General features: G+C 41.0%; 5 protein-coding genes and 2 pseudogenes across 5 annotated transcripts; 3 read left to right on the forward strand and 4 right to left on the reverse strand.

Annotated features, from left to right (window-relative positions):
• Positions 1-10,330: 10,330 nt before the first annotated feature.
• LOC147336875 (uncharacterized) lies at positions 10,331-19,124 on the forward strand (annotated as a pseudogene).
• Positions 19,125-21,132: 2,008 nt separating this feature from the next.
• LOC147336876 (uncharacterized) lies at positions 21,133-22,186 on the forward strand. The gene has a single exon (XM_086285666.1). The coding sequence runs from the start codon at positions 21,165-21,167 to the stop codon at positions 21,858-21,860; it is 696 nt and encodes a 231-aa protein (XP_086141792.1). The 5' UTR covers positions 21,133-21,164; the 3' UTR covers positions 21,861-22,186.
• Positions 22,187-25,853: 3,667 nt separating this feature from the next.
• LOC147336877 (uncharacterized) lies at positions 25,854-27,094 on the reverse strand. Its single transcript, XM_086285667.1, has one exon. It carries the CDS (start codon positions 27,072-27,074, stop codon positions 26,010-26,012), a length of 1,065 nt encoding a protein of 354 aa, XP_086141793.1. The 5' UTR covers positions 27,075-27,094; the 3' UTR covers positions 25,854-26,009.
• An 8,441-nt stretch (positions 27,095-35,535) lies between these two features.
• On the forward strand, positions 35,536-39,374 carry LOC147336878 (uncharacterized). The gene is made up of 4 exons (XM_086287699.1): positions 35,536-36,167; positions 37,134-37,655; positions 37,792-37,859; positions 38,370-39,374. Exons 1-4 carry the CDS (start codon positions 36,131-36,133, stop codon positions 38,460-38,462), a joined length of 720 nt encoding a protein of 239 aa, XP_086143825.1. The 5' UTR covers positions 35,536-36,130; the 3' UTR covers positions 38,463-39,374.
• Positions 39,375-43,148: 3,774 nt separating this feature from the next.
• Positions 43,149-44,936, reverse strand: LOC147336879 (uncharacterized; annotated as a pseudogene).
• Positions 44,364-46,899, reverse strand: LOC147336880 (uncharacterized). The gene is made up of 5 exons (XM_086286234.1): positions 46,828-46,899; positions 46,511-46,628; positions 46,351-46,419; positions 45,824-46,198; positions 44,364-44,446 (listed from the first exon to the last, which is right to left on the reverse strand). The coding sequence occupies exons 1-5, from the start codon at positions 46,897-46,899 to the stop codon at positions 44,364-44,366; spliced, it is 717 nt and encodes a 238-aa protein (XP_086142360.1).
• Positions 46,900-55,112: 8,213 nt separating this feature from the next.
• Positions 55,113-67,060, reverse strand: LOC147336881 (uncharacterized). Its single transcript, XM_086286236.1, has 4 exons — positions 66,933-67,060; positions 62,702-62,807; positions 58,763-59,863; positions 55,113-55,145 (listed from the first exon to the last, which is right to left on the reverse strand). The coding sequence occupies exons 2-4, from the start codon at positions 62,717-62,719 to the stop codon at positions 55,113-55,115; spliced, it is 1,152 nt and encodes a 383-aa protein (XP_086142362.1). The 5' UTR covers positions 62,720-62,807; positions 66,933-67,060.
• Positions 67,061-71,853: the final 4,793 nt, after the last annotated feature.

Below are 71,853 nucleotides of genomic sequence, written 5' to 3' on the forward strand. Positions count from 1 at the left end.
ATGTGGATAGTTTTGATCACCCCATTTTTTCCAATGAATGCACATTAGGACCAACCTCAGAAGTAAGCATAATGTCATACTTAAAAGAAAAAATGAGGGCCTTCCTTGGAAATGATGAAGTAAACCATGCAGTGACTGTTAAATGGCTTAATCTAAATGGTAACAAATACATAAGGGATAGGTCATTAATTGTTTGTGCTGTTGGTTCTAGTGGTTTACCTATATTTGGGCTTGTGAAAAATATCTATGTGATCAATTCATCATTGTACTGTTTTGAATTCCAGCAGCACAATACCATTTGTTATGACAGAGATTACATGTCATATAAGATAGAGATTCCAAACATGGCACAAGCAACGGAGCTGATATCCGCTGATAATCTTATAGATTTCACTCCATATTACAGTTTCACACACAAAGATATGACATATGCAGTCATGAAATATTACCTGTGTGATGTAATTGGACTACACATGAGTTCAACAGATGTTTTATAAAAGGTACACTGCTTTACATGCATGAACTGTATTATCAGGTTATTGTTTTGGACAGTTTTGTTGTTGAGTTTTCTATCAAATCTGACAGTTGAATGCGATTGTAGCATTGCCACAGTGAAGATATGTGTACTGATACTTGTCTGATGCTGATCTATTAATCTGTTTGACCTGGCCTAAAGTGAATGAGTTATGCCGTTTCTGTTTTTCAAATGGGCCTGTATTTCATGTTTATCATGTGCTTTTCCAGCTTTTGTGCATGTTTTGTCAAACTTGACAGCAGTTTTATTACACTTTAGTGTCAATAAATACATTTCTTAAACTGAGCAGCTGTTTAAGTGGCCTTACTCTTGAAATGAGAAAAATAATCTTGTTTTTATTAGGGAATTTCAACCATACCTTGTAACTGGTAAATAAAGCTCAAGATGAGCTGAAATATCCTTTTAAGGAAAAGTTAGACATATTTTCCTAGAATAAGATTTATTTTCTTGTGCAAAACTTGCTTGTTAAGAATATATTTTCTTTTTAGACAAAAAATAAGAAAAAATGTCCATAAAGAAGGGTTTTTTTACTTTCTTGAAAATCGTTTTTTGCAGTGCAGTGTAAAATTAGACTGGTCAGCTTGTAGTGAAGATGATTTCTTAGCTTATCATAGTAATACCGATATACATCTGAACAACATTTCTTTGCCCAAAGAAGCTATTTTGTGCAAGGATGTCAACTGTAAGAATGCTGTGCATAAACATTTACTCTGCTCCATGTATGATGATATAGTGACTGCTCTGCATGAAAGTGGTACACTGCTTGATAAACAATATAAGCATAAGAAACCTAACATCAGACCTGGCTGGAAAGAACATGTATCCATGTACCATGATGAAGCTCGCATAGCTTATAAATGTTGGGTCATGGCTGGAAGACCTAAACAAGGCCCAGAATTTGAACAGAAAAAATGTGCGAATGCCAGATATAAGTACGCTGTTCGCTTTATAACTAAAAATGAGCAAATGCTGAGAGCAGATTCTTTGGTAAATGCTGTGAAATAATATGGCAGATTTTTGGAAAGAGGTGAAAGCTCTTAATAACTGTAAACCATCTCTACCATCAACTGTTGAAGGTGTTTCTGGGGCAGATAACATTGCAGCCTCATGGAGACAGCATTACAGTGCGTTGTTTAACTGTATAAAAAGTGATCCATATGAGGACAATCTTGACATGAGTAATGACACAATAAGTGTAAGGACACGTGAAGTATATGAAGCCATTCATAGGTTGTCTGATAATAAATCCTCTGGTTTGGATCACATCACTGCAGAACATTTAAAACATGCTAGTTTAAGGCTAGCTCCTCTTCTAGCGCTCTGTTTCACTGGGTTTATGATTCATGGCATATTACCAGACTCAATGCTGTGTATTTTACTGGTACCAGTTATGAAAGACAAAGCTGCAAAAGTGAGCTGTTTGGATAATTACAGGCCGATTGCACTCGCCAGTATTTTATCTAAGGTGTTAGAAAGAATCTTGTTTGATAGAGTTAGTGTGTTCATCTCTTCTCTGGATAATCAGTTTGGCTTCAAACCAAAGCACGGCACTGACATGTGCATATATGCACTTAAGGAAATAGTCAGTTTGTATAGGGCTAAAAAGTCATCTGTCCTCATGTGTTTCATTGATGCCTCTAAGGCTTCTGATCGAGTGAACCACAGAAAACTTTTTGATAAACTGAAGACACGGGGAGTTCCTCAATACATGGTGAGGATTCTCTCTTACTGGTACGCTCATCAGAACATGCAGGTTAAATGGGGAAGCAGTATTTCTGCCCCCTTTGGTGTCAGCAATGGTATCAGACAGGGTGGGATTTTGTCTCCAATTTTATTTAATTTATATGTTGATGATCTGTCCATACAGCTGAGAGCCTGTAACACTGGGTGTATATTAGGTAAAGCACTGATAAATCATCTCATGTATGCAGATGACCTGGTTGTTTTTAGTCCAAGCAGTGCTGGGTTACAGGATCTTCTCAATGTCTGTACTGAATATGGTGTGCAATATGACATTGAGTACAATGCTGCTAAAAGTGCTGTTCTGATATGTAGAACCAAGCAGGATAAACAGCTAAATTTCCCTTTGTTTAAACTGGCACAAAAAACTCTTGAAGTTCATAAAAAGGTGAAATACCTCGGTCACTTTATTACTGAGCAAATGAATGATGATGATGACATATACAGACAGCGATGTAAGCTCTATGTGCAGGGAAATACTATTGCACGCAAATTCAGCTTTTGTTCACTTCCAGTTAAAGTGGCTTTGTTTAAAGCGTATTGCACACCGCTATATACTGCCCCCTTGTGGTCATCCTACAAACAATGTAGCATGCAAAAGCTGCATGTTGCATATAATGATGTGATGAGAATCCTTTGCAGGATACCTAGAAGTGGTAGTGCCAGCCAGATGTTTGTAGCTGTGGGTGTCTGGACTTTTAAAGCACTTTTAAGAAAGTTAATGTTCAATTTTAGAGAACGACTGGATGGTTCGAGTAACAGTATAATTTTAGCACTTACAGATCCGACAGTGAGTGGTTCCCGTTACTCATCCAGTCTCAGAAAGCACTGGTTAAAGTGTTTGTGTATTTATTGATTTATTTTAAGTAATTGTGTTTTATGTATATTATGGTTTTATATTTTTACAAATGCTTTATATACTTATTTATACATATATTTAATGGTTTATACCTTGTGTGTGTGTGTGTGTGTGTGTGTGTGTGTGTGTGTGTGTGTGTGTGTGTGTGTGGGAGTTGTGTGTTTTTTTTCTTGTCTTGTTTTTATGGACATGAAGTCTGCCAATAAAGATTTAATTGAATTGATTATGAAGTTATTGAGCTGCACATACGTTACGACTTGCTTAAGTTCGAGGTCACAGCGTCTGTAGAGCAGCTGGAACATAATGAAGTCTACAAGGTTAAAGTTTTCTCTTCAGTTATTGTTCTTTCTGCTGCTTGGTTTGATGGATCTGAGAGCTTTTGTTTTTATTATTGTTATTATAATTATCATTAATATTTTACTCTCTAGAAGCTTTAAAATAGTGTTTGTGTTTGAAAAAATTGATTTAAGAATTGAACAGAAACATCTGTCCTTCTGAAAATCACCCAAAGGCACGGAGACAAAGTCAAAGGATGCAACCTGTAACTTTCTCTTCCTTCATGTCAGGACCATCATCCATGATTTATATAAAATGCATATAGCAACAGTAGCACTTTAGTTTGGACTTTATGATTTCTGTAACTGGAAAATATTATTTTGTTTAAAGACAGAAGTGACCGCATAGTTGCAACATCAAAGGGAAATATTAATTAATTAGCATCAAGTATATTTGTTGCTTAAGCGTTTGCACTATAACTTAAGTAGGATTATAACTTTTAAGGAAGGAAAGATTTCAGATATTTAGTTCACTGCTTCAGTTATTTTATATGAAATTAAAACATTTACGTTGGTCAAATATGATGCTCTAAATCAAATAAAAGTTTGAAAATAAATGATGTATTTTTAAATGCTGCAACAAATGTTCACAAAAAGTAACTATAATTAAAACCAGTTAAACAAAATCAAATGTTTGAATCATGCTTAACCAAATGCCAGGCTGGAGAGCTGAACCTAAAGTATACGTAGAAAGATTTCAACATCTGAGCAGTTTTTAATGTTTTTATCACATATAAATGTCACAGCAGTGGGTCCTGGCCCAATGCTTTGTGTTTTTGGTTTTCTTTGACTCTTGTTTTTCTTGGTTTTTGTTCTTCTTATTTATCAGGCTCTCAGTAATCTTAGTTCTCCCTCCCTCAGTGTTCATTTCAGCCTGTGTTTAGTTTCTGTTCCCGTGTCCCACGTTTCATCGTTTCATGTCGAGTCAGCCCTGTCTCTCTGTTTCCTGTGTCTCCCCAGTCAGCCCCGCCTCCCTCGGGCACTCATGTGTGATACAGAGTAATAAACCTGACTACATTTGCTACACTCTCTTTATTACCTGTTACTTTAAAATTCATACACTAATTATGTCTGCCCATCTCTCTAATGTGAAGGTCAAAGGTCAACATCCCAGTGACATAAGAATAATCCCAAAGGGGCAAAGGCAGCGGTTAATTTAGCACATTTAGCATTAAGGGTACAGCAAGGATATACTTTTACTTATTGTGGCAGGGGTGTGGTCTCTGGCCTGCTGCAGTGGAGGCTGGTGGCGGGACGTTGGACGGCACAGGTGAGGGTGATGGAGCTCATGACTCTCCCCTTTATAGTGACGGAGGAGACTGGCGTGGGGGAAGCGTGTAGTGGAGGAAGCCGAGGAGAGAGCTGGTTTCTGGCTACAAAGACGGCGTCAAACCAGAAAAGATTGCTCGTGGTCAAATAATGTGTCAATCACCTGTGAATCAAACTGTGTGTGGCTCAGTTCATGTCACAGTGTTGTTTAGTATATCTTCACTTGTCTCACTCTCCTTCTGTTCTGTCCATCAGGACGATCCTCAGCGCTTACACAGATCCTCCATCGATGTTTTGGATCCAATCAGTGATCAGTTCTACGAGGAGGCCTGGATGTTCACCAGCGCTCGCTACACCTCCATCTACCAGAAGGTGAGTGTACTCCTTTGTACTCAGATTAACATTTTACTTCTTAAAATACATTTTCATATATGAGCTTTCTATTATTTCATGGGCCATTTAATCAATATTAAAATTACAAGCATATCAACAAAGGTGAAGCTGGTTTTTTCCACTTGCTGTCACACAGTCATGGAGGAATACAATAAATACATAATCAGTCATAGATCCTGAACAATGACATTAAAAGAAAGTCTGTGGCTCTAAAAACTAAACAGTATAAAGACATGCTCCAAGCTGCTGTTTCTCTCCTACTCCTCTAGGTTTTCCACTGTCGGCCATCCAGCGATGCTGGCCTACACAAAGAGGTCCCGGCTCGGAGGAGCTGAAGAAGATCCTTGCCTTCCTCGTCAGTTTCCTCTTCAGTTCCTATCCCAACAAAACCTTCTTGCACCTATTAGCTCCAAAGAGGCTATGGTGCCCGTGGAGGTCTGGACCTGAGGCCTGTGCTCATCACGTGGATAGAAAACACTCTGACACCATTCTGGAGGTCTGATGGGACTCTGACCAAAACACAGATGAAATAAAACTTGTGGCTGGAGCTTTTAAAATGACTTTTTCACCTCATAGATTAATGCTCATGATTGCATGTTAGCAAGACAGCATCTCCCCAAGGTGAAACTCTCAGGAGACATTTACTCTTAAACTGTAATCTGGTTGAGACTACTTGAGGAGATCTTAGTAGCGAGTATGTGGATTTAGTCTCTTCACCAACAGCAGACAGACCCATGCCAAGAAAGCAGACATGTTCTCAAAGAAAGCCGAGAGCAGAGATTGGAAAAAGCTAAAAAGAAAAAGCTGCAGCTCCAGACGACTATCTGCCTGTAAGGCTGAAAAAGTCCAGTTACGCTCTATTTTGGAAAAGCTCCCAGTTTTGGTAACCTGGACTTTTATTTCCCCTCTTCTGCTACAGATGTTGACTGTGACCTCAGAGGCCAACTGGACCACACAGCTGCAGCAGGAGTGAGGGAGAGGAGTCTTCATCCAGCTTCAAAGAAAACATCCAGGTAAAGTGACGTGGATCAGCGGATAAAGTCGTCTCCACTTTCAAAGGAGATCCTCTGAGAGAGAGACTCTCTGAGCCATTTTAGCCTCAAATTATAGGACTTTATAGTACAGCAACACTTTTAAAGGACAAAAATAACATAAACTGTGACTGTAATACAAACAAAGTATTGCATGTGTTTTTAAAAGTGTTCCTCCGATGGGCAGGATATCACTATTAGACTGTCCCACCAGCCAACTTCAACAAGAGACCACAGCAGCATTCAGTGATCAGCACAGATGTTCCTCTAACACTCAGCATCTGATCCCTGTTGGTCTGTGTGCTTCTGCTTTTGCTCAGTTAGAAACCCTGCAGCAACCCGACCCAAAACTGTGTCTTCTTGTTGGCCTCAACGTTGAAGTGTCAAACGTCCAACATCTGGAAAGGAAACCACGCCAGTGTACTGTGATGTTTCACCAACATGTGGCAGACGCTGGTCCTGCCTTTCATGCTGACATCAGCAGAGAGCCCCGCCTACCTCAAAGCCTCCCCTGTCATGTATTGATCAGGATGATTATGAAGATGAGCGAGTGCAAATAAGACTGTAAAAGTCCACGAGCAGAATGTTTGGATGCTTTCTAATGATTCATGAATATCATGAGAGTGTTTGTGTGTTTTGTCTTTTCTTTGCTGACGTTTGTTACTAACAAAGACAATTTACGCTCTGTGTGTGTTTTCATCCTTACCAGCCGCACTCTGACTGCAATGAAGGAAACAAACTGTAGAAATCGTCGACTCAGTGACTTCATAAAATATTGAAGTGGTTCAGGTAGAGCCAGTTTTTAAATGACCATGAACACTGAGCGTATTGTATCTGTACAGCATGTTTTTCTATTAGACAGATTTGTAACAGAGGCCTTGCTCTCAGTAAGTTTGAAATCCTTTTCTGATTTATTTTGTAATCTCTGATCTTTGTGTATCCTGCTCAGTTTGCATGCTGCCTGTAGGAGTTTCTGTCTTTGTATTTGAAGATAATTCATTGAATATACTCAGCTGCTTCCCTTTGGTGCCTCACACATCACTGAAGTTTTTCAGTGTCCAGTTATTTGTTTTTAATAGCTGTTTGAATTCTCTGTATGTTTGACCCTGTAGACTGTTTAATGGACTGCTCGTCTTCCTGTTTGTAACCACTGCCTGTTTAGGACTAAAGATTTGGATTTTTGACTTTAACACAGCCTCTGCGTGTCGTCCCTTTGTGTCCTCGTCCTCTGTGAATGTGCCACAGATGTTTCCATGATAATAACTAGAGATGGACCGATCCGATATTACGTATCGGTCCGATACTGACCTAAATTACTGGATCGGATATCGGAGAAAAATAAAAAATGTAATCCGATCCATTAAATATCACGAAAGCACCTCACGCAACACGCTGTAACACGCCTCAGAACGTTAGCACGTCGGAGCAGTATGCATCACGTGATAGAGCGGCTGTGGCATGCGGGACCTGTCGGTGGTCTGGATAGCATGTGGAGCTTCGCTAGCAACCTGGCATTTCATCTCCGACAAAGTTATCCCCAAGAGAAGTAAAGCAAGTGTGTAAGTCCATCTCTGAATGTTTGTAAAGCATTCCTGCGTTAAGCTTAACAAACGATATATGGAGCGACTGCCTCTCGCTCTCCGGCTGCTACTTCAATCGTGAAACTGATTAAATGATCAGCTGATCGGCTTTTCTGTCGCGAGTCCGTCTCTCTTGTTTGTTTTTGGCCCACTTTGCACCAGAAAGAGGAAACCAGCGGCTGAACAACAGCAGCACATTTAAGCTTGATAAGCTGTTGTTAGAATTTATTTAATATTACTTTGTACGCCAGGATCCTTTTCTACGTAGCTGACGGCTGGTAACTGTTGTAACAGCGGTCTGGCGAGGAAGGAGCGGCTAGCCGGTGTGGAGGTGTGGAGGTTAGCCGGATAACACGGAGCCAGTCGGTTAGATCCAATAACAGACCTTTATTCGCCGTCAGCAACATTACACTTTATAAGCCAGGTCTCCTCGGCTGTACTCGTCCGAACCTACATACGCGGGGATTGGTACCGCCAGCGCCAGCTTGTCACAACAGTAAGTAAGGTGTTTTCTTGGAGCATGGAACATGGGCAGCATGGAATGGCTGCCGCTAACAACTCACACACCCACTAGGAGACCCCCACAGCTACTACAATAGTTGGGCAACCCCCCCTAGTGGTGCTATAACCCAAAAGGTTTGTTACACTGTGCAGGGGCGGATCTAGCAAAGTTTAGCCAGGGGGGCCGATAGGGCATTAACTGGGAAAAGGGGGCACAAAGACATACTTTTCTTTCTTATTCTCATTTAAAATGTCGAGCTTTTAATAAATAATTATCTGACACCCAAAGTTTTAATTTGATGTAAAATGAATAGAAGTCAATTACTGTATATAGTGACTATTAAGTCTAATATATATACCAATACCCTAGTAAGCTATAGTACTTTTTACTTTGGGAAGGTACCATCTGTGCAGTCTGCAATTTTGTTGAAGAAAGATGTTGAATCTATTTAATATTTCTTGAAAAGTAATTGATTTCTGTGCATTTTTTTTCACACTGCATCAAATTAAGGTTGATTACGTCGATTAAGCATCATGAGGTGGCACGTGAAGGGTGGTTCCCTATTTTTTATTTATTTATTTTTGTTGTTGCTGGGAGTTGGAACCCTATTGGTTAGGTTGCTTAATATTTACGCTAAGTACTCTTTAAAATACCAGAATAGGGAGGATGGTGTAGGTCTAAGTTTATTAGATTGATCAGTATTGCTGAACTATGAAATATTTTTTTTGTATACAGGTATAACAGAATAGCTTTAGTGTAGTTGTTGTTTTAAACTTGAGTATGAACTTGCAGACTTTCAAAATGCAGCAAGATATTTTAAAAAACAGTTTTGTTGATTAAAAAACACTATATCGGATTCATATCGGTATCGGCAGATATCCAAATTTATGATATCGGTATCGGACATAAAAAAGTGGTATCGTGCCATCTCTAATAATAACACAGCTTTCCCACAGTGGCTTGCAGCAGCATTTATTCACAGCATATTTGAGAAAGGTTCAGATTAACTCGATGAGTTTATATTCAGAATTATTCTGACAGTGGGCCACTGTGAATTGTGATCTTTCATCAGGTCAATGTTTAAGTTCAGTATTTCAAAGCAGGAGCTATGAACAGTCATCATGTTGGCATTATTGATTGCAGTTATGTTGATTGCAGTTATTTACATCAGACTTCTTCTCTGAGATAAGAGCACCATTTGTGGGAAAGATGACAGTATTTCCAGGCTGGATGCTGTTTGCAGGGAGAACTGAATGAAAGTCTCCTGCACCTCAGCGCTGAGGTCCACACCTGTGAACACAGATGAGGTCAATCTGCTGCAGCACGTAGAGCTTTACTGATCAGCAGGTTCAAAGGATTCAGCAGAGCGTAGAGTCAGACCTAAATGCCACATCACCATAGAGTTTGTTAACAACAGCTTTCTTTGCCCTTTGTCTCGATGGACTGAATCAGGGATACTCGTCATACTTCACCTCAACCACGTCACTGAGAGACCCCAGCCTGACACAGCAGCAGAGATGATGAAAGCAGAAACAGCAAACAGATGCTTCAGTTGTGTTTCTCTCTGTGTGTGCGCTCACGCCCACTTGTGTGTGTGAACTTTCCACGTACCTCAGCTTGTTTCTCCAACATGAGCCATCAGGGCTGAAAAACATCACTAACACATGAATTCTTTCTCTTTTTGTTATCACCTGTGATCATGTGTCTCATGTTTCTGTCATTCACCAGTTCTTGTATAGTTACGTATAACTAGACTTCTGTGGGACGTAAATGATTGTTTTGTATGCAGATCTGTACAAAGGATGTAAACACTTGATTACAAAGGAGATCTCAGCTGTGTTGTGATGGATGGACTTCAACGTATTTGTTAAAAAAGAGAATAAAGCAAAGTGTTTTAGCTGTTTGGGAGTTTTTGTTTGATTCGATTCAGTTTTATTTCTATGGAGTCAAATAATAACAAAGGCTCTAGAACAGCCCTGAGTTTGTCCAGGTGACACTCCTCTGAAGAACAAAGACAAAGAGGAAGAAGGGGATTCGTTTTCAAGTCTTGTTTCTTTCAAAATAAAAGCTGAAATGTTTTGGAAGCATGATAATGTTTCAGCCAGGATGCCGTCTCCAAGGAGACCTGCACCTCAGCGCTGAGCTCCACATCACGCCCTGTGAAAGCACAGATATAAATCTGCTGCAGTGAGAAGAACTTTACCCAACACAAGTGTAGAAGTAGACATTTGACTTTACCTACAACCTGTTAACAACAAAGCTTTCATTGCCTCTGTTGTTGATGTCATGTAGGACTAATCATACTTCACATCAGCCATGCACACGTCAGAGGATCTCCAGGCTTTCAGTAATAAAGCCAAGCAGATGATGTGAACATAGCAATAGTAAAACATGCATCATAATCAGCTGTATGTGTCGACTATGTGGCACCTCAGTCTTGTTGGCATGAAGAAAAGTTGTGTAACATGTAGCATAAGGGCTGCAAAGACATCATGTAGACAGCAGTCGTCTGTTAGTCGTAACGTATCTCCTGTTAAAGAGTTAAATGTGCGTTCTCCATCTCTGTCCTCTCACAGCTCGCCGTATACCAACTCCAGCTGTCGTAACCATGGCTGTGCCCATCAACACGCTGAAGCTGAGACACCACCCGTCACTATGGCGACTCCAATAGGGTTACCTGTCAGCTGTGGACGCATGAAAGGAAAACAGCAGAAACACAGACATGTTTACTGGAACATTTCCTATTGACAGCTTTATGGAAAAGTGGGTTTAAACACTTTTCTATGTTTTATTTTGTTTATTTATGGATTTATTGTGAAAGGAATTTCAAAGGTTTAATTTGACCTTTCCCCTGTTTTTCATACAGACTGGAGACGAATGGATGGTGCTTTCTTTGTTTGTCTAAAGATAATGAATAAAACTCTACACACATCTTAAACCACCCTCCTTTCTATATATTTTGTTATATAAATGGAAAGTATATAAGACACAAACTGAGCTTATATGATACTAAGGACCCTGGAGGTCAGTCCACCTTTATAATTCAGCACAGCCTGGAGTCTCTTAGTCAAGCTTGTTTGTGTTTTCTGTGAGGAAGTTTTCAGCAGCAGCTCTTTTCTTGGATGTTGGTTCCCTTTGTTTCCATCCTCTGTTAAGATGTTTCAGTAATGTTGAGGTCTGGGGAGGCCAATCCATGGCTGACGTCCTGTGATGCTGCATTAGCAGTTTGTTCATAGTGAAAAATGAAGCCACTGCCAATCAGACATTTGCACAGTGGATCAACTTCTGATGGTACTGTCCTGAATTCCACACCTATAATATGTTTGCACATCCTGATGAATACGTGCAGCTGATTTTCAGTCCAGTTCCTGTGTGACAGACGCCAGTCTTTCTGCCTGTGTCCTTCCTTAACAATAGAGCCATCCTTCCACTGAGACTGTTTCTGATGAGGCTTCACTGAGCAGTAGATGGATCCCTCAGCTCATCTAATCGTCCTATTTCTAACACATGACTGTCAGAAACTGTTAATCTGCTGCAGCTCTTTAACTCCTCCACTTCTTTTTTTGTAATCTCTTAGTTTCCTCATCTTTTAAGGTGGCACTGCACACCAGATCCAAAGTCAACATGCTGTTATATAATGGAGTTGAACCTGTAATGGAGTTTGATTTAAACCAATCAGCAATTAAGTGAATGATGATGAGCAAAGATGGTGGAGGTGGTGGATGAAGACCGCTGTGGTTGGCTCCTCGTATAGAGCAGAGTGAGGTTGTGTTTGCACATTATTATAAAACCATGTTCACCATATATTTTAGCTGCAGACAATAACATGATTTCTTTGCTGTGGTGATTTTATTCCACTTTGGTAAAATGGAAAACCATCATTTCTTGCTGTAATTCACACATTATTCCAAGAGCCTCAACACAAGCATTGTAGTCCGACCATATATAGACAAATCAATAGTTGTGTTTGTAACAGCTCATGAACATGAATCGTTCCACATTACTTTAAAATCATTGTAAACTAAACTGGAATAAATGAGTGTTTATATATAGTTTTGTCTCAGCTGTTCATACACAGTGTTTCAGTTCTTATCAGAGTCCCACCGTCTCACTGTGGTGAACCTTTAGCTCTGTTGTAAGCGTGTTGTTAGACCAGGTTTCCCTCATTTAAAAATAATCTCTCATTAGAAATGGACATGATGTCTAAGACATAGAAATGCTTATTATGGGTTCACTTGATGTCACTGAAAAGATGCACATGGGTAACGTGCAGGCCATCCAGCTCCGAGGTTTATCTCCTCACCTCGAGTCTGCGACACTCTCTCCGTGTCCTCTCAGATAAGGGCGCGCACATTTCTGCACCATCTTCTAAATTACAAAGAGCGATTCACAAAACAGAAGCTCACAAAACACTCATCACAAACCAAAAATGGCTCCACTGAGCGTCAAACTATCACCAGAATTTACTGATAATCTAAAGACTCACAGAACTCATTTTGTCTCATTTTGTCTTAGTTTGAGACATAAGTGCATGATCATAATACTGTGTAGTTAGATGAGACAGAGCTGGTGCTTGCTCTTAATTATCCTCTTCATGTTTCCCGAGCCTCAGCAGTGGAAGCTGCCATGGATAGAAAGACTATGACTCATCTTAAATCTCAAATCTTTGTCTCCAAAGAGCTGCTGATGTGTCCGATATGATCCACAAGCTTAAACTAGGATTATAAGTGTGTGCAGTGATGTGTGTGAAACCTCTGAGGACTCACACGTGTGTGTTTCAGCCCACACACACATATGAAGCACTGCGACCTCACACAGAAGTGTTTTACACATCCAACCTGAATCCTGATCATTTCTACAGTTTATTAAGTTCAGCTTCACCTGAACATCAGTGATGAAGCTGCTCTGACTCCATCACAGCTCACAGCTGTTGGAATGAGTCAAACAATGAAGAAGGTTCAGAAACAGCTGATGATTTTACAGAAACATGATGCAAACATGAAAATGGACACATGATTTTTTTATTAACAGACACCGTTTATGTTTCACTGTGCATGACGTCATCAACACTGACACCAGGGGGCGCTCATCACCAGCCTGAGGAAGTGTGATAATGGGGGGAGACGCAGTGTTGTGTGTACTACAGTCGGACAGAAGGAAAAACTTCCTCCTGAAAACATTTTCATCCTTCCCAAAAGTGTTTGAGTCAAATGTTACAAATATATAAATACAATAAAACACAGGGTCTTACATAAAATTAGTGATGCAGTTGTGCACTGAGCACCTTCCTCAGATGAGTCCAGCTGCTGAACACATTAACATCTGTATGTAAATGTAGCCGAGAACCAACCTGAGCACTGCTGGGAAAATACAAAGGCAACCATCAAAGTGCTGTATTATCTTATTTATGTTGAATGTTGACTTAGATCCACACCACGATTTATGAAATTATAGAACTAAAATAACAACAATCGTCTGCTTCTTTAAAATTTCTTTCATTACATCAAACCAGTGAAAACTGAAAAAAACAAAGAGCTGTTAGCATGTTTAGACCAACTTTGAGACAGAGACTGTAAAGTTCTGCACTTTAAATCCTGCCTGTGTTCCTGCAAATGATTCACACTGAAAGTATCTTAGTTTAGTATTGAGTGAGCCACAAAGCAGCCTGATAGCTTTAACCTCTGGGGGGTCCTAGAAAAATGCATACACTATCGGGCTTAGAGCCACAAATCGACCACGCCCTAAAAAGCGCTGTAAAAAATTTATATATTAATATTTTTTTCCACTTTAAATTAGCCAATCTTTTAGACCTACTTCTCCTTGAAATATTCATGTCAAGTTTTAATTACATTTCGCGGATTTTAACCCTTTTAATCGCAGTTTAATTACATGAGCGCACCGTTTTTTTTAGCCCCCCAAAACAAAACGAAATATTTAAAAAAACAAACATTTGAAGTAATATTTGATTGTTATTATAATTAGGCCTTTAGATGGACTAAAGATTGGTACCAACCTTCATTTCGATCGCCTTTTTTTTTTTTTTTCAGGACCAGAAAATGGTCTCCAGGCGGCAAATGCTCCTCCTCTAGGCCGAAATCAGTGCATCCTCCCGGGTTAACTCCCGACGATGTTGCATGTTGCGTCGGACCCCTTTTTCCAACACACACGTCCGGTACCACGTCACAACAAATACGTCATTTCCTGTTGATTAAAAAAAAAATGCACCCTCAAACGGTCCTAGGGGCCGAAAATGGTCCCGCCCGATCAGCGGGCGAAGCCGCTGCTGCACGCCGGAAATGAGGCTTCGTTTCCCGCAGGTCTGTTTAAGCCGCCCGCTGTTTTCGAGCCCGGGGTCAAATGTGGAGCAAGGGCGCCACCCGGTGGACAAATAAAAAAATTACAACTCTAAGGCCAGTACTGCAAACGGAAACGGAAACATAACCGATCACGATCGATTTGACCGTAATTTTTTTGCCGTGAAAAATAGCGTTTATAATGGGTTTCAATGGGGCACAAATCGACCACTAGGACCGATAGTGTAAGTTTGTCTGTAGCTTAGCCACTGAAGCTAATTTCCGGAAGTCATACTGAAATTTTAACAGTAAATGTGACCGAACTTTTTTTTGCAGACTTTCGCTATATTCCATTCAACACAGTGCAAATGGCGTGTAAATGAACAATGAAAAATGGCACAAATCGACCCAAGACCACCCAGAGGTTAAAACAGTAAAAGTAAATGAAATTGACAGTTTCAGTGTAGCTGGATCTATTATTGGGGGGTCATGAACCCCGTAACCCCGCCTGGTCCTGAGGTCAAATCCACCAGCTTTGTTTCAGTGCTTCATGTTCTCTCGTGTTTGTGTGCGTCCTCTCCGGTACTCCGGCTTCCTCCCACAGTCCAAACACATGCAGTTAGTGGGGTCAGGTTAGCTGTGAGTGGTTGTGTCTCTGTGTTATTCCACCTTAATAAATGACTTCCTGTTAGCATGAAGTGCTTCTGTAGGACTGATGTCATTTTCATGGTTGGATCATTTAAATGAAGCTGGACTCAGATGCAGTAAATAAGCTGATTGATCATTAATGAATAAAGCTGGTCAAACACATCACGTGGACACATGTGATTGTGTGTTGTAGTATTGATCCCAATGCTGGTATCAGTCCTGGATCAATAACACTGGATGGATGCGTTCAGCATGGAGCCCTGAGCTGTGTTACAGACAAACATGGAAACTGACAGGTCTGTGTCATTCACAGTCTGTAACACTTCTAAACAACAGAGGCTGACCCAAGTGCCTCAGAGCCAGGCACGCTCACATCACAGCTCTCTAAATAAGCCAGTTTCAAAATAAGAGCTGAAAGCTGTGTTTGCTTGTGTTAGCTCATTATTGTGGAGACTAACATTCAGTGATCATGTGTTCAGACTCATAATGATTACTCTCAGAAATCCTGATCTTTGTATTTACTGTGTGTTGTGTTGGATCAATAACTGAGATTCATGGTATCACACAGCTGTGCTGCTGCTGATGTCAGCACATCTGGAACAATACGAGGTATCTGCTACCAGACTGAGCAGGACGTGAGACCTGTGGACTGTTTAAAGCTGTCCCTCCACAGCTCACTCAGACCTGATCCACACCTCAGTGATATTCTCTGACTTCCTCAGTAGAGACAGAAACCATTCAGATCTGGGACCATCAGCTGACTGATGATGTCACACAGACTGTGTTTTTCAGGAACAGTGATTCTGATGTGAGCCTGCTAGCTGACAGCAGACCTGATGAAAGCACATGTTCACATCTGTGAGGACAGACTGGACTCTTTGACTGCACCTTGGTTCTCCTCAGAGGTCTGTACAGGAGCATGTCCACCCCCACTGAAGATCTCAGTCACTGTGAAACATAGAAAGCTGCTTGTGTGGCCTCTGCCTCACATGTAGATACAGCTACAGGTTTCTCTGTCAGTCAGACTGAAACAGTGTCCTGATGCTGCATCATTCAGCTCTGTGCCCCAGTCAGCATCACTGGGAGCTACCAGTGTTTCTGCCCTTTTCCTATAACACTACACTCAGCACAGGCTCAGCTGGTATCCAGTGTTGGACTTTGGCTTCAGCTGCTGTGATAGATCCTCTAACATAGATCAGCTCTGCTACATGTTGTTAGATAAGTGCAGCTGCTGTCATGTCCTGATGTTTCTCTGGCTCAGCAGCTTCTCCATCAGAGGTTCACATGGAGCTGATCCAGTATCTCCAGTAACTGTGTTCTGTGCCTCACTGGTTCATCCTTCTGTCTGTGTGACGTCAGTCAGATGTTGAAATTAAACTCTGTAATCTTCACTGTGTCACAGAGTTCAGTGAGTCCCGTTATTCACAGTATCAATCAGATCATCAGAGAACAGCTGATCAGCAATCAGTGGTGCCAACAGCGCCTCCTGTGGTGAGAGGATGCAATAATGCAATGTAGCATTTTTCCACTCAACACTTGCAGTCATGGAAACTGTCTGTTGGATCTGTGTGACGTTGCTTTCTTGGTTAGAGTTCCTCACAAATGTCCAGATGATTCTTCTAATGAGGCGTCGACCATGTTTGCAGCTCTTTGGAAGAAAACGTCGCCCTTTGCCATCCTTACTTTTCTTTGACTTCTTCAAATGCAGCTGAACTCCAGCTGGTATTTTCTTGGACTTTGCAGCTGTTTCTGGTCATCAGTTCATTCCTGCAAACCTCTGAAGCTGAACAACAATGATGCTGCATTGCTGGCTGATCCCAAAAGGTTGATTCTGTTCATCTGGACGTTTTCAGAAACGTTTGCTCACTGATCAGGTGACTTCTTCAGTCTCAGCTGACTGCAGCTTTACAAGCTTACAAACAGCACATTTGCACAATGACTGAAAGCAGCAGCACCTGATATATATGATACTAATATAATACATATACATATATAATCCATACTAATGATGAAGGAACTGAGCTCACAGTCCATTGTTCATTCAGTGAACTACTCAGTTTATTTTGGGCCTCAGAAATGCTCACTCTGTTTGTACATCACTGTCAGCAATAGACTCATTCTGCTGTGTGGACAGGAACACATGTGACATCACTTCCTGTTTGTTTGTGACTGAAGAGGAAGAAGTTTACAAGGAATCATTTAGAAGAGTTTCAAACATCAACTGATTGAATCCATGAATCTGAAAACGTGTTTGTGAGTGAAAGAGACAGACATGTACAGACTGAACTATCTGTTCAACAGTCAGAGTGTTTCTGTAACAGGAGACACTCTTTACACTCCACTCAGCACAGGGACACTGAGGCACCACGAGACCAGAGTCTAAACCCAGGATAAAGAGTTTGAGTGAATGTGGTGTTGAAGGTGTGGAGGTGGATCAGAGTGTCAGAGGAGACTCTGTAGAAGGACAGAGTGCCAGCAGGACAGTCCACATACACTGCTGCTCTGTTAGAGACAGAGGAGGAGGAGGAGGAGGAGATGGATGTTTGTCTGTTATTGTGACAGACAAGATGGCGCTGGAGTGACGGCAGCCTTTCCAAGTAGCTCTGCAACACCGCACCTTTTTGTTAACTTTAACTTTTTAGACTAGGCTTTTCAAACTTTTTTTCACCTTCCTCTACTTATACCTCTTAGATATAGCGATACAAGATGGATAATGCACTTTTTAAAACTTCTGGAACCAGTTCCTTCATCTATTCGAGAGCGGAGCTGCTGGCACTAAAAACAAAGGGACAGACCGGCATGCGACACAACATCCCGGCCGAGCTAAAGAGGAGCTACAGAGGCTGCAAAGCTGGAGCGAGGAGAGCGGATCACCGGAGGCGATTCAAACCATCAATCCCGACAGTGATCATGGGCAACGTGAACTCGTTACAGAATAAGATTGACGAACTGTGCGCTCTGAACAACCACAGACTATACCGTGAGTGCAGCTTGTTTATCTTCACGGAGACGTGGCTAACCGAGCTAACGCCGCAGGCTAACGTAGACCTATGCGGTTTCACACCCGTGAGAGCCGATAGGGACACGCAGGCCAGCGGAAAAAGCAGAGGTGGGGGACTCATTGTCTACGTTAACAACAGATACTGTAACCCTGGACACGTCTCCGTTAAAGTTTCGGTATGCCGTCCGGACCTGGAGCTGCTAGCTGTTAGCTTGCGGCCATATTATCTACCTCGGGAGTTCAGTCATGTGATCTGTGTGTGTGTTTACATCCCTCCGAGGGCCGACGCAACAGCTGCCTGTGAGAAAATACACACAGTCACAGCAAGACTTCAGACACAAAACCCCGAGGCTTTCATTATTATATCTGGAGACTTTAACCATGCCACACTGGACTCTACTCTGGCTGCTTTTCACCAGTTTGTGAATTGTCCCACAAGAAGCAACAGGACAATTGACCTACTGTATGCTAATGTGAGAGATGCATACAGAGCCACCCCCCTCCCCCCACTAGGGAAGTCAGACCACAACCTGGTTTACCTACAGCCACAATACACACCCCTCGTCCAAAGGCAGCCGGTCACAACGCGCTCCATCCGGAGATGGACCCCAGAAAAGGAGGATGCTCTGAGGGACTGTTATGACACCACAGACTGGGATGTGCTCCTAAGCCCACATGGTGAGGACATAGAGGGGGCGACACACTGTCTTACAGACTACCTCAACTTTTGTGTGGACACGGTCGCCCCTGCTAAGACGGTACGGTGTTATCCTAATAACAAACCGTGGGTAACACAGGAAGTCAAAGCTGTCCTCAACATGAAGAAGAAGGCTTTCAGGAGCAAAGTGAAGGAGGAGATGAAGGCAGCACAGCGGGAGGTGAAACGCTGCCTGAGGGAAGCAAAGGACACCTACAGGAGGAAGGTGGAGCAGAAGTTGGAGAGGAACAAGGGAGGTCTGGAATGGTGTGAAAACCATCACAGGCCACAACACCAAGAAAAGCACAGTGGGGGGGACTGTGGAGAAGGCAAACGAACTCAACAACTTCTTCAACAGGTTTGACCAGCCCACAACCCCCCCACCCTCACCCTCACCTTCACTACAGAGTCCAATCCCCACTCTCCTACCTCCCTCGCTTCCCCCCCTTCCTGACACCATGACACCCCCCTCCTCCAATCCCTCTCTCAGCAGCAAGACATCTCCCCCCCTCCCCTCTTCCCAAACATCTCCCAGTGTCACAGTGGATCAGGTCAGGAGACAACTGAGGAAGCTTCGCCCCAGAAAGGCAGCAGACCCAGACAAGGTGTGTCCTAGGATGCTAAAGGCGTGTGCTGCTGAACTTGGGGAGCCGCTACAACGAGTCTTCAACCTCAGTCTGCGACTGGGGAGAGTGCCCGCCCTATGGAAGACATCCTGCATCGTCCCGGTCCCCAAAAAGAACCGGCCCAATGAGCTGAATGACTTCCGACCGGTGGCACTGACGTCACATCTTATGAAGACTCTAGAGCGGCTCTTCCTCAACTTCCTCCGACCACAGGTACAACATGCCCAGGACCCACTACAGTTTGCATACAAGGCGGGTGTCGGAGTGGAGGATGCCATCCTGTACCTCCTACACAGAGCCCACTCACACCTGGATGGGGGAAAAGGCACGGTCAGGATACTGTTTCTTGACTTTTCCAGTGCCTTTAATACCATCCGGCCCTGTATGCTTCAAGAAAAACTGAACAGGATGGAGGTGGACCCCTGCCTGGTGGCTTGGATCTCCGACTACCTCACTGACAGACCACAGTACGTCAGGCTGAAGGACATCACGTCTGACACAGTGGTCAGCAGCACAGGAGCACCACAGGGAACTGTGCTGTCCCCTCTTCTCTTCACCCTGTACACCTCTGACTTCTGCTACAACTCTGAATTATGCCACATTCAGAAGTTTGCAGACGACACAGCCATCATGGGGTGTATCTGGGATGATCAGGAAGAGGAGTACAGAAGTCTGGTGAGGAACTTTGTCGCATGGAGTCACACAAACCACCTGCAACTCAACACCTCAAAGACTAAGGAACTGGTTGTGGACTTCGGGAGGTCTAGAGCAGGTCCACTGCCGGTTCAGATAGAGGGGGAGGAGGTGGAGGTGGTCAACAAGTACAAGTACCTCGGGCTGTGGGTGGACAATAAACTGGACTGGTCATGCAACACAGAGCACCTGTATAAAAAAGCCCAAAGCCGACTGTACTTCCTCAGGAGGCTGAGGTCTTTTAACATCTGCAGGAAGCTCCTGAGGATGTTTTACCAGTCGGTGGTTGCTGGAGTACTTTTCTATGCTGTGGTGTGCTGGGGGAGCAGCACAGCAAAGAAGGACTCATCCAGGCTGGAGAAACTGATCAGGAGGGCTAGCTCTGTGGTCGGCATGAAGCTGGACACTCTGGTGACAGTGGCAGAGAAAAGGACATTAAAGAAACTGATGGACATTATAGACAAGGCGCTCAGCTCTGTGTATGTGCCAAGACCAAGAGCTTTCTCTGCTGTGCACAGACTGTGAGAAAAGATCAGGCTGGATCCTGCAGCAACCACCAGGCCCAGGCTCTTCCAGCAGCCACTAGGCCCAGGATCCTCCTGCTCCACCAGGCCCAGGATCCTCCAGCAGCCACCAGGCCCAGGCTCTTCCAGCAGCCACCAGGCCCAGGATCCTGCAGCAGCCACCAGGCCCAGGCTCTTCCAGCAGCCACCAGGCCCAGGCTCTTCCAGCAGCCACCAGGCCCAGGCTCTTCCAGCAGCCACTAGGCCCAGGATCCTCCTGCTCCACCAGGCCCAGGATCCTCCAGCAGCCACCAGGCCCAGGCTCTTCCAGCAGCCACTAGGCCCAGGATCCTCCTGCTCCACCAGGCCCAGGATCCTCCAACAGCCACCAGGCCCAGGATCTTCCAGCAGCCACTAGGCCCAGGATCCTCCTGCTCCACCAGGCCCAGGAGCGTTAAGATGCCGCCTAAGAGGAGCAACGTTAATGAGGAGGAACTGGAGGACATAAAGAAATCCCTAAACTTTATGTCTGAAGAAATAACAACAATTTCAAAACAACAAAAACTGATACTCAATTTAATGGATGATATTAAAGAACTAAGAAGGCAGAGCGAGGAAAAGGACAAGAAGATTGCTATGCTGGAAGGACGGGTGTCAGATCTGGAACAATATTCAAGAGTAAATGATGTGATAGTGACAGGACTGGAAACCAAGCATCAGACATACGCACGGGTAGCAGCAGCAGAGAGAGGGGAGCCACCCGAGCAAGAGCTACGCTCTTTGGAAGAGCAGGTAATGGCCTTCTTTAAAAGCAAAGGTATAGAAATGGACAGTAAAAATATTGAGGGATGCCATCCTCTTCCGAGAAAAAATCAAATACCTGCCATTATCATTCGTTTTGTTAATAGAAAACAGAAAAAAGAACTGCTCAAGCAAGGAAGAAAGCTAAAAGGTACAAATGTTTATTTAAATGAACACCTAATCAAGAAAAATGCAGACATTGCAAGACAAGCAAGAATATTAAGAAAACAGAAGAAAATACAGTCAACTTGGACGTCAGACTGTAAAATATTCATTAAGTTAAATGGAACACCAGAGCAGGCTAAGGTTCTAGTCATCAAAGAGATGACGGAACTAGAAAAATATAACCGATAAATGCAAAGCAGTGCTAAATATGATGTGACCGTCCAAGTGCACAACCAACGCAGATGTCTGACAATTTTCAACTAACAACTCATATAGATATTGAAAATAAGACATTGATGTATGACAGCAACATAGATCCTGATTGTAATTTCTTTAACAATAAGACAAATGAATGCAATTATTATACAAATGAGCAACTTAAAAAGGAATTCAAGGTAGAACAGGGTATAACAATGGTTCACTTTAATAGTCGAAGCTTATATGCAAACTTTCAATCCATCAAAGACTACATAACACAGTTTGAACAGCCATTCAATGTGATAGCCATATCGGAGACCTGGATAACTCCTGAAAAAGAAGAAGACTTTAAAATAAATGGATATGAATTCCTTCATGTAGACAGGATCAACAAGAAAGGAGGTGGGGTGGCACTTTACATTGATAAAAACCTAAAGTACAAAAGAATGGGAAGAATGACAACTGTTATTGATGGAGTGATGGAATGTTTATCAGTGGAAATAATTATAGAAAAAAGGAAAAACCTAATTGTCAGTTGTATATATAGAACACCAGGGTCTAAGATTGAGATATTTAAGGATAATATGGAGGACTTATTTACAAATATAAATCAGAAAAGAATGTTTATTTGTGGGGACTTTAATATTGACTTATTGAATCCAAATCATAATAAGAGTACAGAAGAATTTATTGATTCCATGTACAGCATCGGTTTATTTCCACTGATAACAAGACCGACCAGAATAACATCTCATTGTGCAACTCTATTAGATAATATATTTACAAATATAATAGAAGGAAAGATAAAAAGTGGGCTGTTAATCAATGATATAAGTGACCATTTACCAGTCTTTGCATCGTATAATTGCCATTATAAAGTGAACAACGATGGACATAAGATTATTTACAAAAGAATAAGAACAGAGAAGACCTTAAATTGTCTTAGAAATGAACTTTTAAAGCAAGATTGGAATATTGTATATGAACAAACAGAAGTTAATAAAGCTTACGAAGGATTTTTAAGAACATTTAACACATTACTTGATAAAAACTGCCCAGTAATTGAAATCAATAGGAAACACAACTATGCAGGAAGACCATGGATGACAAAAGGACTACAAAATGCCAGCAAAAAAAAGAATACCTTATATCGAGAATTCATAAAAAAGAGAACAATAGAAACTGAAATGAAGTATAAAACTTACAAAAATAAATTAACTAATATAATGAGATCCTGTAAAAGAGAGTATTACATTAAAAGGTGTAAAATTATGATATTATTTTATGCCATGTTATACCCCTAATTAAAGATTGTGAATTATTATGTAGTTTTAGTTTGCATTATTCTCCTGAATTAGAAGAAGCTGATAACTATTGCATTAGTTAAACTGATTTGCATTACATTAAATTGCTGACTTGTTGTGAATGAATGATATTGTTTTATGATGCATTATATTGCTGAGTTATAAGAAATACTGTTCGCAGAAGGTTATTGTCTAATTTGTCTGAGTAGAAGAGAACAGAGTGTGCTGGAGTTTTCTGCCCCATTTCAGCAGGAGCAGATAAACAGGGAGCCAAGGTCGTAGCTCAGGCGCTGTGTGAGAGAGAGCATGTGAATGTTTAGGCTTTTTATGATAAGGTGGAGGCACCAGAGGCTATAAAAGTTTGAGCAATGCTCCACCATTTTGAGATTTTGAGGCTGTCTGCATCAGTGTCCATCTCCCACGTGTGTGATCATTAAATCATCGTTTGACTCAACCCGGCCGGACCAGTGTTGTTATTGTGGTTTTTTCTCTTGTCTCCATCCCCAATATTTTGAACCTTAACAGCTTGGGGGCTCGTCCTGTGGTATTGGGGTGGAATTTAAAAGTTTGGACGGTCCGAGGTTGTCGAACGGACAGGCATGAGCCAGTGGTCTGATGTGAGTGGACAAAAGCCGGCTTATCTAAAGGTAAGGCACTACCTGTTGAATTATTTCCAAAATGTGCCAAATTGGATATGACTAAATTAAAGTCTACTCACTGAAATTACTGGTAGAGTGTCTGTTTTGATTTTGATGAGAATCACCGTGTGTTATGCAGTTAAAGTTGCTTAAGAATGTTTAATGAAGTTGAAGAAATATGAAACTGTTCTGGAGGTAACAGATATAATGTTGGGTTTGAGTCCCTGGATATTGAGCTGAAGGCTCAGGTAGTTTGGTAGGGAAATTAGGACAGAAACTGTTCTGGAGGAAACAGATACTGTTTAATTGATATGTTAAAATTTGTCAAAATTGTTTAGGTGAAAATTGTTATAGGACGGCACTGGAAGATGCTAAGAAGCACATAGCCCGGAGGTTACGCTCCCTCCTGGCCGTGGACGCGCGGTCTTGACCTGTCGGCGAACAGGGTTAGTTCAGTTTGGCTTAACTGTGGGGTACAGGGCATCCTGAAATAAGCTAGGAGTTACCGAGTCTCCTCACCGTTTAAAACGGTGTCATGTGCTTGTTTGGACAAAGTTAAATTGAGTTAGGGACTTTAGAAATCAGGCCATAGGCTGTTCTGGAGGAAACAGATACTGGTTAATTGATTACAAAAAAGTTAACTTTCTTCGGTTGGACCCGTTATGATAAATTTGTCGAAATTGTTTAGGTTCTTTAGAAATCAGGCCATAGGCTGTTCTGGAGGAAACAGATACTGGTTAATTGATTACAAAAAAGTTAACTTTCTTCGGTTGGACCCGTTAACTTAAATTTGTCGAAATTTGTTAGGTGCTGAATCTGTCAGGCCTGTCAGTGATTGTAAATATAAGACGTCTTTGTAATATAAAATAGAAGAGTTTTGTCTGAGCTTTGTGTGACCCTGTGTGTGACGACAGCGCACTGCAGCGCTGCGAGCTATTTTTAGACGGTGTGTGAACATGCAAATGAGCTGTGACACGCACAGAGGACTTTGCTTCCTGTTTAGCGTGTTTTTGAGTTTTATAATTTTGATTTGCAAACAATGATACATGCCTGTAAGTAAAACGCTGATTTTGCTGATTATGATACTACAAATAAGGTGTTGAATGACTAGGGTGTGAATGATGTTGGAGTTTAAAGCGGAAACTCAGAGAGGAGTGTGTTGGGAGACTGGCATGTAGTCTGCAGTGCAAAGGTGGGCGTCTTGCCTGCTAGTCTATTTAACAGTGATGAAAATGATATTAAATAAATCTCTGTGTGTTGATACAGGTGGCTATGGGGCTGGACCAACTGCCCCCACAAGCACGGCGGCCGAAGCAAAATTATAGTAATGGAAACCAAACTCAGCAAGAATCAGCAGCTGTGGAAAAGACAGCAGCTAGCAGAGAATTAAAGGAGAAATTAAGAGAAGTTTTACACATAAAATTTTTTTTTTTTTTTTTTTTTTTTTTTTTTTTAGTGAGACAAAGTGAATCAATGTTTTATTTTTTGTGTACAGGTACAATTTGGTTTTTTAAAAAAAAAAAAAAAAAAAAAAGGACATAAAATCATTTGTTCTTACCAAAACTGGGAAGTGTGTGACAACTAATCATTTTTATACAGATATCAGACATTAGGACAGTACACTTTTTTTTTTTTTTTAACCCTTGGGCAATTAAAACTACCATCGACATAACACTTTAAAAATATCTAAATGGCCCAAGCTACTAGGGAAATGTCTACATTGGCACGCTCAGAAGTTGGAAGAGAAGCTGACAGTTGGCTAAACACTTAACACATAACAGCTGTAGTATTTAAAAAAAAAAAAAAAAAAAAAAATTATAAACCCCAACTAGAAACAAAGGTGTCTTACGCTGAGACCACTAGCCATGAGTTCTGGAGTGTCCAAGTGTGCACAGACTTGGAGACAGGTTCCTGTCTGAATTTAGGAGTCCTTTAAGTGAGATGTACTTTCCACTCGATGATCCTGAGTCAAAGCTACTCGTAGGCTGTTTCAGTAATAATTTCATGAAGACACAGGTGGTTTTTAAAAAGGAAAGAAGAAGAAGAAGAAAAAAAAAAAAAAAAAAAAAAAGGCAGCAGCCATGCATTTTCCAGGGACCAATGATGGTTATAGACCCCATTCAGTGGTTTCAAACACTGACCAAAAAAGGAAAAAAAAATAAAAGGGGGAGGGAGATGAGCACTCAAACTACACTGTTTTAGTAAGGTAAAAAAGTAAATTCAAGGTCGTCATCATCATCATCACCAAGAAGGGTCATGGCTATGAAGAAACTAATTAGATCCACTCCATCATCTTCATCCTCAAAGTCATCTTCTCCAAAATGCAGAAAGGACGCGCTGTGTCGACTTTTGTCATGTCGGTAAAGGCACTCGCTTTTGAAGGGGCAGCATTGGTATCGAGAATAGTAGGTGCAGGATTTCTTACTGAATTTTTGCTTGAACTCAGTAATTAGATCTTCCTTTTCTTGTCCTTCAACCCAGTATTTGTGCGGCACATAAAAGGCAGACCTCACGCGGCACTGTGGGCAGCGTTTTATCACAACCAGGCCGAGGTCTTTGGTCTTCCTCCAGGTCATTATGCATTGTAAACAGAAGGAGTGATTGCAGTTGGGCAAGATGCCAAAGACACCGCTTTTCAGATCAGTCTTTTCATACACTTTGTCCATGCAGATCCCACAGGTCACGTCTTTGCTCCTGAGGAAGGCCTCAGTTTCCTCCTCCCTTCCCTGAGAACCAGAAGCTGCAGCGGCAGCCCCATTCTCTGGGGTTTCAGATGGGGAGATCTCCTCATTTCTTCCATCGCAGGCACCTGCTTCAGCAGCTTCTGAGCTTTGAGACGATCCCAGACCAGATTCTTCTGACTGCTCCTCAGCGATATTCGCTGGCAGGTGCCCAGTGTCGCATTGAGGGTTTGAGGTATCAGCTGCCAACTCTGATCTGCTGCACTCTTGTTCAGATGTCACCTCAGCTTGCAGAACTGCAGGTTCTGACCCTCGCCTATCAGGTGACGCGTGAGCCACACTGGAGGAGGAGACCGTAGGTACTGAAGCCCTTCTTCCTGCAACAGTTGTGCCAGCTTCAGACTGAAGAACATGGAAAAACCTGCAGCGCTCACCATACCAGCATCCACCTTTCTGATAATACCGACATATTTGGGATGAGTGTATGGTTGGCCATTCATGACGATAATTGCATCTTGAACCAAATCTGCAAGAGCCATTTATGAAACGCCGACAAATGTTTCTACTACGAGCCGAGTCCATCCTCCGTGTGTTTTGAACGAGCCGCCCTTTACACATAAAATTGCGGCCAACAGACTTGTGGAGGTTGGGAAGGCGCCTGGAGCATCACAACAAGAAGGTGAAACAAAAACACACACAAGCAGAGAAATGTGAGAGAGAGGCACGTGCTAGAGAAATGCCTCGTTTGAGAAAAAAACGTTAAATTAGCCCATCTACAAACACACATACACGCAATGAAGAAACAGCTTACACCCATGAACATGTGAAGATTTTCCAGCAAGTTTAAAGCAGTGAAGCTTAACATACACCCGCCGTTACACAATAAAGTTTATCCACTACTAACAAATAAACCCTCTGGGTTGCAGGACAACTTAACTTCAAAAAAAAAAAAAAAAATCACAACCAGTGATAACACGACAAATTTAGTGGTTAATAAAAGTCAAATTGTGACATGTTTTCTTCTGATTGATTAATACAAGTGATTACTGAATGAAAGAAAATTCCATTTTTGTGCTTTAAACATGATCTTAAGAATTTTAACATGTACCTGTGTTGTCCTGTCAGCTTGGTGGGTTATGAGAGGATTATATGGTGAGAAAAAACAAAAAAAAAAAAAAGGGGGAGAGAAGGCTGACACAGGGCCTGGTCCCGTTGTTTTTCCCCTCTCTGAGTAACACAGCCAATACAACATGATTTTCCTGTTCGTTTGTTTTTGTTTTTGTTTTGTTTTGTTTTTTCTCTTTATGCTTGATTACAGGCTGCTTTGTCGGCCCGGAAAAGCCGAGGCTGACCCTGGACTCCTGCTCTCCCCTCTACCATCTTTGCTCTCTCCTCTACCATCTTTGATGTGACCCTGACCAAATGCTAAAGCAGCTGAACCCGCAACAACAACTTGAAAATGTCAACAGTGCTGCAGGAAAATGATCTCATGCAGCAGAGACGGAGAGCGGTAATCCAAGGCCCGTTTCACTACACGGGGAGATTTCTGTCAGCGTCTTTTCTTTCTGAGAAGACTGAGAAAGGCCCGGCTCCCACCACCGATTCTGACCACCTTATATAAAGGAATTATTGAGAGCATCCTGAGCAGCTATATCACTGTCTGGTTCGGGAACAGCACCATGCCGGACAGACAAGCACTACAGAGGGTTGTGCAATCAGCTGAGCGCACCATCCGCTCCGAGCACCCTGACCTGCACTCAATCTACAGCAGGCGGTGCTGGACCAAGACCAGGAAGATCGTGAAGGACCTCAGCCATCCCAACAACAGACTGTTCTCTCTGTTGCTGTGTACGTGACAAATAAACATCTGGATTTGGAAAACGAGGCACTCGCAAAGCCACCAGCATTGTGCCTGATTGGACACACCCCTCTCACACACTCTTTACATTCTTGCCATATGGAAAAAGACAGCTTCAGCTGACAGAGCTGTGACGAGACGCCCATTAAGCCCAGATGAAAAGTGAGGCAGAGCAAAACCATGCTGACCTTAACCACTCTGCATTAAAACTGTGCAGGACAGTGACGGACCAACAATGACCATCGGGCAGCAAAAAGGGCGTGCCAGAGACAGGAGGAGTAACTGAGGTCAGGAGGCACCTCAGAATGGACAAAACACCAGGAGAAAATAAGCTGAAGGCACAGGTGTCGGGGCTCGGCCAGGAGCTGACCTCTGAGAAGAGCCGAACAGCAGAGCCGCAAAAGGCCGTGGAGCAAAGCAAGGAAAACATCAATGGACTTAAATCTGATTTCTACGGAAAAGACTCTGAGGTTTCTGCCCTCAATAAGACCTCGAGGCATCAGAGCAGAAACTGAGCATGGCCCAGGAGGAGCTAGCTGAAAATCGAACCCATCAGGCTTGGAGTCCAAGACACCGGACTTGAAATCAGGCCGGAGCATCCTGGAGCTAGATGAGCAGTGTGATTTGTCCGGTCTGCTATGGAGCGAACGTTAGGGGGATGGCTTCCTGTCACCTCTGCCGTCCTCCGATCGCTCAGCGTCCTGGGCTGCCCAGCTCTGGACTGAACGCTCGGGCCGAGACACCCAAACAACCATGGACTCCATTCCCCTGGAATGGGACCACGACTACGACCTCAGCCGTGGGCTTGAGAGTGCAAGCAGGGATCCCAGAGAGCCTTGAGGCCTGTGTTAAACTAACAGAACAAAGATTGAGGTCTTCCACTGGGGAGGTGGAAGCTGCAGACTCTCCTATACACCTTCTGGATGTCAGCCGTTCCACCTGCAAACAAACGGACAGCAGTCGCACTTCTGCAAGCAACAAACGGACATCCAGACAATTGAGCTGCGTATCAAAACCCTGAAGGAAGACCGAAGCAAAAGGGTCAAGTTAAGGAGGAGCGAAATAAGGAGAAGATGCTGGACACTGGAGAAAAGGACTGCCTCAATTGGGGCCAGAACCAGTATGGACAGAACTCTGAGCAGCAGCACCAATGGATGCAAACAGACTGAAAAGGAGGAGGGCAGGACCCAGGGCACGCTTCAGGCCGTGGTTTACCCAGAACACTACAACAGGAAAGTGATGAACACAAACACCCACACAAACACACACATCTACATGCACCGACTCAGAGTGAAAAGAAACATACATATGAACATATGCACTCGTTGATTGAGGGAGAAATGACACACACACACACACACAAATTAAAATGTTGATTCAATGAACTGAGAAGTGATCCACACACACACACGCTGATGCAATGAAGAATGCTTTACTAACAAATGCTGCACACAAACATCCAAATACGGAGTTGGTTACAACAGCAAGAACTGATTGATTATTTATTGCTTAAATGTATTTCATGCCACGCAGAGGGCATTTGTGTAGATTTAGAGGACATGGTCTGAAGCACTTTGATAATGAAAACAATGTCTGTGCGTGATGTCTGTTTATGGCTCAAAGCCTCCACTGAATTGTTTACTGTGCTTCACACAGTCTAACAAGGAGCAGTGGTACAGAGCGAAAATGATGAATGAATGGTGTGAGTTTTATTTCGAAGAGATTATGAAAAGGTTGTGTTGATTCAACTTAGTTGTTTACGTTTTTGCCAAGGTAAAGAGTTGGTGTGTAACTAGTGTCTACTATTGAGTCAAGTAAATCCAACATGTTTTGTTGGTGCAAAAAAGGAGTTTTGGTTGATCTTTGGGTTTTGTTTGATACTAGGTTGATTCTATCAGTGAGGTTTGGATTGTTCTCTTTCTCTAAGAGAGAGAAAGATGGTTTGAACTTTGGACATGTTTGCAATGGGCCCCAGTATCTGTTATTGTATGAGTGTTTTATTGTTTATGTTTGTTTTTGCTTTTGTTACAGTGCACTGAGATAAGAACATCTGAGAGGTGTGATCCACCGGTGGTGATATTTTGGTATTTTGTGAGTTCCTGATTTAACAAATCAGCTCTTTAATCCAGGCCTGAGAGATTGAACTTTAAAGCGCTATAAAATATTCTTATTGAAAACAGTCGCAAAGTATTTTTTCTCCATGATTATAATGAGCTTGGGAGAAAATTCACTTATATGGGACACTGATCCTGAAGCCTAAAAGGATTGCAGCGAGTCAATCCAGTCCAAAGAAGGAAAAACAAACAAGGAGCTGTTTCCTTTAAAATGATGACGTCATCTTGCTGGTGATGGAGCCTCGAATAGGCTGCGCGTGAGACTCCATTATCAGCAACTTTTGGTATGAATGTGTGTGGATGTATGCATATGACTGACGACTAAAAGTCATGGACTGACGACTAAAAGTTTAACTGACTTGATACTGAGACAAAAACGGTGCTGACTTTAGGATTATTGAATGTCCACAGACAATTCACCCAGCCTGTAAAAGAAGGGTGGATGTTTTGTTTTGCTTTGTTTTGTCTGCAAGAACAGAAGAATGACAGAGACTAAAGAGCTGTAGCTTCACAGCAGTGTGAACTGCAGACTGAACCCTTTGGTTGCTAATTTTGAGCTACTGATGTTTGCATTAAGGAAATTGTGTTTTAGTAGCTGTGTTTTAATTAAGGTATTACATTATATTGTTGGGAATATTAAATGCTAAAGTGAAGAAAAGGTTTGATCCCACTCATGACTGAGCATGTTATTATTAACCATAGTGGGTCACTATAGAGAGTCAATTAATTTTAGAAAAAAAACAAACAAACAAAAAACCCTCCACCGAGGTCTATGAATAAGAGGGGAATGATAGACAGCCACACTCAAAATGGAGATATGTAATGATAAACACTGGTCCCCGTCTTTTGGGCGCTCTCTTGAAGTAGTCAACAATTTAAAAGTAAGATAAAATAACAGGGGCATGTGCTGAGGGGTGGTGCTGCACAAGAACAAGAGTAAAATAAAGAAAATATTGTTTTTAGAAGTGCAAATTAAAATGTACCATTACACTCAGAGGATCAATATGAAGCTTGATATTTGTTAATTTTGAATGAAGTACATGACTGGTGACTGTTCTGTCCTGAGCTTTTGTTTTTACAGCACCCGCTTGATCACACCAACAGTTTCTCGCCACCGAAGAGGGGTACTTGAAAAAAAAATAAAGAACGGGGAGGAATATCATCAAAACTGGAAAAAGGTAATCCCCAAAGGGGGTGATAACGCCATAACTTTCACTATGGTCAAATTCTCAAAATTTGACCCTCAAAAATTCTTCAAACATTTAGACACAAAGTGGAGATTTAGATAAATATAATGTCGTAAACCACATAAGCATGAAGTATTTGATTCAATAAGATGGTGAAATAACAAGCAGCAAAAGGTTGATCATGTTAATGGTGTTTATTCAAGGGTGCAGAGGAGATTATTATTATTAAAGACAACAAATGAAATAACGAAAAGTAGAAGTGGAAAAATTTGCGTTAACGGTAATAAAATCAAAAAAAGAAATACTAACTAAAACTGTACTGAATGTTCACAAAACTAACTAAAATTGACTAGATTTATAGCAGAATGTGTTTGGTTGCATTGATGTGTGCGTGCCCTGCTATAGTGAAATTAAGGTAGTACGTTAGTCGAGTCGTCTGTGTTGCTGCTCCGTTCACGCGCAGAATCAGGTCAGGAAAAGTCGGGAGACAGCGCCAGAATAGAATTGAGGATGATTTTAATATGACTGTTTTGTAGACATAACAAGAGTCTTGTAGTGGAGAGGGACGTAATGTCCTCCTGAGACCCAGAGAATAAGAAAAAACAGGGAGAAAATATTTTCGTTTTTTCTTTTTTTCTTTTTTTTCTTTTTTCTTTTAAATGAATCAAGTGTTATTAAAATAACAATCTCATAAGATGAAGATCAGGGACCAACCCAGAAGTCACTGACACTTCACTAGCTGTAAACTATTGGTTTAGGAATAAGTGATGGCACTGAACTTTCTATTTCACAAAAGTCAATTTATTTAGGATATCTGAGGAAGTACTGATTTTATTTGGAGACACAAAGGAACATTTGGCACTCCCCTCATCTCACATCTGTTTCATTGTTGTACCCAATCATTCTACAACTGAAATGCCTTGGACTGCTAACCATTTCAGGCAAGTGGAGTGAACCATATTTTGCTAGACTCTCATCAGATTGGGGCTTCCTTTTATTGATCTTTGGAGAGAAGTCTTCATTACTGGTATTATTCAGGTCTTGTTCACATGTTTGTCCCAGGTTTCTCAGCCAAGAGGAGCTTAAACTCCAGATACTGTGAGTTCCTTTCACACATTGAGATCACTGATAACTCTCGGCAACGACGTGATCTCGTAGAAACAATTAGGTGTTATGGATTCAACTATAATTGCGACTCTTATTTTTTACTTTACTGGAAAAGATTTCTGCATTTTACCCATATTTTAGTTTTAACTCAAAATCAAAATTCCAGATTCTACTACAGGTTGGTTTTGCACCAGATAGGACGACAGATTTCAGGTGGCCCTGTGTCTTTCTCTATTACATCTGCCACTGCATCTCGATAATCTTCTCTGTGGCTTTTAGTGGGTCCTGACCCTCTCATATTTTGAAAAATCTATGTTTGAATCTCCCTTAATAATTGTGTTAAGAATTCTCTCCGCCTTTGTCAAAAGTTGGGTATTAGGAAAAAGTGAAATAAATATAAATATAAAGTCCCAATGTGTAGAGCACACATTAATAAATTAGTCATGTTCCCTGTGAAAGTAAATGAGCCTAATTCTTAAAGACCCCTGAAATTATTTACTAGATGTTTATTTTTTGAATAAAATAAAAATCTGAGTTTAACAAAACATTTTAATTGTAAATATCAAGCTTACCTTTCTTTCTTCCATAAAATGTGCTTGTGGGCACGCCAGCCATTTTGAAAAGGTGGGAAAAACAATTGGCAAGGCCACACCCCCACACATGGGATATAATTTTAAAGGTTCTGTTGTCCTCTCTAAGAAACATCAGGACTTAGAGGAGTGGCAAGTAGAGTATGAGAGCTACAAGCAAAAAACTAAATGTGTACTACAGTGCGCAAAAATGAATTACTGGGTCATCAGGGGGTCTTGAGGGACATTTATAAAACAAAAAATCCCACAAACCTTAAAAGTGCACTTGAAAAGCTCACACAAGAAGGTTAACCTAGCTTACCTAGAAGACCTCATCAGGGGGAGCACACTCCCCCTCTTTTTAGAGCTCACCCACTTAACTCGCATCCCAAGAAAACAGCTAACCCCAGATAAGGCAGCGTGATGGATCCCGAGATAACAGGACTGGGACATCTAAATAAAGGTGTGAAACAATCGCCTTCAAAAGGTTATCAATTAACTTTAACCAAAATTAGGACCACTCGGTGCGGCAAGAGTTAATAGTTATTAGTCTCAACACCCAAGGATAACCAGAAGAGCATGACTGATATGATGGGACTGAGATTTTGTTACACTTAACTTTTGCAAAACACAAATAAAACTAAATTGAAACTAAGGATTTTCAGAAAATAAAAACTAGACTAAACTAGCAAAGAATTGGTAAAAACTAATTACAACTGGCAAAAAATTGAAAATCTGGAGTCGAAACTAAATAAAAAATAAAACCTAATGAAAATGGCGAAACGTTTAAAACCCTGGTGCACAGACGCTTCGAGCAGAGGCTCCAGCCATCCATTTACTCCAATAATAACCCCGTCACGGCGAAACATGACACCGTGAAGCACAATCTAACTGGAGAACCGGGGACCCTCTCCGCGAACGGGTTTTTCTCCCTAATTTAATGCTTTCTTTTAATGACATCGTTAACATTTCTCAACAAAAACACGAAAGTATCACTGATAATTCAACAATAAAATCGCTTCATGTTGTGGCCATCACACAGTGTTTTCCAAACTGATTCACGATCTGAAAGTGCGCAGATTTAACGTACATAATCCTTTGTTAGGTTTATTATTTTCATTTCACACGTAAAACACATTTATAGATTCATTCACCACTCCTGCTAGTTTTGGATGCGCTCGGCTCCAACCAATCAGACCAATTTACGCAGACGCACTAATCCCGTAACTGCACACTACCCATAATCCTCAACCGCCGTCGCTATGGAAATGAAGATAACAACAGCTTGGTGCTACCCGTTATTCCTTTATTTACTCTAAAATAATAACCAGCGATAATACGAAATTAAACTGGCCCAGTGCTTAATTATGTAATTAAAAAATGCAAATTGTATTATTTTATTTTTTACAAATTGCAATATTTATCTACAGCGCGCCTTTAGCGACACGTCAACAGATCTTAAGCAAGGCGATTGGATGGTTTTTACTGCAATGCATCTTGGGAGTCGTAGTAAATGTATCTTTCAACTCACGGTCCTGCAGCTAAGTTTTCGACTGGACACGAGGCAGATCCTAGCTAAGTAAGTTGTGATAAACTGTGGGTAATTTGCATGTTCACTGAAATATTAATTTCAGTGATATTAAACTGATATTAAACTTGAAATGTTTTCACAGAGCAGTCTGTGTACCAAGAGAACTACTTCTGCAAAAGTTTATTTAAATTTTTTTGTGATGTATTCTCATGTGTAAGACACTTGCTTGGCCACCCAGCTAATGTTAGTACTGCTCTATTTTAGCAATGTATCTTTTCTGTAATCAATTCAGGTTTTTTTTTAACCCTATTCACGTAATTAACTCAATATTAATGACTTTAATCTCGTAATTGATTTTTTTCTTCTAAATATGGTGTAATACTGCCTCGTAATATAAGTTATTTCTTTGGTCATAAATTATTTTTGTAATCATTTCACCAAAACAGACCTGAAATAATCCCTACATGTTCCATTTTCATTTGCAGAAATGACAAAGCCAAAAACCAAACCATGCCCTTCCTGTCAGGCCCCAAACACCTGCAACAGGAAGACATGCAGTGGATGCCTGGGCAGCCTGAACCTAAAGGAGGGATTGAAAAAAAAACAAGAACAGTTTAAAAACAGTAACTGGGCTGCCTCTGTTAAAAAAAAACAGAAATGCGAGCAGGGTGGTTAATTCAGCCCAGTTGTCAGTAAGTTTAAAAGTTCTGATCTAATAAGTGGTTGGTCTGGTAGACAATTCTTTATTAATCACAGTTGTCAATGTTTTCTTGTATATCATGAAGTAAGAAACTAACAAGACATGTATATACACATAAAATATTAATTTATAAAAGAGCATAAATAAAAAAGTTATTCACATCAGAATAACATCATCACACTAAAGACATCAAACTAGAAAAAACTTGTTAAAAACTATTTTTTATTCAAGCTACTTCTGATTTTTAATTTAATCGGCTATTAACTGAGAGACAAAACATTTCAAGATGGATTTTATCATACATTTACAGGTTTGGTCACCATAAATACTTTTTAACTATCGACAACAATAAAACAACAAAGATGTGAAACTTAAAGGTTTGTTATACATCAATTTGCTTACATGAAAGACTGGCTGCATGTTTTTCTTTGTTGTTCTTGCAGGTTTCAAAGCTACATGCCCTGGGCTACCAACCAATTCTGTTTCTTGGACAGTTTGACCGTAAGGGCCGTATAGTAGGGGATGTGATCACTCAGATCGAACCAGCGGAAGGTGCTGCACGTGACATCCTCATGAAGATGAGGAAGCTTTATGAACACCTTCTGAGAAGTAAGATATGCTTTGTCCATTATCTGTAACCAGGTGTCCTTATCAGGTAGCCTATCCTAGCTGTCTTTGGGTGATACTCATGGTACACCCTAGATAAGAAGGCAGATCATCACGGGGTACATAGAGACAAACAAGATGGTGAGGATGAGGATAGTTAACAGTCACCAGCTATTCTGTTCTACTCTACTCTATTCTGTTCTATTCTATTATTCAGCCAAGGTTCAGACCAGTAACCTTCTTGCTGTGAGGTGACAGCTGCCCTACGTGTCCTGTTGCTAACATGAAAATAGTGTTATATCTGCCTTATTACCTCCCCATGTGTCGGTCACATCACCAAAGCTAGCCATACTGAACCTCTGGTGTTACCCACCTGAACAATTTTGTATGTGTGTGTGTATAGTATGGTCTTTCACACTCATGTATATACAAATGTAATTTTAAAAATCTTCACGAAAACCAGACCTGATAATTCTCTTCGAGACTTTCTAGTATAACAAATGTTATATAATGTTACCAATATGAACACCAAGATTCTTAAATAACTTATATACTTCTTAAGAGGTTACCTGATTACCTCCCTGAGGTAGTTAGCATCACCATTGTACAAAACTCCTAAGTCACAGTACTAGCTTGAAGTGTCAAATGTTATTCACTACAAAGTCAGGAAAGTAGTGTCATCAGAGGAAAAAGTCATTATCTATCTGGATTTATAGTCACACTCATTAATTTATTAATGTATAATGTAGAAAAGCACTACAGATGTCACACTACCCTAGAGGGCACTTGTACTGAATGATTTGGGTCAGTGAGTGTGCGAGATGACTTATTTGATGCCAATATTTACCAGTTGTATCTTTAGTAAAAACTTAACTGAAAACATGCAAATCACTACTTATTATGTGTTTATGTGTACTGTACATTTTTTCAACCCATTTTAATGAATGTTTAATATTTAAAATTTTTCAGAATTACAAGCTTCACCTCCTGCTAAAAGTTCTCCACCAGCAGCTGGACCATCCTCTGCTGACAGTGTCGATGCTGGACCAGTCCCAGACCCAGAGGCTCTAAACGAGGAATTTATTCTTCATTTAGAGCCTGTACCAACATCTTCCCTCTGTCAGCCTCCTGCATCCTCCTCTCCATCTCTGCTTCCTCCTGCATCCTCCTCTCCATCTCTGCTTCCTCCTGCATCCTCCTCTCCATCTCTGCTTCCTCCTGCATCCTCCTCTCCATCTCTGCTTCCTCCTGCATCCTCCTCTTCATCTCTGCTTTCTCCTGCATCCTCCTCTCCATCTCTGCTTCATCCTGCATCCTCCTCTCCATCTCTGCTTCCTCCTGCATCCTCCTCTCCATCTCTGCTTCCTCCTGCATCCTCCTCTTCATCTCTGCTTTCTCCTGCATCCTCCTCTCCATCTCCACATCCTGCATCTCCCTCAATTTCTACGGTGTACACCTCGGATGTCCCAAACAAAAAAAGGACAAGGAAAGGTTAGACGTTATGGTATTGTAAATGTACGAAACACATGACATGTTCGTTAAGTTTGTTAAGATTTCTTTTTCTTAATTTTTGCATTTTTTCCAGTTTTACAGAACTCATGTAAATATTTCATTTGTTATTTTTCAGAATGCCGAAAACACCGTACACAGAAGATTTTCAAATATGAAGAGATAGTAGACAGGAGATTTGTAAATGTAAGTAATTTAGCCCGCTGTTGTGCAGATTTGTTTGCGTCTTTGGACTTCCCGGATTTGAACTGTGCCTGACTGAATATCCATAAGCTTTTGTATTTGATGAATCTACACTAATTCAGCCACTGAGTCAGGATTTCACTCCAAATAGGACATTAAATAATAACAGACCACCTGATACGACCTGGTCATGCTGCCTTCCTGATGTTTACGTTCTTTAAAGTCCTCCTGACATCATGCTCAGAAGGAGTGATTGATGTGGAGGTGCTCCTTCCCATTCAGTAACATCTGCTTCAGTTAGTTTTGCTTGTGAGCCACAATGTAAGCAGTGTTGCTTTGCTGACATGCACTCGATGCTGGCAGTACAAGCATTGTAGTGGTTCTTATGTTTTTGTAAACTAATTGTATAATATATTGAGCCATTCAATAGTACACAAATGTTTATAAGCTCCTTTTTGTATGCAACTTGCATGTCTTTCTTAATTAATTGTTTGTTTATATCATGTTTTTCAGGAAAAAGAAGAAGTTAAAGTCAAGTGGAAGCCTTGCTCAACATGGTATGTAGTAACAACTTTGTTGGACGGGAACAGACATTCATATTGTTGATAAATAGTTATCAACTCAATTTGAATTCATGTATTTGGACTAAAGTAAATTGGGAGCTTTTAGCTATCGAGCTCCTCTTCTGTGAGGAGCTTGATAGCTGTCCACCTCCAAAGTCCATTATGAGTTTTTGGAGGTGGACATGGTCAACACTTTTAAGAGTAGGCATAAGACTTTACTTCTTTATAGAGCTTATAGTTAGGGCTGGTTCAGGTCAGCCCTTAGTTATGCTGTAATAGGACCAGACTGCTGGGGGTTAGTGTCCCCCCCCTCTCTCTCTGTCTCTTTCAGGGTTATGCAGGCTCAGTATTGGTTGAAGATGCAGTCACGTCTCCTTTTACTGAAAACTCTCCCCCTCTCCCTCACCACCATCTGTAAACATACATGTCTCAGTAATGCAGTTCATGCATGTTACTAACTAAACTTCTTCCCTGGAGTTTCTGTGCTCTCTCATCCAGCAGGTTCCAATGGATCGTGGCTGCTGCTGTGCTATGAAGGTGTATAAAGCATGACATGAATATAGAAGATATTTCATCCTAAAAAATTGTCATGTGTCACAACCTAAATTGTCCTATTTTGTGTGTGGTTGTCGTTGTTGTTTGTTATGTTTTTCTCCTGACAGTGGCAAAGTGTGGGATGACACATGGGAACCTGCGCAGTTTTACACACAGTAAACCAGGCACCACAGGTCGCAGAGATCGCACAGTTCACAGCTTGTAGTTCAGCATAAAAGTTCAAAATAAAATATTTACTATACATTTCAACCAGTGTCAGTCTCTGTTTCACTCTCTAATTGTGGCTTAAGTACCTAACATATTCATGAATCTGATCGATCAATAATATCTTCCCTGCACTCGACATCTCATAGTTTTACATATCAGCCAACATTATTGTCTACATCCTCATAAATATAGAAGTGACTTGCTTATTATAACATATTACAAGGTAAAGTAATACTGCACTGCACGTATAGTGAGTAACACCTACTGTGTATGGGAGCCTAAAGCAAAGTTAACTGCACCAGTACCAGCTTCAGAACATATTGTATATTATATGTTTCTACCTTTTTGTAATATGTCATGTTTAGATGCAGTGACAATTGCACATTTGGAGTTGTGGTCATATGTGGTCTTTATATACAGGGTATTAAAAAAAATTGACATTTTTTGCTATTTTTCTTGTTTGTTTGCACAATATTATTGTGTACATATTACATATGTAACATTATTGTTAATATTATTATTAGATATCAAAGATACAATTTGATTGAGGGTTTTCCTGTCATAATTTCAATAAAAATGCAATTACACACGTAAACAATAGGATCAAAATAAACTTTTAAAAAGTCTGTTGATCAAATGCTGATTTTCAAAACATTCTAGAGGAAAACAGAGATAAAATAATCTGAACAGTAACAGTGATTGTGGATGATGATGGAGGCTTCAATGGATTATTCTGTTTCAATCAATAGGTTTGTATCTATGACAATAATTTGATAAGTTTAACAGGTTGGTTTAGGCCTGGCAATACAGCAAATATTCACAAACTTTTGTTTTTGAAGAATGTTTATCTTTTTTGGGATGAAGCTATCTGGCAAAATGAGACAACCCTTTTAACCTAATCTTTATGTCTTTTTTGTGGCTATGATACTGGATTTTGGTTTGATGCATATGCAGGTTACAGCTGGGGAATGGCAGTATGTTGTGGATTGATTTGGCATGTTCAACCACTGTTACACCAAACTCTCTCACTTATAACATGATGAAGGCCTCTTACTCAGTGTCATGGATTTTCTATACTTTTGGGGACACAGGGCCAAAGTCTGAGGCAATAAGTCAGATCAAAGAAGGCAATGATTCTAAAATGGGAGTTTACTTATGTCATTATATATATCCAGGAATATGTGCCAGAGGATAGTTGTCATGAAATCAATATTAAATCAAAGTATTCCTTAATTACCACAGCTGACACGAGTTCTCCATAGCTGCCTGCTGTCTCAGGATCTGTCTCCAAAAAGGACCAGGGAGCGCTAACATGTTATGTTCTAAACTGATGAAGAAAATGCACATTAAACATAGTATAAACTTACTGAGTGAAGTAATGTCAAGAGGATTCCTTTAGCTCCTATTGGGTTGGTTCCTTGATCAATGCAATACAGAATCATTAATCTGGTTTTATGTAATGTCCTCAAAACATGTCAAAATGAGGCTCACTAGTCTGTGTGGCCTCCACATGCCTGTATGACCTCCCTACAACACCTGGGCATGCTCCTGATGAAGTGGCAGATGCTCTCCTGATGGATCTCCTCCCAGACTCCAGGACTAAAGCATCTGCCCACTCCTGGACATTTTGTGGTGCAGTTGGTGGATGGAGCGAGACATAATGTCCCAGATGTCCTCAATTGGATTCAGTTCTGGGGAATGGGCGGGCCAGTCCACAGCATCAATGCCTTCGTCTTGCAGGAACTGCTGACACACTCCAGCCACATGAGGTCTAGGATTGTCTTGCATGAGGAGGAACCCGGGGCCAACCGCACCAGCATATGGTCTCACAAGGGGTCTGAGGATCTCATCTCAGTACCTAATGGCAGTCAGGCTACCTCTGCCGAACACATGGAGGGCTGTGCAGCTCCCCAAAGAAATGCCACCCCACACCAAAACTGACCCACTGCCAAACTCATGCTGGAGGATGTTGCAGGAAGCAGAAGGTTCTCCACGGCGTCTCCAGACTGTCACAAGTGCTCAGTGTGAACCTGCTTTCATCTGTGAGGAGCACAGGGCTCCAGTGGCAAAGTTTCCAATCTTTGTGTTGTCTGGCAAATGCCAAACATACGGCACTGTGTTGGGCTGTAAGCACAACCCCACCTGTGGACGTCGGGCCCTCATACCACCCTCATGGAGTCCATTTCTGACCGTTTGAGCAGACGTGCACATTTGTGGCCTGCTGGAGGTCATTTTGCACAGCTCTGGCCTTTCTTTCCTACCCCACAGTACCTTCCCTTACCATTTGTTTCCTACTCTTTTACTTCTTCTTTGATGACGGTTGTCTTTCTAGATAAGCAATTTCATTTGCTCTGGGGCGAGTCAATGGCTCGGGTGCATTCTGGGACTGTCAGTTCACCAGTGTGCTGGCATGCTTCTTAACAAACACACCACTACAGCAAACATCTCAATTGTACTTGTTGATTTCTTTGACAAAACACTGAACAAAAAATTTACTTGTGAGTGTGCTGCCTGGTGCTTTTAAATTTTGTGATTATTTGAGCAGCCCAGAAAGCATCCCATGAATTAAATTATGTTATCGTATCTGAACATGTGCACGAGTCATTAACTTAGATGGGAAATAATGATTCAGGGTAAACAACTGCACCAAGGAAATTCCATTTTTCTTCTCAAAATGTAAAATGTCTGTTGAAAAATCACATTGAACAGAGATGTGATTAACTTTTTATTTTACCAAACATAACATCAATGATGACACAATCAGTCTTCATCAGAAGTGCTCAAATCACTCTCAGTGGCATCGTCTGGAATGTCCTCCTCCGAGTCCATTTCCAGGAGTGGTTGGTGGCTGAGGATTCTCTTGTACACGTCCTTTACTTTGAGCATTTCAGCTTTCAGTTCACTTTGTTTTTTTAAAACCAGGCTACAGAGTCCCTTCTGTGCATCCTCCGACATGCCAACAAAGGAGGCTGTAAAAAGAACAAAACAAATAAATATGAGAAAAGTAAAAAAAACAAACAACAAAAAAACATCACCTCATAAACACAAGGAATTAGGATGCTATAATTAAACATTTTTTTAAAAGGGAGAAGGCAGTGTTAGCTAGCAATCTAGATATAGGTAAAAGATCCAGTAAGACTTTAGCATCTGCTCTTATTTTCAATCGATTCATCAAAAAATTAATAAATAAATAAAGTGCTTACAGTCTGAGGAGATTGTCCCCAACACCACAGAACGCATTCGCAACACTGTCCAGTGATGCCGCATCTCCCTGCAAAGGATCATCTCCTCCTCTCTCAGGCGCCTCACAGCCATCACCTTCTCAAAGACCTTTCTCTTTGTCCGGAGGTCAGCAGCAGCTACAGTTTAACAACATCAGATGGGAAAACATAGCAGCATATTATGATTCAAGAACAAAACATTCAACTACTGCTCAGATACTGGGAGCTTGTTTAAAAAGGATATTTATAAATCAAGAGCTTACGTTCACTTGTGCTCTGCCAGGGCCAAATATCGGTCTGCATGAGGGCATCACTGGATACGATTTGCTTTGTTGGTTCAGCGAGCTTGTTGTAGTCGTCAACAGCAGCCGCCAAGCGTTTCTTCTCAACTAAGATGACCTTGCGAATTCTGTGTCGCCTCTTGTTGCTATCTGTAAATAATCATAAAAAATTCACACCTTCACATAATGTATATAGTTTCATTTTAATCTACACTCATCAATTTGTTTGCTAGAACAAATCACATCCAGCTTAAACAAACCTGGATCTGATTTGATTCTGTTTACAAAGTAGCTGTACAAGCTGTACAAACTGAGCATCAAACGGTCCGTTTCAAAGAAACTGTGACACCATTTTGTCTGTAAAGACTTTGTGTTCGCACTCTGATGATGACGACAAGCTCCTCTACTCGTGCCTGCAACGCTCCAAGGCTGCCATCAGTTACTCACTTTCTAAGTGAGAGGAATATTAATCAGAATACAGGATGAGTAACAGTCACCAAACTACAGTGGACTCTGTAATCACTGACTTGATGACATTCATTATAAGACATCTGGAGCCTTCATGTGCTGCTATCTCATGATAATCATGAGATAACAAGTATGTTGGTGTTCAGGTTTATAAAACCAACTAGTACGACATCATTTCAACCCAGGTTCTATCCAATTTGATGAAACGCAACAACTCTGCCATAAATTTGCTTTTCCAAGGCTTATTTTTCATTGTTTGTTGACACTGTCAGAAAGATCTTAACTCTAAGTTCTTTAATGAGGCCATGGTGGGTCCTATTGTTATACATGAGTGCATTATATTGAGACTCACCTTCAGCCCATTTCTGCACATCGGCCACCCATTGCTGCAGTGTGTCGTCATCCACACCCAGCTCATTTCTGGTCGCATTCAGGCTCTCCACTTGTTCTCTAAGGATCCTTATGATCTAAGAATGCATTCATAAATGTCATTCATATTGACATTAAAAGAGTACTGGTGTTTTCCCCCCATTACCACACACATTAAAATGGGTGTTGAAAAAATGACCTTTAGATATCGCTGGCTCAAAGTGCGGCCCAGTTGTTCCACTTTCCTTTTGTTCCACCCCAAAGCCAGGAGGGTCAGCATGTCTGTTCGCCCTGCATTTCAGTTAGTATACAAATTAGAATTAATGAGCAGGAGACTGAGTGGAATCTCAGACACGGACACACACCTGCTTTAGACATGTACTTCGTTGTGATGGCCGCCCTAGACAGGAAACTGTTTACTTGTTCCACCTCTTCTCCAACTGTTGAACCGGCCCCAACCTGAAACGCACCTCCCCATTTGATCTATAGAAAGGAGGTCACAATACATGACTGCTGAATTCATTCAACCTTATAACAAAATGTCTCAAACTAATCCAAAACTACAAGCTGCAGTATACCTCGCATTTCCAAGTGTGAGCCTTTGCATGCATGACGGAGAGAAAAGGACGCATTGACAAGAGGTTCCTCAGCTCAGGGCACTGCTTGGTTAAATAGGGGAAATATTTACAGGCCACATCGGAGCAAAGGAACGTAATATGTCCTGGGATGCTAGCTGCCAACTTCCTCTGGAGAAAAAGGGGGTAAGCAAAGATCTCCCCTCGAAACATGTTCAATGCAGCTAAGAGGACTCCGTGGCGACAAACAGCTATTTCCATGCCCTCCTCATCCAACTTCCCAGTGGACTTTTTGGACGACTCCTTTGCTGCAGTCCAAGATGAAGATCCGCACAACCCTTTCCCCGGGACCTATACACTCAAAGATTTTAACATAAAAGACATGACATGATGAAGCCCTATCAGGGACAAACGTTTTAAAACAAATGCATAACAATTAGCTGAATTAGCCTCGAGTCACACAAGACCTCAGATCTCCCCAGGACAGCACTGATAACACAAAATAAAAATCATGTTGTTTTTTTTAAATACACATGGTGACAAAATTAAGTAAACATTAAGATAAAGTAAAGTAAATAGTATTACGACAACACCAAGAGAAAAATAAAAAAAAATATCGACCCATCCATATATGTCTACACACACACACACACACACACACACACACACACACACACGTATGTGTATATGGTTACGGCATTAACGTCATTTTAACAAGAGTAACGCTAACAGCACTAATATATATATGTGTATCTTACATGATTTGTGTGTCTCTGGATGTATTTCACAAACTCAGCAACTTCCTCATCTTTTTCAATGAAGACACCTTCAAAGTTCCCCTGCTCTGAAGTGCTGAACGAACACAGTGACAGTTGTTTGAAAAGAAACATTAAAATACAGCACTCCACTCCAAGAAACTTTTACTGAAGGCATCAGCTGATATTCGGCCATTGTTTTACATAGAGGACATACAACAGAATATTCAAGGACAGTCATCATAAACATTGATTTGCACAATTTCCTTAAACTTAGCAAATTTAGAAACTCACCCTTCCAAAATGGGCTGTTCGTTCATCCAGCATTTTGACAAATGCCTTAAGTGACATCCCTGGTGCAGCCTTCTTAATGTCATGGAAAGACTGAAAGGCATCCATTGAAAACAGGGTGCAGAAATTTAAGGTGCCAGGCCAATATCCACTACCCAGGATGTCCTTAACTGAGGGGGACCACATTAGGCTACAGCTGGTGCAGCTCACCACTGGAAATGCAAGGTTATAACGGCCTTTAGAAAGGATAAGGATAAATTCAGTCATGGCTCAAAGCATTCATTTTTTTCATGTTGTTTTCAAATCGGTCTGGTAAATCCAAATGACCTTTGACAGGTGCCCACATATACTGCGGGCCGAGGGTAATTAAAACCAAGATAGCAATGCACAATTTGCAATAAAACCTCCAAACACATCTATTGTGTATGTAGTGTGTGACAAAAGGGCAACTTACCATTTATGGTTACAAGAGCCACAATTGCGCCGGGTGAAACCTCAACGTTACCTGCTGGGCAGTCACACACATGGTCTGGCCTTTGCACAGGCAACAGCCGAACTAACATTAAAACACACAATATATATAAAAAGAATTAGAAATTAACTGATACACAATAAATATACAATAACAGCACCCACTCATACTCATACATAGCAAGAAATGCATAAGACTTAAAAACTGTACCTATTGGCTTGTGAAACTCTGATGAAGGCTGCAAAAACCCTCCTGTCACTGCCTCTCTGTTGTGCAGGACAAAGCGTGTGTGAACTGCAATATCACAGTCAGCACAAAGGAATGGAAGAGGCAGGCAGTCCAGACACCTCACAACTACTTGTTTGCCACACTGACACACACGGTGTGACTGTGGATCCAGAGTAGCTAACATATTGTCTATAAGACAAGGCCTGGCCTCTTTCCACTTTTGCGAGGACACCATATTTCTGATCGCCCAGTGAGTAGCAGCTGACTCAGACGACGTCTCACAAGTCATGGCTGCGTCCTCTTCTCCATCCTCCAACAACTGAAGGAGCTCCTGACGAAGCACCTCAGTTCCACACACTAACAGAAAAAAAATAAAGAAAGGAAGAAACTCTGAAAAACACTCTAGGCAGTATGTTTCTTAGGACTCCACAAAAGCCCTGCATAACTCAACTATAACAACAAATATAAAAGTAAACAGAAATCACAATATATACAAGAAGGTAAAGTACCTTTTGTTGGGTTGACACTGGCAACATAACTAGGTTCTTCACGTGGACATTGATGCTGCTCTCTGGACACTGGGGGGGGGGAATGAAGAATATTTACTTACTGAAATTCTTTGGTGAAAACAAGTTGTGAGATAAAATCAATGGTTGTGTGAACACTGACCACGTGGCATGCAACTAGTACTTCGACTGGTTGATGGTCTTTGAGGAATAAAAGCTCCCTGTCTGTCACGTTTTTTCCAGCGCACTGGTCTTGGCTGAGGTTCACTCTGTGCATCATTCTACGCAATTAACAAGGAAAAAAGGGAACACCTAAAATACAGTCTATGATTAAAGCAAAGATTATAAAACATGTTAAGTTAACCAACTTAATTTGACATAAACTTAAAAAAAAAATTCAAATAACATAACGTTTACTCCGTACAAAATATTAGACAAGCATGTTCCCTCTTTAACAACTGTTTCCACTAAAAATGTTACCTGCATATCTTGAAGGAGTTCGTCAGCAGCCTGAAGCTCTTCCTCCAGCTCGGGGTCCTCTGTATCACTCATTTTCAAGCTAAAGAGGAAAGAGATTTTTGCAGAACTCAGTGACATAAATACATAACTAACGCAATTCAAATGATTTTCAGTCTTGGCGCTCCGGTTAATGTTAGCAATTAACGTTAGCATCATCAGTTTGTAAAGAGCTAGCAGAACTCTTAGCGCAAAAACTGCTTTACGCACCATGTGAGGGTATTTTGCAGCACACAAGTCCTTTAACGTTTGTAATAGATTTAATCCATCATCGTTGGATTAAATGGCTAATGCTGCAGTAGACACGTGTAGTCGTTACCTAGCAAGCATGCTGACGGTAGCTGTAGCCATTTTTAAATACATTACACCGTTTCCGAGATCAGTCACCTCTGTTTGTTTGAAGCGTTTATGAAAAAACAAACTTTGAAACACACATCAAGGTATTACTTTAAATATATGTATTTTTTACATACCTGCATTAGAATCAATCAGTTCCGCCTCATTTTCTTATTCTTATAAATGGGTCTCTCCGTTCTCCCATCAGCCTTTGCTTACACAGGTTGCGTCTGATTGGCTGGAGCCGAGCGCGTCCAAAACTAACAGGAGTGGTGAATGAATCTATAAATGTGTTTTACGTGTGAAATGAAAATAATAAACCTAACAAAGGATTATGTACGTTAAATCTGCGCACTTTCAGATCGTGAATCAGTTTGGAAAACACTGTGTGATGGCCACAACATGAAGCGATTTTATTGTTGAATTATCAGTGATACTTTCGTGTTTTTGTTGAGAAATGTTAACGATGTCATTAAAAGAAAGCATTAAATTAGGGAGAAAAACCCGTTCGCGGAGAGGGTCCCCGGTTCTCCAGTTAGATTGTGCTTCACGGCGTCATGTTTCGCCGTGACGGGGTTATTATTGGAGTAACTGGATGGCTGGAGCCTCTGCTCGAAGCGTCTCTGATCGCCGCGAGCGGGTTCATATTGGAATGAATTGACAACCCACAGCGTCACATAAAAACGTGGAAGGGTACCTTAGGCGTCAGCATGAGAAGTTAAGGGACGTGACAAATCGTCATTATTTTACGCGTCGGGAGTGAGAACGGGTTGCCCTGTCAGACGCCAGTGATGGTGGAGCTCACTGATGAATCAGGTGAGCTGGATTCATGGCTGATTCAAAACTAAGATCCCCCTGCTGTGGTCAGTAAGGGGAGAAAAGGGGGAAATAAAATCAAGAATTAAAGAGGCATTTATAAACGTTTAGGTGTCAAGTGAAACGGGACAAAAGGGGGTGTTTTACTGTTATTTTCAATGTCAGCATTATTATTGTATGAGAATCATGCAACAAGCATTGCATCGATGATCATTTATTGAAGCTTTTGACCTTATACTAACATCTGTGTTCCTGTGATTGTTATAACCTCTGATGAATCTTCTATTTACAGGTGTTAGGATAATGATATAATTTTTCATTGCAGGTGTAACCATGATCATTTTTATACATATTGCAACTTGTTGCTCATTGTGGAGTTGTGCTCAAGTTAATAAGGGTTAAAAGCTACAGTCAGCGCGAATGTCTGACTGATCTATTGAGGGGAAAGGCTTCGAGCATGGAGGGCCGCACGCGCTTACAAAACACTGATATCATGTTATTCTTTGTGATCTTTTCTTAAATTATGTCTTTAAGGTTAGTTTAAATAGTGGCAGTTAATTAAACGAGATTTATTAAAATATTAAATACCTGAGTCAGAACGTTACACGCGGATCACCTTAAGAGTCTGGGAAACTTTGTAGCTGCCTAACTTTTTTTTTTTTTTTTTGAATGTTCTAGCTCCGTTGATTTGACACATTGGAATGTGTCAAAAAAGGGGGGGAAGGTTGAGCTTTAACATCAAACCAGGATTATTTGAACATTTTATAACTTCATTTGTGTCTTTAATAATTTAGGAATGGTAAAGCTTAAGCTAATAGCGGTCCGAGAAGACGGACCTTTTAGAGAATCAGTGAAAAAGCATAAACTATCACTTTCATGTTTAATCATTACTCATTGAAATGAACTGAATAGCGTTTAGAAGATTTGTTAATTTTTTGTCTTTTGTTAAAAAGAGGGGTTTCAATAATTTTCAGACACACCTTGCAAATGTGCTTATAACGAGTTGGCACTCGGCCTTTTGAAGGTCAGAAGCTTCGTTCGGCGTGACTGTCCGGACTGATAAAGTGTAGGAAATGCCTTGAGTGCAGAGGGCTAAATGCAAACATGCTTACACACACATAAGATATGATTAGAATAAGTCCCTGGGACATTCTGAATGTTTAGACCAATTCTGAATCACTAGAAGGTCAGTAGATAACAACATTAGATTATTAGGGTTAGGAAGAGAGGTGTTTTGGTTTTCTGTCTCTTACAGAGAAAGGAACAGACACCAGACGAGGTCACAGAGATGCGAGGATCCTCCGTAGCAGAGTCAGACACAGTGACTGCCGAGACATCAACTGGGTCCAAGGGTCATGGCGTTTGGGCTCCAGCTAGTCACCACAAAAGGATGGATCCCATAAACACAGCAATAACCATGAAGGGGTTGGCGGAAATCCGGGAACACCAGACCAACGAAGTTCGAGAGGCTTTTGGGCAAAAAGGGGACACCTTCCTGTTCCTTTTTCTGGAGAATACACAGATCGTTGTTTGAAATCGGGGCAGAATAATCCCCTGATCTGTGTTACGACTGAAGGGTTGTCTAACCCCTAAGGTTGAAGAATTAAGAGCAGAGGATCACCCAACTGGACGACACTGGTAGCTGCAGCAATAGAATAAAGGCTGAAAGCAGTGGGAGACCTGGAGAGTGTCATCTGGACCTGCTACTGTTGGAATCCTAGTTTTTCTTGCATCTGAATTGCGCAAACACAGAGGTCATCCCACATATGGTTCGCCCCTCAGGGGGACAAAGGACCTCAGGAGTGAGAAGAGATGAACCCGGCCACACTGGGCTACAGGGTGTTTGTGAGGTCATTATTCTAATGACCTCATCAGGGGGAATTGTAAAATTATGATATTATTTTATGCCATGTTATACCCCTAATTAAAGATTGTGAATTATTATGTAGTTTTAGTTTGCATTATTCTCCTGAATTAGAAGAAGCTGATAACTATTGCATTAGTTAAACTGATTTGCATTACATTAAATTGCTGACTTGTTGTGAATGAATGATATTGTTTTATGATGCATTATATTGCTGAGTTATAAGAAATACTGTTCGCAGAAGGTTATTGTCTAATTTGTCTGAGTAGAAGAGAACAGAGTGTGCTGGAGTTTTCTGCCCCATTTCAGCAGGAGCAGATAAACAGGGAGCCAAGGTTGTAGCTCAGGCGCTGTGTGAGAGAGAGCATGTGAATGTTTAGGCTTTTTATGATAAGGTGGAGGCACCAGAGGCTATAAAAGTTTGAGCAATGCTCCACCATTTTGAGATTTTGAGGCTGTCTGCATCAGTGTCCATCTCCCACGTGTGTGATCATTAAATCATCGTTTGACTCAACCCGGCCGGACCAGTGTTGTTGTTGTGGTTTTTTCTCTTGTCTCCATCCCCAATATTTTGAACCTTAACAAAGGTTAGAACACAATAAAGATAACACAAGAGATATATGGAATGTATTAAACAGAATAATCAAAAATGAATCAAGGAATAATGATTACCCTGGGTACTTTATAGAAGGGACAAGAAGTATTAATAACATGGAGGAGATAGTAAATGGCTTTAATGAATTCTTCGTAAACATAGGGCCAAAACTGGCAGAAGAAATAAAGGTTGATGGAATAGAAAGGGACACTGGTGAAAATATTGAAAGGAATAGTAGCTCAATGTTTTTAAGAGCAGTGGAAGAGAAAGAGATTTATGACATGGTTAGAGGACTTAAGAACAAAACCAGTACAGACTGGAATGATATTGATATGGTAACGGTAAAGACAGTTATTGATGGTATCGTAAAACCATTAAAATATATATTCAACTTGTCGTTTCAAAAAGGAGTTTTTCCACAAAAAATGAAAGTTGCTAAAGTTATTCCCATTTACAAAACCGGTGAAAGACATCATTTTACAAACTCTCCCAGTTCTCTAAGATACTGGAAAAACTCTTCATAAAAAGATTTGACAGTTTTGTGGAAAAATATGAATTAATGACAGATAGTCAGTATGGGTTCAGAAACAACAGATCAACAGCTTTGGCACTGATAGATTTAATGGAAAAGATAACGGAATGTATGGATAATAAGAGGTATGCGCTCGGAGTTTTCTTAGATCTAAAGAAGGCATTTGATACTGTTAATCATGAAATTCTATTAAAAAAACTGGAAAAGTACGGGTTTAGGGGAGTGGTTTTGGAATGGTTAAAAAGCTATGTAGGGAATAGGCAACAATATGTACAAATAAATGAATATAAATCTAATTTGATGGATATAGCTTGTGGAGTACCTCAAGGTTCAGTACTGGGTCCAAAAATGTTTATTATGTACTTAAATGATATCTGCAGAGTATTGGAGATTTTAAAGTTTGTAATATTTGCAGATGACACAAATATACTGTGTGCAGGTGGGGAATTGCCACAGGTTTTGGAAATGATCACACAGGAATTAACGATATTAAAGAAGTGGTTTGATATAAATAAATTATCATTGAATCTCGATAAAACCAAATTTATGTTGTTTGGAAACCAAAAGAAAAACATCGAAGTAGAAATATGTGTTGACAATGTATATTTAGAAAGAGTAAATGAAATAAAATTTCTTGGGGTGATCATTGACCACAAGCTCTGTTGGAAGCCACACATTACTTATGTTCGGGAGAAATTGGCACGGGGCATTGCCGTCCTGGGAAAAGCAAAGCATATGTTGGATCAGAAAGCACTGCACATTTTATACTGTGCTTTACTACTGCCATATATGAGCTACTGTGTAGAGGTCTGGGGAAACACATACAAAAGTAACACACAAACAATAACTATAATACAGAAAAGGGCCATTAGATTAATAAATAATGTAGGGTACAGGGACCATACAAATGCACTCTTTGTCAAAATGCAAGCTATTAAATTCCAAGACTTGGTGAAGCTTAAAACAGCGCAAATAATGTATAAAGTCAGAAATAAATTGCTTCCCAAAGCAATCTGTAAATTGTTCATAGAAAGAGAAGGTGGGTATAACTTAAGAGGGAAATGGAATTTAAAAATACAAAGTGCTAGAACAACTTTAAGAACTATGTCAATCTCAATTGCAGAAGTTAAATTATGGAACAGTCTAACAGAAGAAATAAAAGACAGTCAAAACATAAAACAGTTTAAAGTAAAATATAAAAACCTAATTTTAAATAAGTATAAGAATGAAGAAAACGGGGTTAACCCAGGATGGTAATGTTGCTGGTAATGGTGTTGCGGTTCTTTTTTGGTTGTTTTTTGGTTTTTTTGTTTTGTTTTGTTGTTTTTCCATAACTTGTGTATCTGCAAATATACACATTCTGTATTTTTCATATGAAAGAAACTATACTGTGGTGGGGCTTGCTAATTTCTTGTTTTTGATTTATGTATGTTATGTTTTGTTTTACTTCATATGTTTATATGTTTCATATGTTGTTTGTTTAATTTAAGACAAAAAAAATTAAATGAATGAGAGGTAAAACTTGAGGGGGTAGGGACAAATAAGTAAATACTTCAGCCTACTCCTTTTCAAACAAATAATGGAATGATATTTTGTAATGATTGTGAAGGCACATGTTTGAAATGTTTGAAATAAAAATGAACTGAACTGAACTGAACTGAACAATGCCAGGCATCCTCTGCACACGGCCATTAACAACCAGAAGAGTCTGTTCAGTGACAGGTTGCTTCTCCCAAAGACAAGAACTAACAGACTTAAAAACTCCTTTGTCCCACATGCCATCAGACTGTTTAACTCCTCTCTGGAGGGGAGAGGGAGGGGAAACAGGAGGACAAAGGAGGGAACAACTAAGCTGTAGTGCCTCTTCACCTCACTGTACAATACCTTGTGCAATACTTTTGTAAATAGTCAACGGTGCAATAGACTCAATACTTGAAATGTGCAATTCACTTGTATTTTTATTTTTATTCCTATTTATTCTATTTATCCCCTTCGTATATTTTATTTATATTGTCTCTGTATTTATATATATGTGTGTGTGTATAACTCTGTAACTTCTGTCGGTGCTGTGCTTTTTTGGAAATCGAATTTCCCAGAGGAACCCACCCGAGGGATTAATAAAGTTCTATCTTATCTTATCTTATCTCTTATAACGAGGACCATCATCAGAGCAGCTCAGACTCCAGGACTGATCATTGTTTCCAAACACACAGTCATCACTGCCTCCTTTCCTTCTGATGCTTCTGTAACTCACTGATATATAAACGCTTCCTCTCCACTCGACCTCCCAGTAACAGCGACCAGTCAGACCATTTCTACACAGCAGGTGAGGATAAAAACCATCAAATCTGTCTGGATGATCAGGATATGACAGAACCTCCTCCACACAATGTGCCTCAATGTTATTGATATTATTATTATCATTATTATATAATAACAAAACCTTTATAATAAAACCACTAAAAACCTTTATTCTAGCGCAACTTGTAAGCGAACTTGACTTTCAAAATAAAAGCACAAAGCACCAAAACGTTGACTACAAAAAACAAACAGTAATGTACAGCTTAAACAATTTACAATCATGACATAGATCTTGACAAGATAAAGAAATAATCCAAATTATATACAATGTCATCATGCCAACAGTTACAACATCGATGGAGGATCTGTGTAAGCGCTGAGGATCGTCCTGATGGACAGAACAGAAGGAGAGTGAGACAAGTGAAGATATACTAAACAACACTGTGACATGAACTGAGCCACACACAGTTTGATTCACAGGTGATTGACACATTATTTGACCACAAGTGTCTGTGAAGGTTCTCGTAGTCGTAGTCAAAGGAGAAGATCAGACACCAGCGAGGGAGGATAAGAAGGACAGACGCAACAACATTGTCATCCCCTATGTAGCCGGAGTATCAGAAAAACTCAGGAGAGTTTTCTCCAAGCATGACATCCTGGTGCATTTCAGACCCAGCAACACGCTCAGACAGAAACTGGTTCACCCGAAAGATAAAACGCCAAAACACAAACTTAACAATGTGGTGTATGCTGTACAGTGCAGCGAAGAATGCCCAGACCTCTACATTGGAGAGACCAAACAGCCACTTCACAAGCGCATGGCACAACATAGAAGAGCCACCTCCACATGACAAGACTCAGCAGTCCATCTGCATCTTAAGGATAAAGGACACTCTTTCGAGGATGCCAATGTTCACATTTTGGGCAGAGAGGACAGATGGTTTGAAAGAGGAGTGAAAGAAGCCATCTATGTCCACTGTGAGCGACCATCTTTGAACAGAGGCGGGGTTTACGACACCAACTCTCTGCCATCTATAATCCAGTTTTGAGATCCCTTCCCAGACGCCTTAACGTCCACTCACATCCTGGGCCATCTGATCTCAGGAATTCGCATGATAAGGTGGGGCCAGGTTTCACAATGAACCCACCCGAAACTCTGGCTGATTGGGACCCACACCCAGTTTCACACCTTGGCTCAGGCGATTAGAGGATCATCAGGGGGTCCTTTTGTCCCTCTGTGGGGGGAAACTCCCACTAGGTTTATATCTGGGACTCTCCACCATTTGACCTTAGAACTGAAGAAGCTTCTCGGATGAGAGGTGAAACGTCTTCAAGTAACTTAAAGAAGTCCAGACGCTTTTCTTTGCAAGCTCTTTTGACATTTGACCACGAGCAATCTTTTCTGGTTTGACGCCGTCTTTGTAGCCAGAAACCAGCTCTCTCCTCGGCTTCCTCCACTACACGCTTCCCCCACGCCAGTCTCCTCCGTCACTATAAAGGGGAGAGTCATGAGCTCCATCACCCTCACCTGTGCCGTCCAATGTCCCGCCACCAGCCTCCACTGCAGCAGGCCAGAGACCACACCCCTGCCACAATAAGTAAAAGTATATCCTTGCTGTACCCTTAATGCTAAATGTGCTAAATTAACCGCTGCCTTTGCCCCTTTGGGATTATTCTTATGTCACTGGGATGTTGACCTTTGACCTTCACATTAGAGAGATGGGCAGACATAATTAGTGTATGAATTTTAAAGTAACAGGTAATAAAGAGAGTGTAGTAAATGTAGTCAGGTTTATTACTCTGTATCACACATGAGTGCCCGAGGGAGGCGGGGCTGACTGGGGAGACACAGGAAACAGAGAGACAGGGCTGACTCGACATGAAACGATGAAACGTGGGACACGGGAACAGAAACTAAACACAGGCTGAAATGAACACTGAGGGAGGGAGAACTAAGATTACTGAGAGCCTGATAAATAAGAAGAACAAAAAGCAAGAAAAACAAGAGTCAAAGAAAACCAAAAACACAAAGCATTGGGCCAGGACCCACTGCTGTGACATTTATATGTGATAAAAACATTAAAAACTGCTCAGATGTTGAAATCTTTCTACGTATACTTTAGGTTCAGCTCTCCAGCCTGGCATTTGGTTAAGCATGATTCAAACATGTGATTTTGTTTAACTGGTTTTAATTATAGTTACTTTTTGTGAACATTTGTTGCAGCATTTAAAAATACATCATTTATTTTCAAACTTTTATTTGATTTAGAGCATCATGTTTGACCAACGTAAATGTTTTAATTTCATATAAAATAACTGAAGCAGTGAACTAAATATCTGAAATCTTTCCTTCCTTAAAAGTTATAATCCTACTTAAGTTATAGTGCAAACGCTTAAGCAACAAATATACTTAATGCTAATTAATTAATATTTCCCTTTGATGTTGCAACTATGCGGTCACTTCTGTCTTTAAACAAAATAATATTTTCCAGTTACAGAAATCATGAAGTCCAAACTAAAGTGCTACTGTTGCTATATGCATTTTATATAAATCATGGATGATGGTCCTGACATGAAGGAAGAGAAAGTTACAGGTTGCATCCTTTGACTTTGTCTCCGTGCCTTTGGGCCATTTTCAGAAGGACAGATGTTTCTGTTCAATTCTTAAATCAATTTTTTCAAACACAAACACTATTTTAAAGCTTCTAGAGAGTAAAATATTAATGATAATTATAATAACAATAATAAAAACAAAAGCTCTCAGATCCATCAAACCAAGCAGCAGAAAGAACAATAACTGAAGAGAAAACTTTAACCTTGTAGACTTCATTATGTTCCAGCTGCTCTACAGACGCTGTGACCTCGAACTTAAGCAGGTCGTAAAGTATGTGCAGCTCAATAACTTCATAATCAGACCCTGTGGTATTTAGGCAGCAGAACAACTAAGAATAACAACTACAAATAATGTTTTTAGGTTTCTGTTGTACTGCAAGGTTCTGTACAGGAGAACCAAACCAAGAGCAAATATTACGTCTCATTTACACCTGAGCACGAAGAGCCATCAACATTTAGCAAATTGAATCATCTTTGTTTAGATGCAAGAAGAATCATATAGAAATGAAAAAGTAGAAATAGAAATCCAGAGCAAAGATATCCTCTAATTCAGCGTAGCACATGTGCAGCTGCTGCGATTCACGTAAGCATTCGGCTCGTCGCTGTTGCAGATTTTTCTCTCGCTGTTCTGGCTCACAGCGCTGCAAACACAAAAATAAATATCCCCAAAGGTGTGAAAGGGAGCTAATTAGTAAGAGTATTGTTACTCTCCGCAGGAGTAGTCCAGCAGTAGAAATCAGTCCAATAACAAGGTGTGTAACATCTAGCAGGGTGACAGAAAAACCCAGGGTAACTTCTAAGGACCTCAACGTCTCTCTCACATTGTGTTTTTTAAACATGCTTCCATTTGTCACTTCAGTCTTTACTCTGAAATACAGGAAGAGAAATCATGGCTGAAACAATTTCTCATGAAACCAGGGGTGTGGTCCAACAGTCAGTTTGGTGAGGAAGGTTCCTAACTGAGAGAAGTGACCCAGAAGTATCTGTGTAGCAGCCACAATGAATCCAGATCATGAGCTTTATTAACTGATCAAAGTCTCTTCTTTCATCTTCTGTATCATTCAGTTTGCATTGGTAATGCCCATTATTGTAATGCTTTTTTAAGACCAGCAAAACTTTATTTCACTTTGGGTTAGCTGGGATAAGTGATGGATGGAGGGAATTTTACTTCAGCCACAGAAATCCTAAACAGGAAGGAGGAGCAGAGTTACAGTGGATCACTATCCAGCAGGGAAACAAGGTTTATTTCAATTTCTTGGCCATGAGTGAGATTTACTGAGTGGGCAAATTAGGGAGACGACACCATCAGATCCCGAGCCCTCCATGTGTTAATCAAGAGACGGCTGCTGTGCTACATCCATATATAATGAATAAATTAGGAGCTAAAGCTGAAAGGACAGTTTATTTGTACCATCTTCAGGTGAACACATTCAAGAACATCACAGATGAAGAAACATTAAAAACTTCCACACTACATAAAGCAAGAAAAATAGTTTTTCTTTCAGGTGGTTTCAGAAAAACAGAAACATCAAACATCTCCAAGACTCTCTTTGAAAGAACTAAAAACCTTTGTTCTCATGGTCCAATCATGAGTGAACTCCCCGATGAAGCCTTGTGTGCTAAAACATGTCAGAGTTTTAAAGGTTAAACATGAGTTTCCAAAACGTTTTGCTGGAGAACAATGAACTATTTGACTGAGTTTCAATCATTTACAGACGAGCAAAACCAGGACAGAGAAAAAAGGACAAAACTGACTCAGTAAAACAGAAAAGAAGATCCCATGTAGATCTGTATTATGTAGAAGTTCATCCCAGCAACCAGTTCAGTTCAACACAAGTTTAAATGATTCTATCTGAACTCTATGGAGCCTGATCTCAAGCTTTTTGAGTCTGACCAGAGGAAACCAGAGGATCTTTCTGTGTCTTCAGATTCACTGTGATCCAGTGATGGGAGTGATTTCAGCCCTGAGTGATCGCGCTGATGTTTGCACAGAGCAGACAATGAGGTGAATGTTTGGGCACATTGGTAACAGTGAAACAGTTTATTAGTAACGTGGGATCGTTTGTGTGCAGAGTATGAACTGAGATTCCTGAAGCTCTTGTCACACTGGTCACAGCTGTAGTTTCCTTCCATGTGTGCACGTTCATGCCTGTTACGATGACCTGACTGTGAGAAGCTTCTCTCACAATGTCTGCACTTGTGTGGTTTCTCTCCTGTGTGGACTCCTTTGTGTGATTTAAGCTGACCTTCAGTGGTGAAGGATGACCCACACTGATCACAGAGGTGCTTTTTAACCCCACTGTGAATCAGTTCATGTTGTTTTAACTCACTTGTTGTGGTGAAGCTTCTCCCACATTCTTTGCAGTATTTCAGTTTGTCTCCAGTGTGTCTACGTTGATGTACTTTTAGGGTAATTTGCTGACTGAAAGTTTTTCCACAGAGGTCACAATGAAAGTCTTTCCCACCACCACAGTGATGACAGGGTTGAGAACTGGATCCATCTGTGTCGCTCTGCTTCTAAACAAAGACACAAAGACAGTGTAAGTCAGTCCTTCAACATTTGTATCCTGAACGTCGCCTGAAATAAAGAACATCTCTGCAGATGTCCAACTACATTTGACTGTTTCAGTTAACACACTCAGTTTACTGGGCTGCAATAACTACAATACTACCACCATGATACTACAGTAATACTAAAATCATAACTGAAAGGAAAATCTGAATAATCACTCAGAGCTGCTTTTCCATGCAGTAGAATTGCTAACATGCTAACACAGTTTAATGAGCAGAGTTGTTCCAAACAGTCAGGCTAAAATGACAAGATAACAATATAAATACATACCTCACAGTAGCTGCACTTGTAGAGTCTCTTTCTGGTGTGGATCTGTTGGTGTCGTCTCAGGTCATGTGGAGATTTAAAAGTCTTCTCACACAGGTCACATTGATAAGGTCTCTCCTCAGTGTGGGTAAACATGTGTTGTTGTAAGTGTGCGTCTGTTGTAAAGTATTTGCCACACTGTTCACAGCAGTACACATCATGTCTGGTATGAATGCGTAGGTGTGTATTTCGGTACCCTCTCTGGCTGAAAGTTTTTCCACAGATGTCACAGCTGTATGGCTTAATTCCAGAGTGGGTAACTAGATGCTTCTGTAAGTTGCTACTGTGAGTAAAAGCTCTGCCACACTGATCACAGTTGTACGCTTTAACTCCACTGTGGATGAGTTGGTGTTGTTTTAGGTAACGCTTCAAGGAAAAAGACTTTCCACACAAGTCACAGCTGAACGGTCTCTCTCCAGTGTGGATGACCTGATGCTGTTTTAGTTCAGCCTTCTCAGTAAAACCCTTCCCACACTCGTCACAGCTGTATGGCTTAATTCCAGAGTGGGTAACTAGATGCCTCTGTAAGCTGTTACTGCGAGTAAAAGCTCTGCCACACTGATCACAGCTGTACGCTTTAACTCCACTGTGGACGAGTTGGTGTTGTTTTAGGGAACCCTTTAAGGAAAAAGACTTTCCACACAAGTCACAGCTGAACGGTCTCTCTCCAGTGTGTATGACCTGATGCTGTTTTAGTTCAGCCTTCTCAGTAAAACCCTTCCCACACTCGTCACAGCTGTATGGCTTAATTCCAGAGTGGGTAACTAGATGCCTCTGTAAGCTGTTACTGTGAGTAAAAGCTCTGCCACACTGATTACAGCTGTACGCTTTAACTCCACTGTGGATGAGTTGGTGTGTTTTTAGGGAACCCTTCAAGGAAAAAGACTTTCCACACAAGTCACAGCTGAACGGTCTCTCTCCAGTGTGGATGACCTGATGCTGTTTTAGATTAGCCCTCAGAGTAAAACCCTTCCCACACTCGTCACAGGTGTGTTTTTTCTCTCCCTTTCTTCTGTGAGGTTTGTCGGCCTCCTGAGAGCGCTGACTTCTGGCTCCATGTTGGTCCTGCAGTGACAGAGATACAAACAGAGGCAGTGAGTGAAATGCAGTCGTGGAACAAACTCAACCTTCAAACTCCATTAACACTAGTTTTAAACCTGAAGGTGGAGCGTGGCACCAAACACCTTAAAGGTCTCTTATCCCCACCTGCTGGTAGTTCTAACACATTACATCCAACCTGCTGTTAAAGATAATTCATGACTGTTCAAACACTAAAATCATGCCCATCCCTCCTGATTGTACACACACACACACACACACACACACACACACACACACACACACACACACACACACACATTATTTTATAATTTAGATTATTTTGTTGGTTCCTATTACATATTTCTATAATTTGTATAGATTTATACAGAATTATTCAGTGATAATAAATCCTATGTTTGTTTATTCTAAAGGAACCCCGTTAGCTTCCACAACAGATTTTGCTCGTCTTCCGTCAAATACTCACATAAAATATTACACAATAAAGTGGATTCAAGATATCCACATAATTTCACTCTTACATCCACAGTGAGGTTTCACAATTGTTCAAATATAAGCAATCAATAATAATAATAATAATATCAATAACATTGAGGCACATTACCCAAGTTTCAAAAACAAATCATGTCTTACAATATTTACAACAACTAAAAGCTCTGTAAATCGGCTTTTAAGTGTTCATTGAAGTTTTGAATAATTCTCTAATTTTTTAAGGCAACTTATTCCACTTAAAAGTTGCTCTAAATGTAACAGTTTTACAAAACGTTACTTTTAACTCGAGCATTTACTAAATTGCAGTTTGTTGAAAACTGTGTAATATGATGATGTATTTCATCTGGATACTGCAGCTGAGCAGAATAAATGTGGTGTGTTTAACAGAATTGCTTTCTTTAGAACTACAAGTAAGCCATAGAATATTTTAGCCTGTACAGGAAGCCAAGTAAGGTTATTATGCATTTTATCAATATTAGTATAGTATGAACATCTTCACACTAATCTGGACGCCTTATTCTGGACTAACTGAAGTCTGTTAAGATCTGTCTTATTAGCTGCTGACCAAATGATTGAACAATACTCCAGATGAGACATTACTAGTGCATTAATGACATCTTTCATAATGAAGAAGTGATACACAAAGAGCATTTCATAGCCATAGCTATGCCTTGTCGGCAGAGTTATGTGACATTAGTGATGTTTGTACTTTCAGCGTTAACTTGGTTTTAAAGCCTTTAAAATATACGCCGTTCAATAGTCGACCTTAATCTGACAGAGAATGTGATGATTTTGTGGATAATTAAAGTCAGTCATATATCCACAAACACAACAAGCTGAAAGTCAGTGATGCTGCTCGATTTGCAGTCCTGAACATCACGGCACAAGCAGGATCCACTGCACTGTTAATGTTAGCTGTGTTATATTGCTGCCTCTGTTCGGTGGTGTCGAGCCAAACGCACTTTAACGTGTGTTTGAACGAGCTGACGGTTCACTCGTTAAGCTGAAAGAAAGATGCTTTAATCACAGCAGTCACACATGTGTCCACTGCACCATCTGGAACTCTTCTTGTTTACACTCGTAATAACACAAACACTAAATCCTGCTTCTCTGGTGCTGTTGTGTAGCAGTGTGTACACCTGAGACTGTCACCTGTCTGTCTGTCCTGCACTCTCTCTCTGTTTCTTTCTCTCTGATTGTGGAATAAAAGTATGAACATGTGTTTATAAGTTACACTTGTGTTTGAATCCTGCAGCTTATCACACATTTGATTTCCATGCGTGACGACTGCAAGTGTCCAGAGTGAGGACAGACTGAGGGAGCCACTGCTGCACATCATCTGTGAGGCTTTGCAGCCCTGATGATCCACCAGGACAAACTCAGCAGTGTGTGAGGAAGAGGAGGAGGAAGAGCCAGCAGCAGCTGACAGATGGAGAGAATAGACAGACTGTTCCCTGTTTGTGAAGGACTGCTAGGAAAGTTTAACATAACTGTCTGTGCTGAATCAGTCTTATTAGGTAATGTTCAAATAATGTGATCATCCCATTGTTTCCAGTGTGGGAGAAAGTACTCAGAGTACTCAGGGCCTTCAAGTTACACACTATGAAAGGCAGCAACAAGTTTAATGTTCAGAAACCTAAAGTCTGTATCAGCAGCAGAATGGAGCTAAAAATAAATGTTTGTTTCAGTTCTATGACGCTTTGAGTATTTTGGATCAGTAGCTGCTGTGTTTGTTGCATCATATTGCTGTAACTGTTTATATGCTTTATATATTCTGAGCTAAGTTGATCTATAGTGTTACATGATACACTCTCAGAAATAGAGGTACGAGAGAAGAACATTTTTGTACCTATAGGAACATTTTTTTAAATGTTCCCTTAAAAGTACATTACTGGTGTTTAAAAGTCCAGAAATGCCCCTTTAAAGGTTCAATTTGAAATAAAGTACAAATCTGTATTATAAAAACTTAAGCAGCAACTTCTCCAGGTTCCAATATTTATGCAATTCTCAAAGCTTTTGGCCACGACTGTATAACCTCTTCTGAAGTTTAGTGGATATTATACATGGTTATGCTCAGGATGTGTCGGCCAGTTTCCACTGGAAACGCCTTTTGGTTAAACTGTCAGCGAGGAATTTGCATTTGCACTGTTACATTTTTATATAACTTTAATGCACATAAACAACAGCTGCTTGTTTCAGTGAAAATACATTGATGGGTTTTTAATAAAGTTGTGCAGCTGTAAAGTATTTTGTCTGGTGTCAATTCTATCGTCAGCTACATCGTTATGGCAAATGTTCAAATGTATATGGTGATAAATATCTTTGGTCATATGGTCCTGCTCTGTCTGTCACCTTCTGTGTTGAGCTCATTGTTTCCTCTGTAGTGGCTGAGCTGAGTCCAAGTAGCTGAAAATGTTCCTCTGCTGCTCCGTCAGACTCTCCTCCTCCTGCTGATCAGCTGGGACACAAAACAGATCTTTGTTAGGCTCCACACTGCACTGAAGAGTCAAAGTGTCTCATATGTTCATCTGACAAGTAAAAGAACACATTTTTGTTTCCCGAGGTGGGCAACTTGTTGGAAACAAACACAAAAGGTTTGAGCACTGATACCTGCCATTGCTGCCATTGAAAGATGCAACGGCAGCAATGTGGATTGGTTTGAGTCTTGACAATCCACATTGCTGGCATCTTTCAATATGTTGAATACACCAGTGTAAGTGCAGCCACTCAGACTCAATGTGTTCATAGAAACAGGTGCACATGTGTCACGAGTTCATCCAGCAGTAGCTATGGCACTTGGCCACAGGGGGCAGCAGTGGACTGACCTGCATTTGAGACTGCTCCAGCTGCTCTGTGACAGTCAGTAGATCTGCTACAAATTGCAGATCATATGCAAGTTTTGGAAATGACATTATAAATATTCCTAACTTAGCCACGGCAGCATTGTTGATGTATTACCTATATTGGCTGAAAATGTTCATTTGCAGAGAAAAGACACAGGCAGACTGTGCTTACAGGACAACAACAACAACAACAATCTTTATTTATAGAGCACATTTAAAAACCAACGGCATGCCAAAGTGCTTAACATAGAACAAATTAACACAAGTATAATCAGAGTCATAAAAATAAAAGTGTAGAATTATGTTCACAGGAAAAAGCCACCAATAGAAAAAAATATAACTACAGCACATAGCTATAGCACAATATAACTGTGCCATCAACACACAATGGGGATAAGACATACACAGCGCAAATAAAAAGCAAGATAGGAAAATTAGTAAAATAAATCACTGCAGACAAGGCCAGCATTTAACCGGTAGAAAACGCAAGATTAAACAAATACGTTTTAAGCCGTGATTTAAAAGATTGAATAGAGTCAGACGCCCGAATGCCAATGGGAAGGTTGTTCCACAACTCTGGTGCGGCCAGGGCAAACGCTCGATCACCTCTAGACTTCAGCCGAGATCTAGGCCGCACCAACAGTAACTGTGAGGATGATCTTAAAGCCCTAGCAGGAACATATAAGCTTAAGAGTTCCTTAAGATAGCTCGGTGCTGTGTTATTAGTGATTTTAAAAGTAAACAGCAGAATTTTAAATTGGATACGGTATTTCACAGGCAACCAGTGCAAATCAGCTAGGACGGGAGTAATGTGGGCAAACTTCTTAGTTTTGGTTAGAATGCGTGCAGCAGCATTTTGGACTGTCTGTAATCTATGGAGAAGGGCAGAGTGGAGTCCAAAATAGAGTGAATTGCAGTAATCCAGCCTCGAAGTTACAAAGGCATGGATGAGTTTTTCCAGGTCTTTATGCGGGATATACTGCCTGGCCTTAGAAATAAGGCGGAGTTGGTATAAACTGGATCTAACAACAGCAGACACTTGTCTATCAAGTTTAAATGAGCTGTCAAGTAACACGCCCAGATTCCTAACAGTGTCGGAAAAGGAGCTAGTGAGAAAACCAAAAGCATCACGAAGTTTGGCACGAAGGACGTCACTGCCAAAGACCACAATTTCAGTTTTCTTATCATAAAGGATAAGAGTATTTGCCAGGAGCCATTGCCTGACCTCACACATGCACTCTCGAAAACTATTCAAGGACAAAGCTAGGTCATCATTTAACTCAAAGTAGATCTGAATGCCATCGGCATAATAATGAAAAGCGATGTGATATTTCTCAAAGATAGCGCTTAATGGAAGCATGTACAATGAGAACAGAGTAGGGCCTAACACAGATCCCTGAGGGACACCACAACAGACAGGTACAGCGGAGGAAGAGGAAGTGGCCAAGTGAACCGAGGAGAGCCGATTGGACAAGTATGATTTAAACCAATCCAAGGCAACACCCTTGATGCCTACAGTGTGCTCAAGTCTCGCCAATAGGATTTTATGATCAACCATATCGAAAGCCGACGATAAATCCAATAGCACTAGGACCGAGGAGCGTCCATTGTCAGCCATTAGTAGAAGGTCATTGAGAACTCGGAGCAGCGCTGACTCAGTGCTATGATGTGGTTTGAAGGCCGATTGGAATTTATCATTAATGCTATTCTCATCCAGGTAGGCCTGGAGTTGAAGCAACACTATCTTCTCAAGAATTTTGGCCAAGAACGGAAGCTTGGAAATCGGCCTATAGTTCGCATAATCATTATAATCGAGGTTCCTTTTTTTAAGAACAGGCTGAATTATAGCATGTTTAAAGGCTGATGGTACGCAACCAGAGAGCAAAGAAGAGTTCAAAAGGGACAATATACTAGGTCCAATTGCACTAAAACAGTCCTTAACTATACGAGATGGAAGAACATCATATACGAGATTAGTATTGTTCAGTTGTTCAACCAGACGCTTAAGAGTAGGGAGTGAAACGGGTTCAAACTGATAGAAGGAAGAGGAACAGTCAGGGGTAAACGCAGGGCCTGTCATTAAAGGAAGAGCAGATTTAAGAGATGAGACTTTATCTAAAAAATAATTTAAAAATTGTTCGCAAAGAACCATGGAGCACGGCAGCGGCATAGTGGGGCAGGGGTTGACCACAGAGTTAAAAATTTTAAATAAAATTCAAGGATTGTTACCATTGGTAGAGATAATTTTTGAAAGAAAAGCTGCTTTAGCCATTTTGGCAGCAGTTTGAAACTTCAAGCGACTAGTACGTAGGATGTCGTAAGATGCCTGGAGTTTATCTTTCCTCCACCTTCTCTCATCCCGCCGACACGCACGTCGTAGAGCGCGAACAGAGTCACTTAACCAACATTGTGAGTAAGTTCTGGGGCGCTTCATTTTAATAGGTGCCACAGTGTCGAGGATGGAGGAACATGTAGTTAACAGGGTATTGGCAAAATTCTCAACCATATGAGGGGTAAGACAATCTGACGTAATAGATGCAGAATACACAAAAGAAGCAGAGAATTTCACCACAGTATCAGCATTAACAGTACGCACATCACATAATAACGTTACATGTTATTATGTGATGTTACTGAAATCATCATGAATAACAGGAGTGGTGATTCCTGTAACTTTGTGTATATAATTTGGCATTTCTTACTGATGTAGGCCAAAAATAAATACATAAACTGAGCACCTGATGGCTTTGAACTTTTGTTGTCCATCTTCCATTGGTTTGAATTTTGCGCTCCAGTACAAACACAAATCCCCCAACCCGAGGATCAGCACAATTAACCTAACAGACCTACACCTTAGTTCACAGATTCACTTTGTCTAAGGTTGATTTCTGGGATTTCACACAACCCAGGATTCAGATCGTGAATCCATGATGGGCTTGGATTTACATCATTATAAATGAAATGTGCTCTACTTGGAAGCAGCCGGCCCCGCCCCTTTTGACGGCTTGTGTGAGACTTTAAATCATCAAACTGTAAATTATAAATTTAAATTGTTATTGATCCTTTACCCCGAGTCCTAAAGTGTAGATTTATTTTCTTACTCTTCTTATATTTATTGTTTGTTTACTTGCACCGCTGTAACTGCAGCCTCGTCGTCTCGTCTCTCTATATGCTGGACTGTCTGTAGCGGAGATGACAATAAAGTTTACTTTGACTTCAGCAGTGCGCAGGCGCACCGAGGGCTCTCGCGCTCACTTTATAGAATTTAGAAAAAACATCGGTGCAGATTATAAGTCTGTATCATAATATCTGTTTGTTGTTTTTATTTTGTTTTGCGAGTTGGTTATTAGATGCCGCTCCAGCCAGCCAGAGACTCCCCGCCGCCCCGCCCTCTCCTCCCTGTGCCGCCAGCAGCAGGCGCACCTCGCAAACGGAGGGCGCCCTTACTCCCAGCAAATGGCTGATAGAAAACCGATCGGTGCCTACGAATTTCCCAATATGCGCTGGCATGACGTCGGGGAAGCATGGGTACGACCGATTATTTTATTTTTTTCTTGCCAATGCCCGTGATGCCCCCCCCACCACGATGCATTCTATTGGTTTGCACACTTACACACACCCAGCTGTGGTTTCCTGTTTTGCTGGACTCTGGAGAGCCCCGCCTTTAACGCTCTTCTCTCACAGAGAGCAACAGAAAACTTGGAAAAACTCCAGATTGACTGAACTCAGTTCAAAGTTACCTTGACACCTTTAGATGTGAGACGTAGTGATGGTCCGCTTGAAGCTGACGCTCCGGTGCGTGTGTCAGAAAGATCAACGCGCTGCTTCAGAAGCACCGTGTCGAGGCTTGATCCGTTTGGCCAGAGTCACGTGATCAGTGACGTCTGAAGCTTCGTTTAGAACGTACCTTTTTTAAAATCGAACTTTATTGAAACACAATGAGTATACAACATACAAACAGATGAAGTTTACAAAAGAACAGAACATGAACATACAGAACCAGGAGTAAAAAAATGATGATATGAGTAGGCGAAAAAAATCAACATATAAATATTGTTCTGAGAGGCTTTTTGTTGGTTGAGTCTGAAATTGATTGTATGTACAATTCATATCCTTATAAAAAGGCAGAAATATGGTGTTTTATTAATAAACTTACATTTATGGATATAAAATAGCTAAAAGTATTAACAAATATTTTATAAAAAAACATTTATCATTCTTCCTGGGGAACTTAAAGAAACAGAATAAAACATTTTCCCATCGTAAAGAAAACTCCCTTAAAATATGGACAATAACAAAACTGCTAAATTCTTCCAGAATCTCTGTGTAGAGGAACCAAAAGAGATGTGCCACAGTTTCTGGATGATCCCCACAGAAAGTTCAATTAGTATTTATGTCTCTTTTAAATGTTACCATATAGTGACTGGCTGGGTCACATTTATGAAGAATTTTATATGAGATTTCCTTCACCTTGTTCACAATTAGATATTTATGGGATCATCCAGACTGTCTTCCAGGTGATATCTGGAACATGTCGGTTCCAGTAAGATATTCTATATATGGGAGAGAGACGATATCTTCTTGGAATAAACTACGTATTCTCTTATTGCTGTTACCAAGTTCCTGTGAAAAGCAGATTTTTCCCACTGCTGACTCAGCTGGATCAGGGAGAGTGACTGAGGCAGATATTGAGCTGTCAGTGTTTTTATATAACATTAAAGTCCCTGAGGGTATGGCACCAAGCACCATTGAGAATTCCCCAACACTGACGGGAAAATTATATAGTGTAAGGAATTCATTGTAAGTAAGTAGTACTCCCTTGTTAAATTTTAAAACTTAGTAGCGGCCGCCATTGTTGGCAGCTGAAATTTGGCTGGGCCGCGCTATGAATTCTGGGATATGGTGGGCCACGAAGGACACACCCGACCCATCCTTCAAACTCGGGGGAATGAAGGACGCATTTGAAGGAGTCGAGGAGTCGGGACAGCCTTCGTCGCCTGGCTGTGACGTCTTCGGCCTTCAAATGCGGCCTCCGGAGGATGCAGCCGACGTTTTGGGACACAGCTTGTGTGTCTTTGTTGGTCATGTGACCTCCCAGGGACTACACATGGAAACGAGCAGTTTAGCTCAAATCTGGCAGGTTTCCATCGTCTGTTTTTGTCCTGATGTCCATGAACATGAACACTGTCCCTGTCAAACACGTCCAGATAATCTGATCCAGTGTTGTTCTTCTTCTGTGGTGTTTGTGATGGAGCAGCTGATCCTGATGTCCTCCACCAAGGGGGCAGCAAATTCAGCTGACTGCCATCATTTATTAAAAAGATGTAACAATGTGACATAATGCAATATAATAGTGTCAGTTACACATTGTGGGTTGCACTGTGGCCAGAATGGACATTACCTCCTGCCTAATGGAAGCTGTCAGCCATCCTGCAACCATGAATTAGATAAGCAGAAGTGAAGGGATTGTTAACAACAATTTAATAATAAAATGTAATGTGATAGTTGCACTTTATTAGCTACCCACAATCGTATGAATAATAACCATGAATGCACTGCATGCTCATAGCAAGTTCTTTAGGTTTAAAGTGAGATCCTGCTTTAAAGGGCGCTTCATCTGCTGGGAATGACATGTTTCTTCTAGTATGTAAGGCTCAGCCCATCTTACTGGGACTTACTTTTGTAGATCCACATGCTCTAAACCTGCTGCTCCATGATTGGTGCAGAAGCTTTAAGCTACTATTAACAAATAATGACCATGGACAATAGTTGTTACTACAATAACTTATCATTGAGCAACTTTTAATTTTACTTGTAAAACTATGCAAGTAGAATTGAATGGGGCACAGTGAGCTGAGCACAGGCCCACTCTGTGACACTCAGAGGTTTGTGGATATCATACTGAGAGTATTGGACACAGTGCAGCCAGCTTGCAGCCACTTTCCCACCACTTTAGCACAATGTTTACATGAGACTCAGCCACACTAATGTTCCTGGGCAGACATGTGGTGCAGCATGGCTGATGGCACTGTACCTGCAGCTGTCATGGACAAGAACCACTCAATACCTCACCCAAGCCAAGCCTGTGCTGATGTTGTGATCTGAGACCGAGACACTAACCCAGGATCATGATATGATGTTGTGAGAGTTTCACTAAGAATTAGCTCTGATTACAAGATTTCAATCTATCGTAACTCTAATTTGTATTTACTTCAGTTTGTTCATCTTGGAGCTGTGTGCAGCTGAGGACAGTCTTATTATTACCAGGTGAGGATATGTAACAGCCACAGTCTGTAGAGATGATGTCACCATGGAGTGGTGATGTCACTGGAGCTGCCAATATGTGCTCCAGCCAAAGCTACACCAGAGGGTTGTGCTGTGTAACAGGTTGGTGCAGGTGGTGTTATCTACATTTGAACATTAGGCAACAGTCTCACGAAGACACTTTATATTGTTCACTAAAGACCAACAATAACAGAGACAAAGGGAGAGCAGCAGAACTAGTGCTAACAATTAGCACTGCTAGCCTGCCCACCAACACCAGCTAATGTTCTAAAAACGATGATCAATGATTTTGCTGTAACGGCTCCAGCTGTCTGTGTCAGGGACACGTTGGAGATGAAGTGAGTGATCCAGTGACAAAGGTTTGGAAACCTGCAGTCAGCTGAGACTAAAGGAGTCACCTGACCGAGAGACCAAATGTTTCACTGAGAACGTCCAGATGAACAGAATCAACCTTTGGGATAATCTGTTCCACACATCCATGTTTCACTTACTGCATTATATTTCCTCATTGCTGTGCACACAGGCCTGTGGCTTATAACCAACTCCAAGTTCAGACTCAGAGGCTGCTGAAGCTGTTTTCTGGAACAGAGACGTGTTGGATATAAAACCAACTCTTCTTTATGTGTCAGCACTGAGGAAAGGAGCAGCTTCGTTTCTAAGTGTATGAAGGACTGTAGCAGTGTGTGTGTGAGCTTTATTTCACAGACAGAACCATGTCAAAAACACAACTTCAGGTAAAAACAATACAAAATCAAAGAGTCTGATCAGAAGGATTAAACAGAGGAGTGTGGGACTGTTTTTAACAGACAGCAGGTTAAGCCAGGCTGGAGGAGTAAACTGAGCCTCGGTGTGAGCAGCAGTGTGTTTGACAGGAAGCTGAGATAAACAGTCTGGAGCCCATTTAGTGCTTCATATGAAAGTGTGAGGATTTGAAAGCAAATCTAAAATCAAGCAGGAGTCAGTGTGAGAATGATTTGTGCTTTTCCTCAGTCAGATGCTGGGAGTTTCAGTTCATCCATGTTCAGCGTGCTGTGCTTTGTGTAACAGGAGAATATGACAGTATAAATCAAGTCTTCATGTCACTGAAAGCCTCCACAGTCTGCTATGGAGGTGCATCAGTTTGGATTTACAAGAAGAACATTTCTTAAACCTGCCACAAGATGGCGCTCCAACAGAAGGGATGTCCACAGTGTAACACAGACACACACATACTGTGTGAATGTGTGAGTGAATGGGCTTTCAACACAAGGCTTCTGCTGCTACCTTTAATGACATAATTAGCTAACAAGAACAAACTGTTAATTACCACCAAAGAACGGCTCCAGATTTTAGCTGCTGACCATTTTGTGAAACGTTGATTACATCAGCTTATTGTTGATTTTTCAACCTTAATATCAGCTGCTTTAAAGGAGCCTGGTTCTCTGGCAGTAACACTTTTCTTCACTAGATGCAGTGCAGGCACAGTCTGTGTTTCTAAACTACACACTAATGTTCATTGTTGTGCAGCTAAATCCTCCCTCTGGATGGGAAGAATCCCTGTCAGGCTTCAAACACCTGGCTTGGTGTTCTGGAGCTAATGTGTCACCTGTGAGGACTCTGAGATGAACACACAGCAGACACTTCAGTTCTCCGTCTGTGTGTCCTCAGTTTCCCAGCATGCCTTGGCTGTGGTGGTGGAGGTGAATGAGGGGGAACATGCTGCTCTGTCAGCACTCAGGTTTCATACCTGGTGATCTCAGAGGACAAAGCGGCGTTACAGCAGCGCACGTTGATGAGACCTGATGCTCTGAACAGTTCAGACTTCAGCCTCACTCTGAGAAAACAAACGACTGACTGTCAGCAGCAACTACACCTGCTCCATCAGTGACGGAGAGAAGAACTGAGACTGAGAGACATACAGCTGCAGGTCAAAGGTCAGAAACGCCCGCTCTTTGTACGGGTCAGGAGTTAGTACTGCAGAGGTCAGAGGTCAGCTTGCTGACAAACCATTTGAAACAGTTTGGAGCTAAAAGCACAACAGCAGAGGAAAGAAGAGACACTGCAGAGATGATGCAAAATATTGTGTTTTGTTCTCAGCTGTCAAAAAGTGTAACACACGTGTTCCAGCACAGCCTTTGTGTACTTTCACTTCTCCATACTGTCCATTGGAAATCCTGTTTGTTACTTTTTGATTTCAGTCCATGTGTCCAAAGCAAACTTCTGTCCCACACTTTCTCTGCTGACTCTTCACCGATGCTCAGATGATCTCAGATGATTTCACCAGAACTCATCAAAATTCGGGCTCCACAGAAACCCAGACGTCACTAAACAAGCGTAACAAGCAAAGTGAAAACTGGTCGTTCAGCTTTATTGACCAAAGATAAGCTCACATGTCAC

The sequence above is a fragment of the Aulonocara sp. 'chitande type north' Nkhata Bay genome, linkage group LG3 (assembly GCF_057382095.1).
Source record: "Aulonocara sp. 'chitande type north' Nkhata Bay isolate Kocher_YH1m ecotype deep benthic linkage group LG3, A_spYH_male_GT1.1, whole genome shotgun sequence".
In the NCBI taxonomy this organism is placed as follows: Eukaryota; Metazoa; Chordata; class Actinopteri; order Cichliformes; family Cichlidae; genus Aulonocara; species Aulonocara sp. 'chitande type north' Nkhata Bay.

What these genes read in the sequence shown, in the direction of transcription:
- LOC147336876 (XM_086285666.1), top strand. Translation starts at nt 21,165, where the DNA reads ATGCCGCCTAAGAGGAGCAACGTTAATGAGGAGGAACTGGAGGACATA.
- LOC147336877 (XM_086285667.1), bottom strand. Translation starts at nt 27,074, where the DNA reads ATGGACTCGGCTCGTAGTAGAAACATTTGTCGGCGTTTCATAAATGGC.
- LOC147336878 (XM_086287699.1), top strand. Translation starts at nt 36,131, where the DNA reads ATGAAGATGAGGAAGCTTTATGAACACCTTCTGAGAA. An exon ending in CAAAAAAAGGACAAGGAAAG is followed by an intron (nt 37,656 to 37,791) that starts GTTAGACGTTAT and finishes GTTATTTTTCAG; the next exon opens with AATGCCGAAAACACCGTACA. An exon ending in TAGACAGGAGATTTGTAAAT is followed by an intron (nt 37,860 to 38,369) that starts GTAAGTAATTTA and finishes CATGTTTTTCAG; the next exon opens with GAAAAAGAAGAAGTTAAAGT.
- LOC147336880 (XM_086286234.1), bottom strand. Translation starts at nt 46,899, where the DNA reads ATGAGTGATACAGAGGACCCCGAGCTGGAGGAAGAGCTTCAGGCTGCT. An exon ending in TACTAGTTGCATGCCACGTG is followed by an intron (nt 46,420 to 46,510) that starts GTCAGTGTTCAC and finishes CCCCCCCCCCAG; the next exon opens with TGTCCAGAGAGCAGCATCAA. An exon ending in AGAGTTTCACAAGCCAATAG is followed by an intron (nt 44,447 to 45,823) that starts GTACAGTTTTTA and finishes TTGAGTGTATAG; the next exon opens with GTCCCGGGGAAAGGGTTGTG.
- LOC147336881 (XM_086286236.1), bottom strand. An exon ending in ACAAGTGCAGCTACTGTGAG is followed by an intron (nt 55,146 to 58,762) that starts GTATGTATTTAT and finishes GTGTCTCCCCAG; the next exon opens with TCAGCCCCGCCTCCCTCGGG.